The sequence below is a fragment of the Mchenga conophoros genome, linkage group LG15 (genome assembly GCF_057382185.1).
Source record: "Mchenga conophoros isolate Kocher_MC1m ecotype Shallow Benthic linkage group LG15, M_conophoros_male_GT1.1, whole genome shotgun sequence".
Classification (NCBI taxonomy): domain Eukaryota; kingdom Metazoa; phylum Chordata; class Actinopteri; order Cichliformes; family Cichlidae; genus Mchenga; species Mchenga conophoros.
In genome coordinates, this window is record NC_140540.1 from 42,736,870 (window position 1) to 42,807,360 (window position 70,491).

The following is a 70,491-nucleotide window of genomic DNA, read 5'->3' on the forward strand; positions in this document are numbered from 1 at the left end:
GGTGAGAATGTAGCTGTGTAAACCTCAAATATCTGCTCAGTTTATCAAGACACCACATATTTTCAAAAGTGCTCTGACGTTTTCGGAGATGTCTGTTTCCCACCCGCACGATAGCTAGCCGGGGGCAAGGCTCACTAGAGCCGGTGAGAACACCGGACTCCCGGCAAATCGTTTTCAAACCCACCGCCGTCTTTCGCTACTCAGGTTAAACATGATATATAAGTTACTTAGATAACTTAAAAATGTTATTGTTTGTTTTTTTCAGTATTGTATTTGTTCCTGAGTAAATCGGTTTGGCTGAGATTAAAGTTATAGTTTTTACACAACTGAATAAACGTCAAGCAGACAGCTGATTATCAGAAGTGTGAGATGCTCGAGAATTTACTCCGGTGTCCTGTTGTATTTTAGATGGCAAGTTTATTAAACTTCACTGAAACAATCTCCAAATTTCATTAAACTTTAATAAACTATCATCTTGTCTTTATTTTTAGTTAGCACATACCTTAAACACTTAAAGCTGTAAGCTAGTGATAGTTATATAAGAGCAGATGCATGCTGGTGCAATAAGCTGTACGTTGTACGTCCAATGGATGATGATCTGATTAGTCGACTAATCGCAAAAATAATCGGTGACTAGTCGACTATCAAAATAATCATTTGTGGCAGCCCTAATTACCAATAAGTTTGATGTGTCACATGGCCCTCTTCCTATTAAAAAAACAAGTTGTATCCAAGATGGACAACTTCTAAATGGCCACCATGGTCACCACCAATCTTGAGGAGTTTGCCCCTCACATATACTAATGTGCCACAAACACGACTTTAATATCACCAACCATTCCCATGTTATTACGGTGTATCCATATAAATGGCCCACCCTGTACATTTCCCATGAGTCTTAGCGGGATCTCTTCTTCAGGCGTTTGTTGAAGTTTGCATCAAGTGTAACAACAAGTACGAGGCCAAGAAGTACGTTTCCAAGGTGACGCCTGAGCAGAAGGTGAAGGCCCACCTGGCCGTCGGGTAAGACACCTCTGTGACATCATCACACAGCACAGGTGGGAGCACTCATGTAACTCCTCCTCTATTCCCGACAGTGACCTGGAGGGGGCTGCGGATGCTGCCATTGAGCGCAGGAATGAAGCTGAGATTGGGGCAGTCCTCTCCAGATGCTCCGCCTCCAACAGCCTGGTGATCGAGCGGCTGAACCGAGCTCGGGCCGCCATTGCCAAAAAGTGAGCTTCCACTCTTGAGCATGACGTTGGTGGGAGCCAGCTGCTGTTACTGATCAGAGACTGTGATTGATTACTGATCAACTGATGCTTTCTTCTTCCCTTCAATTAAAAGCTTTGACTCTATTCACACTCGAGCGCCACACCTGGACAGAAGCACTTCCTGCTGCTGTCCCTTCACAATAAAAGCTTCAGTGTGTAGCATGGCCGGTGTTATATTGTGAAAGAGGACAGTAAGTGTCCAAGCTGACCGCATGTGTCACTTTGTATGATTTTAAATGTTGTTAGTCGATCAATAAACATGAAAATCACAGGGTGCAGTTCTCAGTCTGACCACCGGGAGGTGACAGAAATATAAAAAGCCTCTTTGTTCTGTAAATAAAATCCTTTTCTATTAGTGCCCACTTGGATCAACTCTCCATGGTTTTCAGGATTTTCCATTAGATCATAGTACTTGGTAGCCGTGTTGTACCAAGTGTTCCTGAGTCTGAAGAAAAGCCACAGACCGAGCTGCAGGTATGTTGTCTCCTCCACGTCCACTTTTGTGGTAGTGTTCGTTTCGCATGCTACATACATTATGAGATACTGGACTGTAATGAAAACCAGTCGACCCGAGTATATATCAATGGGAAAAGGGACTTAAAAACAAGTTTGTAAACGAGTTGATTCTGTTTGTCTGGACGCAGCCTTTTCAGAAATGTCTGCCAACCTCACAGCACCTTGGTCATTCAGTGGGCTCTGTCGTGTTGGCGCCGTGCAGCCCCATGCATGGGGTGATCCGCGTTAACTCGCTAATGGAGATTTGCCGCTTTAATGCGGTTACGGCGTTAACGTCATATTAACGAAGACAGCACGTGTGTGTGTGTGTGTGTGTGTGTGTGTGTATATGTACAGTATTAGATTTCATTTTTCTACTACTGTAACTGTGGCTTAGCAAGCTTTCTTAGTGTTCTTTTAAACTCTGTCATAACAATTAGTTATACTGAAAACTATTTTAAAATTAGGCTAATAGGGAAACCACATGGTATTGTTTAAGTCAGTGGTTCCTAAACTTTTTTTGCTAGGCCCCCCTTTGTTTTACAAGAAAAATGTTTCCCCCCCCCCCCCCCCCCCCCTTGCACAAACACATCCTCCAACCACACACGCCCATATTTTGTTTTCAAACTCCATTGCGGTTTATTTCACACCTCAAACCTTTAGTAAACAATTAAACAAGTAACAGTAATCTGCAATAAATTAAAGGTAGTAATAAAATACATTACTAACTCTCTTACGCCATGTCCACACCTACACGGGTATTTTTGAAAACGCAGCTGTTTCTATGCGTTGGGCATTTCGTTCACACGTAAACTGCGTTTCGAATCACCTCCAAATGAAGATTTTTTTAAAAACTCCTTTCTTGCGTTTACGTGTGGAAGAGGAAGTTCATAATGCAACGTCAAAGGTATGTGCCTTTTTTCACGTCACGTTGTGCGCCATGTTATTGTTTATGAGATGAATTGCAGAATGGCAGATAGAGACGAAATACTGTTAATCTGACTGTCTTCAGGTTTTACACACTTGCATATACACACGCAGTTACTGCCCCTCCATTTAGAAATGCAGAGGCGTCATGGTGTGATTATTTTACATGTAGCTGGGGTTTTTTTTTCCTGTGAAATAATATTCAACATTGCTATCAATAAATTTTTCAAAAAATGCCTCTCTGAACTTCCGGGTAGGCTATGAGAGGGTGAAGACGCGTGTGTCAGTGGCTCTTCCACCTGACTTGTTGAAATTGTGATAATCATCAAAGTAACACATCTTTTTCTTAAAAAGCAATATAGGGAGTGCAGAATTATTAGGCAAGTTGTATTTTTGAGGAATAATTTTATTATTGAACAACAACCATGTTCTCAATGAACCCAAAAAACTCATTAATATCAAAGCTGAATGTTTTTGGAAGTAGTTTTTAGTTTGTTTTTAGTTTTAGCTATTTTAGGGGGATATCTGTGTGTGCAGGTGACTATTACTGTGCATAATTATTAGGCAACTTAACAAAAAACAAATATATACCCATTTCAATTATTTATTTTTACCAGTGACACCAATATAACATCTCCACATTCACAAATACACATTTCTGACATTCCAAAACAAAAACAAATCAGCGACCAATATAGCCACCTTTCTTTGCAAGGACACTCAAAAGCCTGCCATCCATGGATTCTGTCAGTGTTTTGATCTGTTCACCATCAACATTGCGTGCAGCAGCAATCACAGCCTCCCAGACACTGTTCAGAGAGGTGTACTGTTTTCCCTCCTTGTAAATCTCACATTTGATGATGGACCACATGTTCTCAATGGGGTTCAGGTCAGGTGAACAAGGAGGCCATGTCATTAGTTTTTCTTCTTTTATACCCTTTCTTGCAGCCACGCTGTGGAGTACTTGGACGCGTGTGATGGAGCATTGTCCTGCATGAAAATCATGTTTTTCTTGAAGGATGCAGACTTCTTCCTGTACCACTGCTTGAAGGAGGTGTCTTCCAGAAACTGGCAGTAGGACTGGGAGTTGAGCTTGACTCCATCCTCAACCCGAAAAGGCCCCACAAGCTCATCTTTGATGATACCAGCCCAAACCAGTACTCCACCTCCACCTTGCTGGCGTCTGAGTCGGACTGGAGCTCTCAGCCCTTTACCAATCCAGCCACGGGCCCATCCATCTGGCCCATCAAGACTCACTCTCATTTCATCAGTCCATAAAACCTTAGAAAAACCAGTCTTGAGATATTTCTTGGCCCAGTCTTGACGTTTCAGCTTGTGTGTCTTGTTCAGTGGTGGTCGTCTTTCAGCCTTTCTTACCTTGGCCATGTCTCTGAGTATTGCACACCTTGTGCTTTTGGGCACTCCAGTGATGTTGCAGCTCTGAAATATGGCCAAACTGGTGGCAAGTGGCATCTTGGCAGCTGCACGCTTGACTTTTCTCAGTTCATGGGCAGTTATTTTGCGCCTTGGTTTTCCCACACGCTTCATGCGACCCTGTTGACTATTTTGAATGAAACGCTTGATTGTTCGATGATCACGCTTCAGAAGCTTTGCAATTTTGAGACTGCTGCATCCCTCTGCAAGATATCTCACTATTTTTGACTTTTCTGAGCCTGTCAAGTCCTTCTTTTGACCCATTTTGCCAAAGGAAAGGACATTGCCTAATAATTATGCACACCTGATATAGGGTGTTGATGTCATTAGACCACACCCCTTCTCATTACAGAGTTGCACATCACCTAATATGCTTAATTGCTAGTAGGCTTTCGAGCCTATACAGCTTGGAGTAAGACAACATGCATGAAGAGGATGATGTGGACAAAATACTCATTTGCCTAATAATTCTGCACTCCCTGTACAGTGGTTGTGAAGAGTGCATTCTTTTTCGAAATGCCACCAAAAAGGACAAACCCGAAGCAAGTGGCGACTGAAACGACCGACCTTGGCGAGGCCTCGTCTGAAAATGACGGCGCTAAAGCTTACGCGCCCGCTAGTTCTGCACACGAGGAGTACACACAAGGCAATAAACAAGTGCTGTCTGCAATTGTTACTTTGGACGCCAAGATAACTCAAATGAAAGTGGACATTTGTGATACTCTGCGCGGGGAAATTGCAAAGCTGAGGGCTGAAAATGATGAGGCCATTTCAGCTTTGAGAACTGTGATGGAAAACGACAATGTCCAGCTGAAGGATTTATCAGAATCGGCTACAAGCACTTCCAACTCCGTGGTGAAATTAGAAGAAAAAGTTAAACAACTTTCTAGCAAAGTGGAACAACTGACTGAAAAATGCATTGATCTGGAAGGGCGTTCAAAGAGAATGTCATGTGACCCAGTATTCTGAGTTTCTTGGTGTTTTTGTTATTCTTTTCAGTCTAGTTTCATTTCAGTTTATCTAGTTACTAGGGGTGCAATGATACTCGTATCGATATTGAACCGTTCGATACAGTGCTTTCGGTTCGGTACGCATACAGTATGTATCGAACAATACAAAATTTTTAATTTATTTTATCTTTCCTTCTGACGATGCTGTCTGTGTTGAGCGCGGTAGCTCGTCAACGGAGATTTGCCGTGTTGTGGCGTTAACATCATTTCAGATTAACGCTGACAGCACTACTGGGAACACAACGAATATGACTGCACATTTACTCCGACATCATCCTAGTGCAAAGACACGTGGAAGCAGACAAAAACAACAAGCACGCATGCTACAAACCATTTCTCTGTAATAAACTCTCTTTTCCAAAGATGAGTGATTCCTCAATCAGATACAGGGCTCGCAAAATCGCTAGCCCGACGTCCCGGGGCTAGCAATTTTTCCAGTCGGGCTACCAAAATCTATCTCTACCCTGCTTGTCGGGCTATCGTAGGAAGGAAAAATATATGTCAATGCTTTTGCATTCTTTCGGAAATGTAGCTGGGTAATTATGTCATTGGCATCGGTGAGCCACTGACAATATGTGACATATTGAAATCGCGTTTGAATTTGCGCTTGTTTTTTGCTTTCACTTTGCAATCGCGCGAACTGTGTATAGAGAGCGACAGCACTGATTGGTGAGTGACGATAATTTGCGCACCAATTCCTCTGACATCGTCTTATCAATCGTTAGCTTACTATGCAAACATGACAAGTGAAATCTCCCGCAGCTTAAACATGTGAGAGGTTGATCGTGCAGAGAATCGCTGAGCGTTATGTGAGTCCGTGTGTAAAAGCAGCAGGATATTTTAGTTCTGCTGAGCCAAATAAGACAGGTCAGGGTGAAGAAGTGACAGCCAAAGAAAAGCTTACCACAAAACGGAAAAGTTATGACAAATCAGACTATAAGGCAAAAAGAAAGTGCAGCTTTATGGTTTCATGGACAAAATAATTTCTCTGGCTGCAATATGATGAGCTAAATAACCAGGGGTGCACATAATTATATTTGTTTTTTGTTAAGTTGCCTAATAATTATGCACAGTAATAGTCACCTGCACACACGGATATCCCCCTAAAATAGCTAAAACTAAAAACAAACTAAAAACTACTTCCAAAAACATTCAGCTTTGATATTAATGAGTTTTTTGGGTTCATTGAGAACATGGTTGTTGTTCAATAATAAAATTATTCCTCAAAAATACAACTTGCCTAATAATTCTGCACTCCCTGTATTTAGTCTGTGTGTTTCCGCTGACTCAGTGTCAGATTGTCTGTTTTTGTTTTTTTTGTTTTTTTTCCCAGATCGTCTGTTAACCTCACCACAGTTTTCATAGGGTTACCTCATTGTTTCACTGTGTTTCCTAGTTTACTCAGTGTTTATAGTTTTGTCATAGTTTTTTCACTGAGTGTCACATCCTTCTGTTAACACAGTGTTCATAGTCCCCTTAGTTTCCCTAGTTTCATGTTTTTCTTCTGCAATCAGCCACAGTGGCTCGCTTTATTTTTGAAACTACGTTTTGTCTCCACCATCTCTGCATCTGGGTCTACCTCATTCGTCACACCCGCGCACCCGCCGTGACAGTACGATCTGACCATGTCAGACCCAGCGGACAGTCTGGACGAGATTGGGGAGGAGCTGCAGTGGACCAGCCGGCTCATGATGCGCATCTGTGGGTGCACGGACCCCAGAGTGGTGTCCACTGGGTTGGCGGCCATAGACGCCATCCTTCAGAAGGCGCCGCAGCTCCGGCAGTTTCTCCAGCTTTTTGAGGCGTTTGACTCACTGGTCCCCCTGAAGGAGGAGCTTCGCGCCCGCGCGCTGGCTCAGAGTGTTGAACGCCGCCTCAGCACCTACGACTCCGACCCGTAAACGGTTGTCGTTGTCATCGCTGCTGCCTCGTGAGCCGGAGGCAGTCACAGTCCGGTCGTTCAGTCTGACGTCACTAGCCGTATCTGGGCCTAAACTCCGCTGCAGGTCCATATATCAAACGATCATATGGCATTACTGAGAGTTGAAAAACTGTCTAAAGTCTTTCATCTTTAATAAAATGATCAGCGTTCTGCTCTACCAGGTGTAACAATTGAGTTTAACATCCAGGCATCCATGAAAACGGAATTTATGACATTTAACAGAGTTAGAAGTTAGCAGGAAGTTAGCTCGCTAGCTTCTATCTAAATACAATATAGTATGTCCTGACTGCGGGGTTTTGGAAACAAATTAAAACGTACAGCTCTGTTATCACTTCCAGCGTAAATGAAGACAGAAAACTAAACAGCAGTGACGTTTGTAGGGTTACTGAAGTTTGGCTAGCTTTACCCTACCGCCTACTGGTGTTGGCCAGAGGGGCCGATGGCGCAATATGGCAGCCTCGCTTCTGTCAGTCTGCCCCAGGGCAGCTGTGGCTACAACCGTAGCTTGCCTCCACCAGTGTATGAATGCGAGAGTGAATGAATAGTGGCATTGTAAAGCGCTATAATAAATCCATTATTATTATTATTATTTTTAGGGGCTTTTTGAAATTAAATAGAAGAAGATACAAAACATTAAACATGTTAACAACACAAAAGCCATATTAAACGCAGACTACTTTGGCCCGGAAGCAGGATTTGTCACGTCATCACTTAAAGACCGGATTAAACTTTCTCCGGGTGTGGGTGTCACTACCCAATCCGTACCGGAAACCCGATCGGTACCACACATGCGCAAATCTTACGTCCCTTCCTCTATTTGCCAACATTGCGACAGTTAATGTATTTGAGTGACACGGTTAGCACCCAGTTAGCTCCTAGCATTTCTCAACAGCTCTGCCTGCCCGGGACATTTAAACAATGGATAATCCGTTTACAAACATATTCATGTTTTTCTCCTCAGCAGAGAGCCTCCCCCGATTTAACAACAGCGCCGTAAAATAAGAAGAATAGCGCCTAATTACAGACTTAATAATACTAACTTAAATTAGTATATAGCAATATGTCACATGAAGATTCATCAGCCAGATTAAGTGTTTACTGACAATTGGCAGTGATAGTGGACATCTTCGCACAGACAAGCATAAACACACTTGACTATCACTAAATCAAATTAAACATGCATTTGTCATTCAGTTTACTTCAGTTTACAATACGGTTCATTCGCTCGGTCAGCAGGTGGCGGTATCCTCGTGCACTGAGGAGTAAACTGCTGTTAAATGAAACAGAAGAAGAAAAAATCTCCACATGCGCAGTAAGGATCGGGGAGTCCTGATCTGTAACTATCTTTTTATTTTTCGTTTTTGTCTACATTATATTGAAATGCTTGATTATTGCAAACATTTTAAGAGATACTTATTATTCTTAACATCTTAACAGATACTCTGACCTGTAACTATCGTAAAACGCTACTAAATAATGATTATAAAATATTAGCTCTATTGCTAGCTAGAAGAATTAAATATATTTTGGATGATATTGTAGTTGAGACACAGTCTGGATTTATGACAAACAGGCACATCTCCAATAGACTCGTCTTGGATATTCTGGACTACTCAGCATTAATATCTGATGACTCATTTATCCTAATCCTAGACTTCTATAAAGCCTTTGACTCAATTGAGCATGAATTTGTATTTCTTACACTTCAGAAATTTGGTTTTGGTGATATCTTCTGCAAAGCTATCAAAACTCTGTATTCCAATGCAAATAGTTCTATTAGAATGAAAAAGGGCACCACTTCTCGTTTTAGTCTTAATCAAGGGGTACGCCAGGGATGCCCGATTAGCCCTTATATTTTTTTTCTTTGCACCCAAATTCTTGCCTCTCATATTTCGAATAGCACTGTGAAAGGTATAAATATAGCAGACAGAGAGATTGTCATCAGTCAATTGGCAGATGATACCACAATTTTTCTTAAATATGCCAGCCAAGTGCCAATTGCTTTACATGTAATAGAGGATTTCTCAAAAGGGTCTGGATTGATGTTAAACTTAAATGTCAATTATTACCTGTCAAAGAGTGTAATGTTCAGAGTCTTTGTAATATAACAGTTAAAAATGAAGCAACATATTTAGGTCTGATTATCTGCAAAGATCAAAAAGACAGAATTTCACAAAATTTTCCCCCAATTATTAAAAAATCTCAAACCAAATTAAATCAGTGGTTGTAGAGACATTTAAGTTTAAGAGGAAGGGTATCTGAAAAGCAGAAGGTCTGTCTCGACTGACTTGTGCAGCAATTTCTCTGCATGTGGACGGCAAAACTTGTAAGGACCGAATGCTCTTCAACTTCCTCTGGAAAAATGGGACACATTACATCAGAAAAAGTGTATTGATGAATGACTATGAACACGGTGGTCTCAATATTTTGGATTTTACTACTCTAAACAATACATTTAAGATTAATTGGGTTAAACATTTTCTTAAAAATCCGGTATCCATTTGGAATTTTATTCCTCACTACATTTTCTCTAAGTTTGGTGGTCTAAGTTTTATCTTAGGTTGTGATTATAATATAGATAAGCTTCCAGAAAACCTTTCGATGTTTCACAAACAAGTTCTATTAGCTTGGTCCCTTATATATAAACACAACTTTACACCCCATACGTATTTAATTTGGAATAATAGGAACATAGTGCATAAAAATAAATCATTAATTTTTTTCTAGGTGGGTTGAGAAACAGATTGTTTTAGTAAATCAGCTGTTTAATCCTAATGGGCAGCTTATGTCTTATTCAGAATTCTTAAACACTTATAAATTTTCAGCCACACCCAAAGAATATGCCATATGTTCATCTGAACAATAGACTGGACTGGACTCATAACTCAGACGCCCTCTACAGGAAAGGGCAGAGCAGGCTGTACCTGCTGCGGAGACTCAGGTCGTTTGGAGTGGAGGGCCCACTCCTGAAGACCTTCTATGACTCTGTTGTGGCTTCTGCTATTTTTTATGGCGTGGTCTGCTGGGGCGGCAGCATCTCTGCTGGGGACAGGAAGAGACTGAACAGGGTGATCCGAAGGGCCAGCTCTGTTCTAGGATGCCCTCTGGACCCAGTGGAGGTGGTGAGTGACAGGAGAACGGCGGCTAAGCTGTCATCCCTGATGGACAACATCTCCCACCCCATGCAGCAGACTGTGACAGCACTGAGCAGCTCCTTCAGTGGGAGACTGCGGCACCCACGGTGTGGGACGGAGAGATTTCGCAGGTCTTTCCTCCCCACTGCTGTCAGACTCCATAATAAAGACTTTAACTGATCAAGCACACACATCCATACATATGCAATAATACTAAGTGCAATAATCCTTTCTGTCATCGTTGTATTTTTACTCAGTTGTATATAGTATTTGTATTTGTATTCTATTTTTATCTTATTGTATATTTATTTTATTTTATTCTACTGTATATAGTATTTTATTTTATTCTATTCTGTACAGTTGTGTACTGTATTTATTCTTATTGTTTTCTAATTTTTGCCTCATAACTTTTGCACTGTCCACTTCCTGCTGTGACAAAACAAATTTCCCACGTGTGGGACTAATAAAGGTTATCTTATCTTATATTATATTATTTGATGCAATACCTACGGGTATTATAATGCTTTTTAAAGGTATTCAACCTTGTATATCATCTGTTTCTCTCCCCAACCCTGTGGATACACCCATAGGAAGAATCTGTTTAAAAAAACCATAGGACTTCCGGTCAGCATGCGACCCGAATAGACGCAGGAACAAGCTGCTCCGGTGAACTTAACTCCGCTTTGACCAGTTTCACCCCTTCAACTGCCACCTTTAAGTCGCTTACACTCGTAACTGCTTTTCTAGTGTTTTGAACACTTTTGACCCTTTCCAATGGCTGCTAAGAGTGCAAAAGCGAACAAAAAGGAGGACGCTAGCTTAACACTGGAGGCTATCACCACGCTGCTCCAGCAGCACCGAGATGAGTTGGCATCTGAATTTAAGACCTCATTTAATGCCCTCGATTCGAAGCTGGACCAGGTACGACAAGCCCAAGAGGAACAGGCCGAGAGAGTTTCATCCTTGGAGCTTGCAACTGAAGACCTGAGCCAACGTGTCGCTGACCTTGAAAACACGTGTGCCGCTCTTCGCGAAGACAACAACCAGCTAAAGAACAAAGTCACTGACCTGGAGAGCCGTAGCAGGCGTCAGAACATCCGCGTCCTTGGACTGCCTGAAGACACTGAAAGTGGGCGCCCCACTCACTTCTTTTCTAACCTTCTCTGTGAGTTATTGGGCAAAGAAATACTTCAGTCTCCACCGGAGCTCGATAGAGCGCACCGCTCCCTCGCAGCGAAGCCGCCCGTGGGACGCCCACCTTGATCTGCACCGATACCAGATCAAGGACCTCATCATCCGAGAAGCTAGGAGGAGAGGGAAATTCGACTACCGAGGCGTGCCTATCCGAATTGTGGAAGACTACAGCCCCGAGGTCCTCAATCAGCGGACGCAGTACAAGGACATTATGTCGGAGCTCTACGGGCGAGGCCTGAGGCCGGCTCTCCTCTTCCCAGCACGGCTTCGCATAACGCAGGCCAGCGGCGCCAGAAAGTTTTTCAGCTCCGTGGACCAGGCTCAACAGTACATTGAGAGGCTCCCAAAGGCTCCGGAAGCCCCGTGAAGAATTATTACTGATAAAACAATGGCACCAAATGCAGGTACCAAACATTCCATATAGGTATGGAGGCGCAGTCGGGATCCACGTAAGACGTTGCTTCTCCCCTCCGAGTGTAGCGATGTAGTCTGAGTGCTATAGCACTGAAATGCTGATTATTACTTTAATTTAACTCGATAATCTTATTTTGTTTTCTTTGTTAAATAAGGAGACAACCTCATTGACTTCTACCCGTTGGCTAATGACGTAATACCTGTTGCACGGAGACGGGGAGTTCTGTTATCTACTCGTAGCCTTCTGTCTGTTCTTATTCAATAATTCAGTTATACCGGTAGTACTTATTGAACTACATCATCTTTTTGTGTTTGGTTGTTTGTTTACATACTTGGACTCTGCTTTGAAACACTCCAGCAATTACATTTGGACTTGGTGGCTGATACAGTTCAGAAACTTAACAGTATTATACGGGGTTTCAGCTTACTATGCTATGGCCACCGGAGCAGTGGTTCGACTGCTTCAATACCTAGGTTATTGGTATCATAGACAGGAGGAGTAACACTCTAAATATGTTAAGTTTGAAGAGCTCGCTGCTTGTTCTTGTTCTTTTTTTTAGCAGCCATTTTCTGTTGTGGGGAGGGCTTGGGGAGGGTAAGAGTCACTGCTTTGAACCTCATACACTGTTCTTTTTTTTAACCTGTTCTGAACTAATTTCCACCCACTGTAAAGTTATTCTGTTCTTATCATCTAAGGCCAGTGTGCATAGTTTCTTTGCTCTACAAATCAGATGAGTCTGCAATTGAACTTTCTAAGCTGGAATGTTAAAGGTCTAAATCATCCAGTCAAGAGAAGGAGGGTTTGGTCACATGTTAAACACCATAACACTGAATGAATGAATGAATGAATGAATGAATGCTTTATTGGCCATATGCAGGTTGCCCCACAGAGGAATAGGACCCCCCCCGACTTACACACACAACAACAAGACATCACATGGGAATACAGTCGGAGACCGGCAGCGTTGAGAGAATAACACTGAAAAAATTACACAACATTGGGAAAAGTACAAGAGGAAAAAAAGAGACCTCTTCACACGCTGGGCAGCCTATGGGAGGACAGCATGAGAACAGGAAACAAAAAAAACTCCTCTGCACAGAGAGCACATTAATGTCCGCATCACAACATCAGAGCACATGACAAGCCACAGGGGATGGATAGGGGGTGGGGGGTGATTCGAAGGAACACAGCAGTCGTCCTGCACCATGCTATCATTTCAGCGCGGCACGCAGACCCGCTGCCTTCCCCCACAGGAACAAGCATCGAAGGCGTTTGGAAGGGAGGGGGATGAGTGCGTGCTTATCAGTGTAAGTGTATGTGTGTGCGTGTCCATAGTTCAGCTGAGACAGTGTCCTTCGCCGTATCAGGCTAAGTAAACAGTCCTCCAGCCGATCCAGGTGTCCTTCATGGGATGGGAAGAATAGTCATCACACAGTCGTTATCAGGGAGTTGTTTTGGTGGGCTCCAGCCTTGGGCCTAGCAGCTGGCGCCGTGGTGTCCAAATGTAGAATATTGTTGATTTCTCCTTTATGCGAGCAGCGAATTTAGCCCTCTGACACTGGGGCCTCGATTTCCCGTTGGAGCGCTGCGAGCCTCCCCATGATGGTATCAAGCTTCTGTTCCGTGGTGTTGTCATTCTTTTGGTTCTGAGACCCCACAGCTGCAGTGAGCCGTTCTGCGATGTTATCCAACTTTCGCTCAAGGGTGTTATTGTGAGCAGGCCCCTCTCTGATGTATCCCATCATACGCTCAATGGTGTTAGTTTGAGTCTTCACGGCAGCTGTAAGCGTCTCCAAGGTGTTAACCATGCTGCGTTCGGTGTGGGAGGCCGCGCCTCGCCCCATCGCTTCAATTCCAGCGGTCAGCTTAGGGGGAGTTTGAACAGCCGGTTCCGCTCTCTTATTTCTCCGATAAGTCAGGGCCAAGCCAGCTCCGATCAGCAAGAACCCCGTTATCATGGTTCCGAATAGGTAAATATCCTCAGCGTCCTCGATAGACAGTCCCGCCAGGCACAAGATCCTCCAGGTTTGCCACCCATCCATCGTGTATCCGGCAGGGAAAGTCCCTCCAGGGCACTCGGGCTCTCCCGAGCCCAGACTTCTCGTTGAGAAGAGGGTGTCAATAGCGTTCAGAGACCAGTTGATCAAATCCATAATTCTCTATTAGGTTTTAGAGAACGACAGTGAGAGACTGTTCCAGGGAAAAGTAGTGCACACGAGACAAGACAGGACACAAGAGGCTAAGCAGGGAAGATAAGGGGAAGGAGGAGAGGAGAAAAGTGCGACCGCCTTCGCCGAGAGCCTGACGTGGCTTTCCTGCAGGAGACCCACGTCAGGGCCTCTGATAATGTCCGTCTCTTCTCCCGTTGGAGGGGCCAGTGTTTTCACTCACTTTTCCAAGCTAGGGCACGTGGGGTCTCTATATTGGTCAGGCAGAACATTCCCTTTGAGGCCCACAATGTCATAGCAGACAAATATGGTAGATATGTCATAGTCAGTGGGAAACTGTATAACAGTCTTGTTGCTCTAGTAAATGTGTATGCTCCTAATACAGATGACGAGAATTTCTTTAAACAACTATTCTCCTCTTTGCCTGACTTAAATGTCTACTCTCTTTTTCTGGGGGGTGACTTTAACTGCTGGTTAGACCCAGCCCTGGATCGCTCATCCACTAAGAGCAATGTTTTAAGCAAATCTGCATCTGTCATTCATGCCTTTCTATCAGAATATGGAGTGTGTGATGTTTGGCGTACTCTAAATCCTCATAAAAGAGATTACTCCTATTTTTCACATGTGCACCATACATATTCAAGAATTGATTACTTTATCATTGACACTAATTGTCTGCAGCAGGTCCACTCCTGTGCCTACCATAGCATAGTTATTTCAGATCACGCCCCTCTTACTTTGTCTCTGTCTCTTCCACATCCTCCTGTTAAAGCTGCACAATGGCGTTTCAACTCGACCCTCCTGTCGGATGAAAATTTTGTAAAGTTTATCCAGGATGAGATACGTTTTTACTTTGCCACCAACTCTTCCCCAGAGACTTCCAGCCTTGTCGTATGGGATGCCGTAAGGCGTATATCAGAGGCCAGATTATTGCTTATTCGGCAAGAATCAAAAAACAGTCCATCCATGAAAGGAACAAGTTAATGCAACAAATTAAGGAGACTGATGAACAGTATGCTCTCAAACAGAGTCATGAAATATTTAAAAAGCGTGTAGAACTTAAAACAAGACTTGACCTACTCACAACGTACTCGACTGAACGTTTACTCTTACATGACAAATCCAAATTTTATATGCATGGTGACAAACCTGATAAATTACTGGCGAGCCTTCTAAAAGGTTCTCGGGCAAGGCAAAGTATTCTTAAAATTCGACAACAAGATGGCAACATAGTCACAGATCATGAAAAAATCAATGAAGTGTTCAGGGATTTTTACTCACAGCTTTACACCTCAGAGTCCCAAACTGACTGTAATGCAATTAATGAGTTTTTAGCTAAACTTGACATTCCTGAAATTCCACCAGAACTTAAAACAAGGCTGGATGAACCCATCTCCCAGTTAGAAGTTTCCTTGGCTATAGCTTCGATGCACTCTGGTAAGTGTCCAGGTCCGGATGGCTTTCCGCCAGAATTTTTCAAACACTTCTCTTCATTACTGTCCACGCAGCTTAGTGCAACCCTCACGGACTGCAAGGAACAAGGATCTCTTCCTCGATCATTCTATGAAGCCTGTATTACACTTATTAAAAAGAAAGGAAAAGATCCGTTGGAATGTGCCTCCTATAGACCCATTTCTCTACTGAACACAGACGCTAAAATATTAGCCAAGATACTTGCCCGTAGACTAGAAATAGTTCTTCCAAAAATTATTTCGAAAGACCAGACAGGCTTCATTAAAGGTCGTCATTCATATTTTAACATAAGGAGGCTATTTAACATAGTCTACTCCAGCTCTACAGACTCTGATGAATGTGTGGTCTTGCTTGATGCTGAAAAGGCCTTTGATCGAGTTGAGTTTGATTATCTCTTTGCAGTCCTTGAAAGATTTGGCTTTGGAGCGAAATTTACTTCATGGATCAAATTACTCTATTCTCAACCATCTGCTACAATACGAACTAACCTCCAATTGTCAAAACCCTTCAAACTTCACAGAGGCACACGCCAGGGATGTCCTCTCAGCCCCCTGCTTTTTGATCTGGCCATAGAACCCCTTGCCATTGCGTTCCGCAGTTGCAAAGAGGTACACGGCATTTGGAGAAACGATACAGAACATAAGGTCTCGCTCTATGCAGATGATCTCCTGCTCTTTATTTCTAAGCCCTTAGCCTCACTACCATCTGCATTGAATCTGCTTAGTCAATTTGGTCAGATTTCAGGGTATAAACTGAACCTTAATAAAAGTGAGCTCTTCCCGCTGAGTAGCAAAGCCAGTATGTTAGACTTCACCTGCTTGCCCTTCAGAGTTGAAATGACAAAAATTACATATTTGGGAATCACAGTGACAAAAAAACATAAAAACCTTTTCACAGAAAATGTGAGTGCTTTGCTGAACCAAGTGAAGCGGTCCCTTACCCACTGGACACCACTCTCTATGTCTCTGGTAGGACGTATCAATTCAATTAAAATGACCATTCTACCCAAATTTCTATACCTTTTCCAGGCCATACCCATTTTCATTCCCAACACTTTTTTCAATAAGCTGGACTCTGTCATCTCATCTTATCTATGGCAGGGTAAACGCCCAAGGCTCAATAAGATGCATCTTCAAAAATCTAAAATTGAGGGTGGGTTTGCACTTCCCAACTTTCGTCTTTATTATTGGGCTGCTAACATACGATGTTTGGTGTTTTGGTATTTTTACCATAATCGGAGTGGTTGTCCTGACTGGGTCACTATGGAATTGCATAGTGACAACAGTATATCCTTACCAGCTGCACTTTGTTCTCCACTCCCATCCTCTTCATTCAACTTCATTCCCAACCCTGTAGTGGTGCACTCATTAAAAATATGGGGCCAGTTTAGGAAATATTTTAAACTTTGTGACTTCTCCCTCCTCAGCCCCATTGCATCTAACCATTTCTTTAAACCTTCTACCCAGGACAGTGGGTTTGCGGAATGGCACAGAAGTGGAATAACTTGCTTTAAGGACCTATTCATAGCCAACAAACTAGCATCATTTGAACAACTTGCTAATAAATATATTCTTCCACCATCACACTTTTTCAGATACTTGCAAGTCAGGCACTTTATTTGTTCCCAGATTTCAGGCTCAAGCCCTCCACCAGAGCCTACACTACTAGAAACTATTCTACAACTCAATCCAACCAATAGAGGGCTGATTTCCTTGCTTTACAATAAAATGTTAAATTTGACACATACCTCTTCATCCAAGCTCAAGACACTGTGGGAAGAGGACTTAAACATGACAATCTCTGATGAAACATGGGCCTCTATACTCAAACATGTCAACACTACATCACTATGTGCCCGCCATTGTTTAATCCAGTTCAAAGTGGTGCATAGAGCCCATTTCTCAAAATCCAGATTATCCCGTATCTACCCTGAAATCACTCCATACTGTGACAGATGCAAAACTGCTGAAGCCTCACTGGTCCACATGTACTGGTTTTGTCCCAATCTCACTCAGTTCTGGTCAGAGGTTTTTCGTACCCTGTCCGGAATTCTCAGTGTGACGCTGGCCCCCGGCCCCCTTCTTGCTCTGTTTGGCATCAGTGGGAATGAGGTGCTTCTACCGGCCTCTAAAAAACAGGCATTATCATTCTGTTCCCTGTTGGCCAGAAGGGCAATCCTACTGAGGTGGCGGGACGCTGCCCCTCTCACTCACAAACAGTGGTTATATGACCTCATGGCCTGTCTAAAACTGGAAAAGATAAGACACTCATTTCAGAACTCCACTGGGAAATTTCAAGACATGTGGGGACCCTTTCTTGATGCTTTTCAAAATCTATAAGAATTTTTCAGCGAACTCTTAAGTCAGGTGTGGAAATACAGTGTGTGAGTGCAGGCAGTGACCTGGGTGGGAATGAATGGGATTGTTTTGCAGGGATTATGTTACTTTGGGATATATTATACATTTGTTTATATTATTATTTTTTTCTCTTTCTTTCCCTTTTTCCTTTTTTTTCTCTTTCTTTTATTTCACAGCCGAAGATACATTTTTGGACTCATTTCACAGCTTAAATGTACTACTTAACCTCAATGTACAGATCATCTGTAATCCTTCTCTTTTCTTTCTGTCTATATGTATAATATATATGTTGATGTTTATGTGTACAAAAGGAAACCTCTTAATAAAAAAGACATTGTTTAAAAAAAAAAAAAACCATAGTAAAGGTAATAAAATAAGATTAGTCCCACGAGTGGGAAATTTCATGTTAAGGCTGCCGACCTATTGCACGCAATGGCGGCGCCAATAAGAATATCCGTGCTTTGTTCCTGACAGAATCTCTAACTGTTCTCCTTTGTCAGTGACATTAACTGGAAAAGACTATGGACAATTCCTAACAAGTATCTGGTAACGAATAAAGTAAAAGAAGTTTCCTTTAAAATACTGCATAAATTTTATCCTGCTAATCATTATATGACAAACTTCAAAAGGGACATAAATGTGAGCTGTGGATTTTGTGGAAGCCATCCTGAGACTGTGCAGCACCTCTTCTGGATCTGTTCATGCACTAGAACATTTTGGAAAGACTTCAGTAGATTCATTGCTGGACATCTCTATAAAGACTTTACTGTGAAACGGGAAAATGTTGTGTATTGTTTCTTTTGAAGGCAAAAAAAAAGATGATGTTTACTTTATAATAAACTTGTTAGTTATCTTAGCTAAATTTTATTTTCACAAATGCAAATACAGTAACCAAAAGGCTAGTTTTAAACATTACTATAATGATGTTTTATGTTACATAAAATTGATTCATGGATCACTTAACAAAAAGGCTATGAAAACTATTACTATTTGTAGTAATTACAAATTATTTGAATGTTTGTAATTCTTTGTATTACACCCCCTGGCATATGTTAATTTTGTTCTGGTTGTATACATGTTCTGTATACTGTTTCTCAATAAAGTTTTAAAAAAAAAGATCGGGTAGCGACAGGGGTGCTCCGCTGGGAGGGGCGGAGCTGCGAGACTGGGTCAGTGTGCACACACAGAGAGCACTTCAGAGTACTGCGTCTGGTACTGCAGCAGGTAAGTGGGTGCCGGTTCAGTTGTGTTTATGTGTACTGAGTACATAGTAGCGCTCCAGAAAGCTACAAACTTAACTTCTTTACACCGAACCAAACTCCGTCTAAAAATGTGCTGATTTTTAGTGTCGCATGCTTTTCCGGAGGCTAGCGAGGTAAAAGTTTGGTGTTTCCGGATGAAAGCGAATCTGCTTTTAATTCGGCATTAGTGTTTGCTCCAAACTTCACGGGACTCCGTGAGAATCTGAATTTTGGCTTGCCAGGGCTCAGCTCCTCACTGTAACACGGTCGTTCACCTCAATGAAGACGTGCACGAGCCGTGCGGGGCAGGGGCGGATCTAGAGAAATTTTCTTAGGGTGGCATGAGGGTGGCAAAGAAATCAAATGGGGTGGCAAAATCAAAGCCTTTTTTTTTTTTCAAACACATATGCAGGTGGTTACATATGGTTAGTTTTGATTATATGTACTGTATAGCCTGTATAATAAATAAGTATGTAGCCCAATAAGTATAAAATCCTGAAAGCTACACAACATGAGGCGGTCTATTTACAAACACAGGTCTAACTTGAGTTTCACTGTTTTTTGTTAGAAAACAGTCACATTGTTACAGCTTAAATTACACAAAATGTCAGAAATCTGCACCGTCATGAACAAACATGTAAACCTCATTTTTCATGATTTGTTGGATGAACCCACTGAGGTCTGAAATACAACCGGCGATGTGTGACTCCTTTTGAGTTTACGTTTGTATTTTTTTCCCCTTGCCTTGTTTGGTATCTTTTCAGCTCAACTGAATTTAGTTGTTTTTTTCACTGACATGCTGCATTAGTGTTACTGATCTGAAATCACACAAAGAACTTAAGATCCTAGTAGTATTTTTTTTACTGTAAAAAAACCCACAGACATGTTGAGTAAATTTTTATAACTTGAAATGCAAATATAAATTGTACATTTTGTAAACATAAACAACTATTTATCTAAAAATGCAGCCAATACACCTGCCGTTTTTTTTTTCATTTTGTATAACCATTTAAAAATCTTACTAAAACTAAAATGAGAGAACAATCAGGTGTTGCAATAAGATGCCCCACAAATGATGTGTGTCAGTAAAAACAGGAGAACAGCACAGGGAGAAACCTGCAGGCCTGACAACAGCAGGTGTATCACTCCGCTGGTTTTCTACTTAGTGACAGTGTTTACATTGCAAATGTGCCTTTGTGACATTCATTAGTGCCCTCACTGACACACAAAACAAAACAACGACTACACAACACACTAACTAAACACTCCACACTAAACGTCACAGATCTGCCACATCTAAAAACTCTCTCTCTCGCTCTGTCTCGCTGCCGTTACCGTCACTCCTAAAACTTTTCCCTCTTCCTAAAACACCAAATCACACATGTTGACTTTTTTTAAATTGGCCGACATGGTACTTTTTCCACCGATAGGAGAGAGGTGGCTTTTCTTCCTTTCTTTACTGTTTTCGTGCTGTCCTTACAAAACGCTTAAAACACACACACACAAAAACGTGACGACAGTATTTAGAAAAAAGCGTGGCTTATATATATTATCATAACTCTGGATTTACTGGCCTGTAATTAAAATGTAAAAACTTTGAAGTCCGAATTTTCAATGTGGCTGAAACAGAGACTCAGCGGCTGCAGCTTGTTGCTGTGTCAGCTTACATCAGTCATGTGATTTGGAGGTGCAGCGTGTCCGTGGACCACAGAGGGTTAACAACACTCACCTTCCATTTCCACAGTGTAACATCCACCCACCTGTGTAAAAAGCGAAATTCCCATGGTGTTGTTCAGAATGTGCTCTGGCACAATCATAAGCATCGCTTGCTACTGAAAACAAGAAAAAAGCCGGTCCTGCTATGGGCTGAACCATTTGTTACTGGTGAGGGGGGTTTATATTCAGTTTTAGCATTTATAGTCACTGTTGACTGTAACTACGCTCAAACTGTTAATGCTATCTTATTTTAGTAAACAACACTGTCATATCCAAAACTGGGGTGGCAGGGGATCATTTTAGGGTGGCACTTGCCACCCCATGCCACCCTTCTAGATCCACCCCTGGTGCGGGGACGAGCGACGTCAAATTCACGTAGTTCACCTGTAGTTGATGAGACAGGTGAGGCCGACACGTACAAAGACACAGAAGGCGGAAGCAGCGTGTTGGTCCTGCAGGACTCTGCAGTCTTTAAACTTTTTTTATTCTGCATGTGCGCACGCGCGTGGTTGCTGGATGGTCGAAGTTAAAGACTGTGTCCTCCCTCCGCTGAACTGTGCGATCCTCACGCACGTGTCACTGCCGTGGCAGATGTTTAATGATCGGATCCAGAGCAGTCTGTGCACCTGGAGCATGATGAGGAGGACACGGAGCCATGAAACTTGAGGAGGTTCCCCTCATGTGTGGAGGCGCAGCCGTCACGGCACACTCCTGCTGGGACACCACAGAACAGATGAAAAGTGTTGAGGTCACAGTGGGCTGTCCTAGTTTGGGGCATGTCCCTGCTGTCCTCCTGCACCTTCACCTGTCTCTGTGAGCGTCTGTTGTTATGCCTGAACCTGTGAGGTTTTATGGGACATCAAAGTGACGACCAGAATGCTATCAGGCTCATCAGACTCCTGCTGATTTGTTGTGGGGTAATAAAGACAGCAGTTTTCAGTTTTATTTGTCATATGCAAGTTAGCACAGGGTCAACATTGCAATGAAATGTATTTGATGAGCAGAAGACAGTCACTCAGCAGAATGGTACAGTGGAAAAAATAGTAAAGAGCAAAATGTTAATAAAATATAGTAAAAGAAAAAAGATTAACAGTTAACAGACTAAATATATATATGTATATATAAATATATGTACACTAGTGATTGAATAAAGAAAATCTTATATAGGAATGTGAGGGGGGGGGCAAATGGGATATTGCACAGTGGCAGGAATGAGCAGCAGTACAGACTGAACAGTACAATAAATTTTTGCATTTAATACAGTATTGCACTTTTTTTTTCTCTTAATATAAATACCAATAAAGTGGAGTGACCAGGGAACCAGCAGCTCTTTAAAGTGTCTGAGAGATGAAAGAAAGCTGACTCACTCAGTTTAATGTTTAACTCACCAGTTAGTTAATAATCAATCAACAGATCAATATAAAAAAAACTGCATGTCATGTAGGCTGCATGTTACATAAGACTGCGTGATGCAGTACTCCTTTCTGAACATGAGTAGTACTACTTTATGTAAGACCGCAGTACCTCCCAGCACAGAGCTCATGGTCGGGGTCATTGTCGGGGTAACGGCTGTCCTGTGGGCACATTTCCATTTCCACAGTGTCAATCTGGACTGTACAACTCATAAGGTCAATGTTTGTGTTTCGCCTGTTGCCCTCATGTTTATGACATCACCAGGTGTGTTAATGACATCAGAAAGTTTTTATTCTGGGATCAGGGTCTAGCCCGACTCGCCGTCAGGAGAACTTCCTGTTGTTATGAGTGGAGGTCACGAAGGTCGTGTCAGCGTCACGCTGTTGTCCAGGTGACCGTTATACTTCGCCCACGTTCCTCTGAGCAGTACAGGGAATGTCCCATCAGACCTGTTTCACCAATCAACAAGACACCTGCTCAGCTGCTCATTCATAAGGCGATTAGTTGATTCTCCTAGCAGCTGATTGGTGATTCACTAACACAGTACAGGTACATGTAGTACAGGTGAGTTCAGTACATAATTTGATTTAAAACAACTGACCTGCTGTTTCCATGGCTACAGTGTCCTGCTCTGTGATTGGCCCCAAAGATGTCGTCAGTGAAGGTGCACCCCATAGTGAAATCAACCGCTCTGATTGGTGAAGGGCCGGTGTGGGAGGAGTCAGAGCAGACCCTGCTGTTTGTTGACATCATAGGGCAGAAAATCCACCGATGGAGTCCTGCGACCAATCGCATCCAGTCTGTGGAGACAGGTGGGCCAATCAGCATTTTCACCTGTCTGACGCTTACCTGAATGTTGACCATGTCTCACCTGTCCTTCTCCCCTCAGCTGACACAGTGGGCTTCGCGGTTCCTCGCAGGTCGGGCGGGTACGTTGCAGGTGTGGGTCGCAACATTGTGGCTGTTGATTGGCAGACGCACAAGGTGACATCACTGGTGGAGGTCGATGAAGACAAACCGAACAACCGCCTGAATGATGGGAAGGCTGATCCGAGTGGACGACTGCTAACGGGTCAGTCTGCACACCTGGTTACTGTCTTACCTGCCTGTCTCTCTGTTGCTATGGTAACAGTGGGATGTGTTTTAGGTACGATGTTAAAAGATTACCCGTCCGGGGAAAGGAAACAAGGAGCTCTGTTCTCTGTAGCCCCTGACCTCACTGTGACCAAACACCTGAGCCAGGTAACTTAACCTGCCTGTGATACTGACTAAGATAATCCTGTTGGTGTTCTTAATCAAGTGGCTGTATTAGGGCTGTTCGATATAACGATATATATCGGATGACGATATAAAGACATCTATCATTTCATATTACGCTATTGTTTGTTTCGTGGTGTCATAAAATAAACTGTTTACGGCAATATTTATTCATGGTTTTGATGGTCACTGTAGTTATTATTAATTTCTTAAAGTTCTCTCTTTCTCTTATATTTAATATAACCACACTACGGACGGACAAGCGCCTGTTTTTACGTGTTGTCGTTAGCAACAACGACGGTAAAACCATCGCGTGGCTCCGCTGTCCGCTTGTTTGTTTTCCACGTAAACCTTTCACAATAAAGCTCAAGATCCTGTTGAGACTTTTCAAAATAAACTGAATCACGTGAAAGATGCAGAGAGTTTACGGATGAGAAGAAAAAAAAAGAGCCGTCAGGTGCTAAAAAATAAACCTTAGACTCAAACTTTGAAAGAAAATGGTGGCCGTTACAACTATCCATCCATCCATCCATCCATCCATTCGCTTCCGCTTATCCTTTTCAGGGTCGCGGGGGGCGCTGGAGCCTATCCCAGCTGTCATAGGGCGAAAGGCGGGGTACACCCTGGACAGGTCGCCAGTCTGTCGCAGGGCCAACACACAGGGACAGACAACCATTCACACTCGCATTCACACCGCCGTTACAACTAATGTCTAAAAATGTATAGTTTCATGCATCAGTAAAAGCACTCGAATCCAGGTAAAGGACGCCCAGCTGGAAAAACTTCACACAAGTCGAGCTGCCCGAGATTCACAGAATTTACAGAAAATATTACATTTTTGTGATTTATATCGTTGTCAGGACGATAAATGTCTTATATCGGGATATGAGATTTTGGTCATATCGCACAGCCCTAGGCTGTATTAATGACATCAGCCAGGTTGGCAGCTCATTAAACAAGACAGTCAATGAGCCGTTGATACCTGACCATGTAAAATAAATGTACAGTCTCACTGTACCTGTCTGTCTCACCCGTCTGTCTCACCTGTCTGCCTCACCCGTACCTGTCTGGCTCACCTGTCTGCCTCTCAGGTGGACATCTCTAATGGGATGGACTGGTCTGAGGATCAGAAGACGTTTTTCTACATCGACAGTTTGGCTCTGACTGTCGACGCCTTTGACCACGACCCCAGCACTGGACACATTGGTACCTGTGTACTTATGCTGCACATTGTGTGTGCTTATGGTGTAGTACATCTGTATTTATAGCCGTGTTTCCTAGGTAATCGCCGTGTGGTATGCCACATTCAGGAGGGGGAAGGGATTCCCGATGGGATGACTCTTGATGCTGAAGGTCGTCTGTGGGTGGCCTGTTACGACGGAGGGCGGGTCATCAACATCGACCCTGCTACTGGTTAGTTCTGGTTCTGATGATTAGTTCTGGTTTCTGCCGATTCTGGGTGTTTCTGTAAGTGCGGTCATTTTAAAGTGGTGGTGATGATGATGATGTACCTGTCATACACTCACAGGTGTGCGGCTGAAGACGATCTCTCTGCCGGTGACGAAGACCACCTCGTGTTGTTTCGGAGGTCCAGACTACTCTGAGCTCTACGTGACCTCGGCCAGTCTTGGCCTCAACCAGTCTGAGAGCAAACAGCAGCCCCTGGCTGGAAGCACCTTCAGGGTGAGTTGGCAGCTCATGTGTTCCCTTTTAATAAACTTTTGACACTTGACTGTGAGAAGATGATGAAACACAAAGAGCTCTCAGACTGTTTACAGTAGATGGACGTACTCAACTTTTATGTCACTGACCCAAACTGGAGCTCAGACTTCTTGGGTCATGTGTAATATTGTAAGGTAAAGACCCTGCAATAATACAGAGATATCCCAACAATCAGACAACCCCCTACAAGCAAGCACTTTGGCGACAGTGGGAAGGAAAAACTCCCTTTTAACAGGAAGAAACCTCCAGCAGAACCAGGCTCAGGGAGGGGCGGGGCCATCTGCTGCGACTGGTTGGGGTGAGAGAAGGAAGACAGGATAAAGACATGCTGTGGAAGAGAGACAGAGATTAATAACAAGTACGATTCAATGCAGAGAGGTCTGTTAATACATAGGGAAAGGAAAAACTCAATGCATCATGGGAATCCCCCGGCAGCCTACGTCTATTGCAGCATAACTAAGGGAGGATTCAGGGTCACCTGGTCCAGCCCTAACTATATGCTTTAGCAAAAAGGAAAGTTTGAAGCCTAATCTTGAAAGTAGAGATAGTGTCTGTCTCCTGAATCCAAACTGGAAGCTGGTTCCACAGAAGAGGGGCCTGAAAACTGAAGGCTCTGCCTCCCATTCTACTTTTAAATACTCTAGGAACAACAAGTAGGCCTGCAGAGCGAGAGCGAAGTGCTCTAATAGGGTGATATGGTACTACAAGGTCATTAAGATAAGATGGGGCCTGATTATTTAAGACCTTGTATGTGAGGAGCAGGATTTTTGAATTCAATTCTGGATTTAACAGGAAGCCAATGAAGGGAAGCCAAAACAGGAGAAATCTGCTCTCTCTTTCTAGTCCCTGTCAGGACTCTTGCTGCAGCATTTTGGATTAACTCAAGGCTTTTCAGGGAGTTTTTAGGACTTCCTGATAATAATGAATTACAGTCGTCCAGCCTGGAAGTAATAAATGCATGAACTAGTTTTTCAGCGTCACTCTGAGACAGGATATTTCTAACTTTAGAGATGTTGCACAAATGGAAGAACTCAGTCTTACATATTTGTTTAATAGGTGCATTGAAGGACTTGTCCTGGTCAAAAATCAGAATCAGAAAGGGTTTTATTGCCAAATGTTGAGCGGGTTTACAACATTAGGAAATTGCTGCGGTGCTTCAGTGCAAACATACTGTTATAAATTAAGCTTAAATAGACATGAAAATAAAAATGAGAATAAGAATTAAAAGTGCTAAGTAGATAGATATATACATGATATATACATGAGTGCAGGTGGTGATCAGTGCCAAACATGGAATGATGCAGTGAACACAGCGTAGGGTCATGTGTTAGTGGTGGGAACAGTTATACGGTTATTGTTCATGTGTTCAACAGCAGAGGGGAAGAAACTGTTCTTATGGCGAGAGGTTCTGGTGCGAATGGACCGGAGCCTCCTGCCTGAGGGGAGCAGGTCAAACAGACTGTGTCCAGGGTGAGAAGGGTCAGCTGAGATCCGAGCTGCACGCCCCAGTGTCCTGGAGGTGTACAGGTCCTGCAGAGATAGGAGTCTGCAGCCAATCACCTTCTCAGCAGAGCGCACAACACGCTGCAGTCTCTGTTTGTCCCTGATAGTGGCTCCAGCGTACCACACGGTGATGGAGGAGGTGAGGATGGACTCGATGATTGCAGTGTAGAATTGCATCATCGTCCGTGTTGGCAGGTTGAATTTCTTCAGCTGCCTCAGGAAGTACATCCTCTGCTGGGCTTTCTTAATGACGGAGGTGATGGTGGGCTCCCACTTCAGGTCCTGGGTGATGGTGGTACCCAGGAAGCGGAATGAGTCCACAGAGGTGATGGGGGTGTCAGTCAGGATGATGGGGGGGAGTGGAGCTGTGTGCTTCCTGAAGTCCACAATAATCTCCACTGTCTTCTGGGCATTCAGCACCAGGTTGTTGTGGCTGCACCAGGACACCAGACGCTCAACCTCCCTCCTGTAGGCAGACTCATCCCCGTCCGAGATGAGTCCAATAACGGTGGTGTCATCTGCAAACTTGATTATCTTGACAGACTGGTGGGTGGAGGTGCAGCAGTTAGTATACAGGGAGAAGAGAAGGGGAGAAATGTCTGTGAAGGTTCTCAGTCATCCAGGTCATCGTAGTCAAAGGAGCTTGCAAAGAAAAGCGTCTGGACTTCTTTAAGTTGCTTGAAGACGTTTCACCTCTCATCCGAGAAGCTTCTTCAGTTCTAAGGTCAAATGGTGGAGAGTCCCAGATATAAACCTAGTGGGAGTGACCCCCCACAGAGGGACAAAAGGACCCCCTGATGATCCTCTAATCGCCTGAGCCAAGGTGGGAAACTGGGCGTGGGTCCCAATCAGCCAGAGTTTCGGGTGTGTTCATTGTGAAACCTGGCCCCACCTTATCATGCGAATTCCTGAGGTCAGATGGCCCAGGATGTGAGTGGGCGTTAAGGCGTCTGGGAAGGGATCTCAAAACTGGATTATAGATGGCAGAGAGTTGGTGTCGTAAACCCCGCCTCTGTTCAAAGATGGTCGCTCACAGTGGACATAGATGGCTTCTTTCACTCCTCTTTCAAACCATCTGTCCTCTCTGTCCAAAGTGTGAACATTGGCATCCTCGAAAGAGTGACCTTTATCCTTAAGATGCAGATGGACTTCTGAGTCTTGTGCTGTGGAGGTGGCTCTTCTGTGTTGTGCCATGCGCTTGTGAAGTGGCTGTTTGGTCTCTCCAATGTAGAGGTCTGAGCATTCCTCGCTGCACTGTACAGCAAACACCACATTGTTAAGTTTGTGTTTTGGCGTTTTGTCTTTCGGGTGAACCAGTTTCTGTCTGAGCGTGTTGCTGGGTCTGAAATACACTGGGATGTCATGCTTGGAGAAAACTCTCCTGAGTTTCTCTGATACGCCGGCTACATAGGGGATGACAATGTTGTTGCGTCTGTCCTCCCTCGCTGGTGTCTGATCTTCTTTTCTGTGCCTCTTTGCTGACTTTAAGAACGCCCATTTAGGATAGCCGCACGTTTTGAATGCTTCCTTTACATGTGTGTGTTCCTTCTTTTTCCCTTCAGGCTTAGAGGGAACATATTCTGCCCGGTGGTGTAGGGTCCTGATTACTCCAAGTTTGTGTTCCAAAGGGTGATGGGAGTCAAAGAGGAGGTACTGGTCCGTGTGTGTGGGCTTCCGGTAAACTTCGATGTTGAGTTTGCCGTTCTCTTCAATGTGCACAGCGCAGTCCAGGAAAGGCAAACAGTCGTCCTTTGTGTCTTCCCTGGTGAACTTGATGTTCTTATCCACAGCGTTAACCCTGGTAGAACCTCAAAATCCCATCCCTTCGTGAACCTCGGGACCAAAAAATGGTCCCGCCCCAAAAGTGCTCTAAAAATGTTATATATCAATATTTTTTTCTACTTTAAATTAGTCAATCTTTTAAAACTACTTCTGCTTAAAATATCCATGTCAAGTTTTAATTATATTTTCATTGTTTTAACCCTTTAAATCCCAGTTTTATTACATGAGCGCCCTGTTTTTTTAGCCCCAAAAAACAAAAAACTTGAATATTTTCCAAAAAAAACATTTGAGGTAATATTCAATTGTTATTATAATTAGGCCTTTAGATGGACTAAAGATTGGCACCAAGAGTCATTTCGATCGCCTTTTATTTTTTTTCCAGGAGCGCATTTCATAAAATGCACACTATCGACCACGCCCAAAAAGTGCAATAAAAATATTAAATATTAATTTTTTTTTTCACTTTAAATTGGTCAGTCTTTTAAAACTACTTCTCCCTGAAATATTCATGTCAAGTTTTAATTACATTTCGCGGATTTTAACCCTTTATATCCCGGTTTCGTCACATGAGCGCACTGCTTTTTTTGCCCCAAAAACATAAAACATAAAACATAAAATATTTTCCAAAAAAAACATTTGAAGTAATATTTTATTGTTATTATAATTAGGCCTTTAGATGGACAAAAGATTGGCACGAACATTAATTTCGATCCGGTTTTAATTTTTTTTCCAGAAGCCAAAAGTGTCCCCAGGCGGCGCTGCTGCTCCTGCTCCCCCGGGGAGGAGTGCCTCTGCCGCGGGTGTGTTTCGCGCAGCGCCGGAGCATATGGTTCGGTTCCCGTGTCTGCAGCACACACTTCCGCTACCACGTGAAAACAAATACGTCATTTCCTGTTGATTAAAAAAAAAAAAAAAAAATCAAACGAACCTAAGGGTAGAAAATGGTCCGGAACGAGCAGCGGGGCAGGCTGCTGTGGTACGCGGGAAATTAGTGTGCCTTTTCCGGGTATCTGTCTCGAGCAGGCCGCTGGAGAACATGTGTATGTTCCAGCAGGCGTCACATGTGGAGCAAGGGCGCCACCCGGTGGACAAATAAAAAAATTACAACTGTAAGGCCTGTAGTCCAAAACAAAACCTAAGCTGGAAACCTGGCGATCGATTTGACCTTAATTTTTCTGGCGTGAAAAATAGCGTTTATAAAGGGTTTCAATGGGGCACAAATCGGCCACGAGGTTCGATAGTGGATGTATGCCTTTTATTCAGCCATTTAAGCTCATTTAAAAAACTCCGACTGAAATTTCAAAATAAAATGGGAAAAAAATACATGTTAGAAAATTTGGCTATACTCCATTAAACACAGTGGAAATGGCGTGGAATTAAAAAACGCAAAGGCCACGAAATGGTCCCAGGTTCTACCAGGGGTGTGCGCAGTGAAGGATTCCACTTCTTGTGTCTTGATTTTGACCCAGGTGTCGTCCACATATCTGTACCAGTGGCTGGGTACTCTTCCTTTGAAAGAGCCAAGAGCCATTCCTGCGGTTTAACTCATTGGTGTGTGTTATCTGGCTTCATGGACAGATAGAGCTGGGTGTCATCTGCATAGCAGTGAAAATGCATGCTACGTATACTAATAGTTGGCTCAACAGTGCTCTGACTGTTTGTCAGCCTGGCTACAGAGCTGAAGAGAAACCTGGGGTTCTTATTTTCTTCAATCAGTGACGAATAGTAAGATGTTCTGGCTTTGCAGAGGGTTAGTGGTTAGGGTTAGGGGTTATGTCTCTAGGGGCCACCGCATATATTTATATGTAAACATATAAATAAATCCACTTTTTTTTTTACATTAGTAATTTCTTTTGTGCATAATTTTATATTGTTGTTGATAATAAATTAATTAAAATGGTAAATGGCCTGCATTTGTATAGCGCTTTTCTAGTCCCTAAGGACCCCAAAGCGCTTCACACTCTTCACACTACATTCAGTCATTCACCCATTCACACACACATTCACACACTAATTAAAGCAACAAAACAACCTGAAGAGCTGGTTGGGAGCCGAGAGAGCCGGCTGTTTTTAGTGAGCCGAGCCGAAAGAGCCGGTTCTCCAAAAAGAGCCGGAATTCCCATCACTACTGCCCTGACTCGTGTGTGTGTGTGTGTGTGTGTGTGTGTGTGTGTGTGTGCGCGCGCGCATGCACAGGTCACAGGACTCGGGGTCAAAGGTCGACCTTCATACGCTTTCTCCGGATGAACTTCAGGAGAAGACCTGATCCATCAGTGACCTCTAACAGCCAATCACAGCACAGATCAACATGATGAACTAATCAACATGTTTACTGATTACTTGTCAATCAATCAGTGTACTGATACATGATTAACAATCATCAATAACACAGATTAATGATGCTTTGTGTTGGAAATAAAACCTGAGTGACAGAGGGATTGTGGGTAATGTAGTGTCAAACAGAACACACTGCATCATGTTGACAAGGTGCGCTTTATTAACACACCAAGTGCAGAATCACCACCAAACACAAACACAGACACGTACAAGCATTGCTACACGGTGATCTAGAAAATGTCTGTACATGTAGAAAACGTTGTGCTGCCATTTTTTTGTCTTCTTTGAATCTAAATGATGAAGAGGAGAGAAGGGGAGGGGCTTCAGTCTGAGACTGGACCTCTAAAAGGAAACGGGGACTGCAGAAACACCACAGAAACATCAGTGGGAGTCGAGGTGTGTCGAGCACAGAGCCCCACCTGCCAACTTCACTGTCGTCGTGAACCTGCTCAGGTGGATTCCGGTCCACAGGTGGGAGCTCCTTGTGTTTCAGCTACAGCGGCCCCTCGGTGCCACACTCCAGATTGCAGCGCTGAGTCGTGACCTTTGGGTGACCAGCTTTGCAGGTGTGTGTGCATGAACAGCTGGAAAACAGCATATTGTGGCTGGTGAGGCTCTGCAAGTTAACAGGCTAACTGACAGATGTGGGCTCAGGAGGGTGGAGAAGGGGCGGAGCCACAGATAGAGTGATACTTCAGTGAGGCTCTGGTACCTGCAGTAAGGCCAGTAGATACAGTAGAACACAGTAGAATATAGTGAAGGTAGAACCCTGTACAGTTAAAGAAACAGACCGGAGAAGCCCATGCACTCTGACCCCCCCCCCCGACCTTTGACCCTTCGGATGTTTGTTAGCCCTCGTGGTGTGAAAAGGCATGTATGCACCTTTGCTCCAGTCCAAACCCAAATGCTGCTCTACAGCATCGTCTGTGGCGAGGCACAACTTTGTTTTTAGCACCGCGGGTTCTCGGTTGTCACGCCAACGGCGTTCAGAGCCGCATGATCTGATTACAGGAAGTGGAATTCTACCTGACCACAGACCACATGATCTTTGTCAGGAGAGGTCAAAGGTCAGATTCAGTCTGTAAAGTGCTCTGAGTAACATCTGCTGGGAAGGTCATGTGATCTAATCAAGTGTTATTTTATGTCTGTGGCGAGGAGGAAAGGCAATGATTAGGACTATATCAGTTCAGCTGGAGGGACGCTGCCCCCTGATTGTTCTGCCACGCTGCTGGACTTCAGTCAAATGGTGTTTAAAACACCTGCTGAAGTGTTTAGCTGACAGCCAAAAAGCCAATCACAGCAGGACAGGGCATCCTTCCGATCGATCCGGTTTAGCTGAGGTCAGGTGTGTGGGCGCCCAGTCTATGCACAAAGAAACCAATAAAATAACATAGAAAACATGATGTCATCAGTTAGAGCGATCAGAAAAGTTCAAAGTGCTAATTGGTCCCATCAATGAAAAGTGGGCGTTGTCACTCTACGTGACTTCTCAGTAGTGCTCCTCGGTGTGGGCGGGGTCACAGAAGAAGCGAGAGCTGCGTTTGGCAGTCCGAGCCGTGAAGGGGACGGTCTTCAGAGCTGTAGATAAGCGAATAAACAGTCAATCAGAGGACAGCTGACACGCCTGCTGTGGTCACTCACGTGCCTTGGCAACATGTTTACCTGTTATGATATCCTCGATAGCGCCGTCCTTCCCCTCATAAACATGGCGGCTGTCTTTTCCTTGGCGCCTTCTGAGCTCCGTGATCAGCTCCTGCTGCTGCCGCTTCCCTCTGTGGGACGGAGACTGAGAGGGGGAGGGGCTTCAGTATTAGACGCTGTGACACGTCACGTCACCTGATCGATCGATTAGTGATCTGAATAAACCTAAATCTGACCCCCTGGAGCCTCCTGACCAATCAGAGACTGTTGGAATCATGATGTCAGTGAGGACAAAGAATTACTGAGCTTCTGTCATGGTCTCCGTGCCTGCCCAGCTGGCCCCGCAAGGCTACATGTGTTTGTTTTGCTTTCTCTCTCTCTCTCTCTTTCTGGGCGGAGCTCACTGCGGGCTCCCGCCCTTGGCCCACACACCTGTCCACTATTTGAGGCTGGGACACAGATCTTCTCGTCGCTGGATGATTGTACTACAGACTTTTCCTTCCCGTACCTGTGACCTCCCTGCAGTGCGTGTGTGTGAGGCTGGGCATGAAGACGAGAGCGAGTGTGAGAGAGCTTCCCCTTGGTCCCTTGGAGCCTGGATTTTCCCCTCACTGTATATATTGTGCACCGGTGTTGTAAATAAACTGTGTTTGGAAACGTCAACCTGCTCTGCTCTTGAGTCCTTACTCTCAGTTGTGACAGCTTTATTTTTAAAAACAAAGATGTAAAGAAACTTTCAGAGAACCGAGGTATTTTAAAAATACCTGAAAACTAAACATTTTGGTTTAATGTAGGAATTCAACATGGAGGTGCAAGCATAAGCTCCTCCTCCATCAGGAGGTCACATCCAGCTGACATAATGGGAGCTAAGTAATGGATTATGTCATGAAGTTTCACCCTGGTCTCCTCTTCCTCCTCCTGCTGCTCCTCCTGTTCCAGTTTCTCCAACAACATCTGCTCCTGACGCCTCCTCTGCTCGTTCTCCTCCTCAGCCAGCTGGAGACACACAGAAACATATTAATGCAAAACTAAACTCAACTGATATAGGCCTACTATCAGAGAGGGAGCATGGTCTATAGACAAAGGTTACCCACCCTGTAGGCTTTGATGAAACGAACAAAGATTGGGAAGAAGACAGACGGCGGCATCGTCTTTGAACTCTCTCCGAAAAACTTCACGGCATCTTCAAAGGCATCCTAAAGTTTATATATACACACACAAACACACACACACAGAGCTGGTTATCATCAGTCTACCTGTTCTCGTACCTTAAAAAGACAAACAATACATAAAACTGATTAAGAAACAAGTTAGGAACATGTGTAAAGCTTGTAGGTTTAGTGTTGGTAGTGTTGTGGGTTTACCCCTCTTCTTCTCCTTCTACCTCTTCTTCTTCTCCTTCTTCGTCTTCTCCTACCTCTTCTCCTCCTTCTTCGTCTTCTTCTCCTCCTTCTCCTTCTACCTCTTCTTCTCCTTCTACCTCTCCTTCTTCTAATAATAATAATAATGGATTGCATTTATATAGCGCTTTTCGGGACACCTCAAAGCGCTTTACAATACCACTATTTATTCACTCTCACATTCATACACTGGTGAAGGCAGCTACAGTTGTAGCCACAGCTGCCCTGGGGCAGACTGACAGAGGCGAGGCTGCCATATCGCACCATCGGCCCCTCTGGCCATCACCAGTAGGCGGTAGGTGAAGTGTCTTGCCCAAGGACACAACGACCGAGACTGTCTGAGCCGGGGCTCGAACCGGCAACCTTCCGATTACAAGACGAACACCCAACTTGAGCCACGATCGCCCTTCTTCTCCTTCCTTGTCTTCTCCTTCTTCTTCTTCCTCTTCTTCTCCTCCATCTTCTCCTTCTCCTACTCCTCCTATGTGCTCGGCTGTTTGGTGTTCACAGTTTGAGCTGATTCTGCAGGAGGAATTGCACCTGAATCATGGCTGTGTGGTAACACATGGTGTATGTGTGTTTCTCACCTGAGCAATGCGTGCGTCCTCCTGCAGTTTGCTGAGCCGTGATTCGTTCCTGCTGATGAAGTCTTTGAGCGTAGCATTGTGCGACACGCTGAACTCTCTCCAGGTGAGCTCCATGCCGCGCTGGAGCTCCTTCACATCACTCAGCACGTTCTCCAGACTCACTGCACAGTACAGGTAAACGAGCTCAGGTAAACGGGCTTCTCGCAGGGAGCGCAGCGTCCTGATTGGCTGTCAGACTCACCTGCGGCAGCCTTGTCCACGTAGTGAAGCTCGTTGTAAAACAGAGACACAGCAGGATACTTCTCTCTCACCACGTTGCTGATGTAATGAAGCAGAGTTTGTGTCCTGTCGGTTGACTTGGTCTCCAGTAACTATGCAGAAAACGCACAACCATGGTAACCGCAACAAACAACAAGGCTCTAGAGCAGGGGTGTCAAACTCAAATACACTGTGGGCTAAAATTCAAAACAGGAACAAAGTCGCGGGTTAACGTTAATATTTATTGAAATATATTTATTCCTCCAGATATAAGAATGAATCTTTTCTTATGGACTCAAACACGTTTTGCTGAAAAACTGAATATGGAACAAGCAAAGCTTAATACTAAACAATATATATATTAGCTGTATAATACCAGTAGGCCAGCTCTAATAGTAATTTGGTATGGCTTCGCGGGCCAAATGTAATTAGGCTGCGGGCCAAATTTGGCCCGCGGGCCAGAGTTTGACACCTATGCTCTAGAGTGTGCTCCAAATAAAGAACTTTGTGATGAGAAGATTGTTCGTTAATCATTTACAAATCAATACTGTCTGTATGGACAGCAATTAAAAACAAGGTGAACATGTAAAGCTGTGGTGTTAAGCGATGCGGTTGGAAAATTTGGGTGCACCTAACTTTTGTGCTGGTGCACCTAAGAAAAAAAGTTAGTCTAGAGCCCTGAAACACACAAACAGTCACAGCTGCGTGTTGGGGCCTATTAAAGCTCGCTCTGGGGATATGTCCACACTAATGCGTTTTTGTTTGAAAACGCATTGTTTTCTCTCCGTTTTGGCCTCCCGTCCACAGTGAGATGGCGTTTTCCCCAAGGAAAAACGCAGCGTTTTTGAAAACGCTCTCGAAAACGAATAAATATGAAGACAGTGCATTTGCGTCGTAGTGTGGACAGTGAAAATGGAGACTTTCGAATCGATGATACATTTTAGTCATGTGATGCAGTCATGTGACCAATTAAACAAAGATAGCAGTTGTTTTGTTTGCTATCAATTTTGACAGCCCTATTAAAGATAAATATCAGCTTGTACATGCTTCAGGTAGCTTTTCTTCAAATTATTTAATTCTCACACGCTTTTGCAACTTTGTTCTTTTGTGTTACTCGCAGCAACAACTCCACCTCATTGTTAGTCCATTTAAAAAACGTGGTGCTTTTCCTTGACGCTTTGCCGCAACGTTTCAAGGAGTTGGAAAGTAAATAAACGGCTGACGGAAATGAAGGGGGCCGAATCTTCTTGCGCTTCACGCAAGTACTGGAATGTAAGCGTTCTCGTCCGTTTCAATGTGGGCGCACAACTCTGTGAAAATAACTGAAAACGCTAGTGTGGACGTGGATTGTTTTCAGATGAAAACACTGTTTTCAAATCTATCCGGGCTAGTGTGGACGTAGCCTGAGCCTTTTGGTGGGATTCACTGTATCAGACTATAAATAAACCCACCAGCAGGGGACGCCTGTGCTGATGTCTGATGGAGGTCTGCGAGAAACTGGTTCAACCCAGCTGCCATGGCAACACACCAAGTTATAAAAGTCAAGAGATCTATGACTGACTCATGTGACACAAGATGTGATGTCATTGCTTATTTTGGTACATAAACTCCAAACATGTCAGGCAGTTAAACGTCAATTATTAGAAATTAAAGCTGTTTAAGTGATAAAGATACTAAATTCAAAATAAAATTAATTAAAATCATGTTGTGCTGATTGGTCGGATCAGTGATTCAGTGTGTGTGTGTGTGTGTGTGTGTGTGTGTGTTACCAGGTCTAAGCTCTGCAGCTTGAATCCATACACCGCTCCTCTCTTACTGCTGTTCATGTAGTTTCCCAAAGCCAAGATGATCTACGACAACACACAGCAGCTGAGCATGAGTATTGATGACACTGACTGATTATTGATACAGAAACAGAGAATCAGGCAGAATATCCACAGGTAACCTCAGACTGACCTCGAGGATCTTCTTCAGCTTCTGAGAGGACTTTATAGAAACTGAGGCCGCGATCATGGCGTGGAGTTGCTGAAAGGAAACAAGACGGTCAGATGGGTCACACCTGTCGATATACTTGCATACCTTCCTATCTGTATATCTGTCTCACCGGTGTTAACATCTGGACGTTGTCGTTGAAGTTGCCCATGAAAGTCATGATGGTCATGCGCTGACTGAGTCTCTCAAGGCGACTGAACTGCATCATGAAGCGATCTTCGTCACTTAGTGCCTCCAGAGGTTTTCGGTCCCTCTCATATTGCCGTAGCAACTTCAGCTCAGCCTCCGTCGGCAGGAAACGTGTCAGACACTCTACAAAGTCCACCCGAACGGTCCGGAGGTCAAACCTGGAGAGATGATGGACTGGGTTGATTTGATAGAGTGACTCGGAGTGTACACAGGTACCTAATAAGCCACTTAAACACACCTGTAGAGGGTCACCTGATTGATTTCAGGCACATTGCAGTATGGCTGACTCAGATTCAGTTCTGAGGCCTGAATCTGAAGTCTGATTATCACTGATGGAACCCAGGCCAGGCCAGAACCGACTGCTTTTATTGGGGTCATGGGATGCTCACTATGATGCTGTTTAAACTCTAAAGTACTCTGAGACAGAGGAACTTCTATGATGTCATCTCAGGCTGGGTGTGAAGGCAGTTTGTCTGATGAATGGAAGCCACCATGAGTAAATTCTCAGCTAACAGAGGTAACAAACTCCAAATGTTAAAAGCTCTGATATCGGAGGCAGAGAGAAGAAGGTCAAGGATCAAAGCTAGGAAGAGATCGATGGATCATAAAGCAGCAGCTCTGGTGGACAGAATCATATGCCCACCTGAACTCACCTGTAAACACACTGCTGTTGTGCACTGCTGTTATATAAACATAGCTACATTCAATTTTGCCTATTTCTGACTCTGGCACCAAGCTGGCATCGCTGGCACCTGTAACCTGGTGCAGTTCCACCTACGTTTGGATGGCACGGCAGATGACCTCTGACCCCTGGCCGGCCTTCCTCAGCGTGATGGCCAGGTTTTTGGCTCTGTTGGCCTCCAGCAGAGAAACTTTGGACGGAGCTTTCTGAGGAAGCTTCTGTCTGGACAGCGTCAGGTCCACAGCTGGACCCTGAGCCTTGGTCTTAAACATCTCCTCGAACTCCTCCACGTTCAGGTCCTGAGACACACACAGGTCATCGCAGATTTTAAACAGGTGAAAAGCTTTTGTCAGCCCTGAGTGATGCCTCTTGCTGTGGATGTTACCTGCAGGATGGACTCGTCATCAATGTCATTGAAGATGGTTCCGTTTATCTGACTTGGCTTCAGAGCTACCCAGTTCAGCACCGGCATCCTGAACTTGGTCTGGATTGGCTTCTTTATCTTCACCGCTGTGCGAGACATGTGAGCAGGGAGACATGTGAGGAGAGGACGAGACTGGCCTCAGATTGGTACTGCGAGTGACTAAAGTCCAGCTGTGTGTTCAGACCGATCAATCAGTTTGTGCCAAACTGCTGAAGGTTAACAGGCATCACTGCACCTGTTACTATTGTCAGGTACAGGTGCGACAGGTGAGCAGGTCTGTATGGGACAGACCAACAGAAGTCTGTTTTTCTAGCATAACCAATATAGGTCTTCAACTTAATTCATGGATGAGCATTACTTTGGGTCTCATCAGAGCCAATCTATCCCTCGGACTCTATTTTATTTATTTATATCTTTTCTCTTCTCAGGTAAGAGTAGGTATGATCCTTCAGTCTGAACACACATCTTAGAAGTGGGATCAAACATATGACTCTGACTGACAATTGTGGCAGTTGATTAATTGAGAAACCAGCCACTGACTGGCTGCGGCTGGTTTCCAGGTGATGGAGGAATGGAAGAAGATGGAGGGTGGGGAAGTAAGGGTGTTTTGTGAAGATGTTAGAGAAAGTAAACGTACAGAACAATTTGAGAGCACCCTCTGTGAGCAAAACAGAAGAAAAGAAACAACATGTTAGTAAAATGGCAGTTAACATACACATTTATCACACTGACTAATATTTCTGGACTCTCATCGGCTGAAGGTGTGACATATTTAATTGTAAGGAATAGACAGCGTATATAAAGAGATCTGAACTGTGGTTATTTGTGTAAACTGAGAGCTGAGTTCTGGTGAAGCTGCTGAAGTTGAATCAGTTCTGTAAATTTTATTTTGATAAAATGTGATGGAACAAATATCTCTAATGTCTTTTATTAGTGACGATGGTATAAGTAGGATAACAGTCTGAGATTTGAGCTCCATTTCACTTCAGTGGTTCTTCATCAATAGTACAAACAATATGCAACTTTTTCTGTATGAACAGAACATTAAACTGAGAAAAATCCAAAAAAGTAATACTCTGTATATATCAGCATCCATTCACCAATGGAGACTGTTGGAAATATTTAATATTTAATAAGAAATTAACTTCCCAGAAGTAAATATTAACCACCAGAGAAGACCGTCATGACTGAAATTTGCAGACAAGGACTCTATGACCTCTTGGACTTCAAGGACACGTGTTTATTTAAGTCTGACCATCAGCCACCTGCAATCCAAAGCAAAGCATTCATCCAAGGAAAAATGATGCAAACCAAACCTTAACCAACCTAAACTCCAAACCAAACAATCAATGAAAGCCAAACTCCAAACCAAAACAAACCGAGCAAAACCAAACTCTCAATCAAACTAGAGTCCAAACCAAACTAATCCAAGCCAAACCAGCCAAAGACCAGATCAATCTTAACCATGTCTGTTGTTGTGATTTGGTGATGTATAAGTAAAACTGAATTGAAAATTGAATTGAATTGAACTGAATCAAACCAAAACAGTCCGCACCAAACCAAACTCTCACCTAAATCAAATCTGGACCCAACCAAATAATCAATACCAACCCAACCTAAACCAAAAGAATCCAAGCCAAAAGCCAAACTCTCAACCAATGGTTCGGTCAAATCCAAACTTCAAACCAGACAAAAACAACCCGAGCAAAACCTTGCTCTTAACCAAGCTAAACTCCAAACTTAAACAACCTTAACTCCAAACCAGAGCAACACAAATTCGAAATCAATCCAAATTCTCAACAAATTCAACTGAGTTCAATGTCACCAGTTATCACCACCATCATCAAACAAAGGCTCACTGACTACCTGCTCTGCATGAGTACCATCTGGCCTCAACAGATCTTCTATTTATGGCTTTTCCCTGATCTGATGTATTACCTCTCCAACATTTCAGAAACAAACTCTGACTATGAAGAAGACAAATCTACAACCAAGGAAGAACAACCAAAGGTTGAAAACCCCGGCCTCAAACTAACACAGATTCACTGAGATTTGCTGACCCAAACTACAACCACCTCCTTCTGTTCAACCTTTGCAGACCTTAGTTTTTCACCCAAATGTTACCAAAAACCAACTTCTCAACTGAGAAAAGTAAAGAGAACTAACAACTGGCTAAAAAACAAGAACAGCTGGTGTCAGCTGGAGTCAGCATGTTTATAGTTTCTATTATTTTTTTTTCGTAATAATGATTTGAAACTGATGTCTATAGTTCATGTCCTGATTAACTGTAACTGAGTTTACTCCTCACCTGGCTGCAGTAATGTACAGGTGTAGTGTTGGTGTGGTTACAGGGGAAAGGACAGTTTGATGGTCAGGTTTGGTTCAGTTCTAAACAGCCTGTGAACCCACTGTTTGCAGTCTCACCTGCAAGTCCAGAGTTAAAGATGACTGTAGGTGACCCCCCTGTTCCTGGGAGTGGTGGGGCCACAGGTGGAGGAGGCGGGGGCATGGGGACGGAGGAGAGCTCACTGGTCCGACAAGGTGGAGGAGGGGGAGGGGGAGGAGGAGGAGGACCAGGTGGAGGAGGTGCTGGGTACGGTCCGTTGGACACTAAAGAGGAAAAAAAAAGACAATGTTATTACTCATTATACAGGTGATACTCAGCAGTAAAGTAAAATAAAATTAACGAAGTGCTTCACAGAAACGGACATACAACCTCAAACAAACAAAATCAACCAAAAGCAAGTTTAAACAGATATGTTTTTAACTGCTTTTAAAAGAAATGACTGAGTCCACAGATCTCAAACTCAAAGGGAGTGAGTTCCAGAGTCTGGGGGCCACTGATACAAACGCTCTGTCACCTTTTGTTTTTAGCCTTGTATGCTGGACAACCAGCAAGCCCTGGTTGCAAGACCTCAGGGACCTGCTGGGGCGATAAGGAAGAAGATGATCGCTGATGTAAATGGGAGCTACACCGTGCAGGGCCCTATAGGTCATGATTATAATCTTAAAACGGACCCTGAACTTGACAGGGAGCCAATGCAGTTGAATCAGCAGGGGAGTGGCATGGGAGTATTTGGGATGCTTTGTCAGAAGCCTGGCAGCAGCATTTTGAACACCCTGCAGTCGTTCCAGGGAGGCATTACTTAAGCAAGTAAACAAGGAATTACAATAATCTAAGTGAGATGAAACAAAAGCATGAAGAATCATTTCCAATTCAGAGCGTGACACAATGAGCTTAGCAATATTTCTTAAACGGTAAAAACAAGAACGAACCAAAGATTTAATGTGTGTGTCCAGCGTCAGAGCTGGGTCAAATGTAACACCAGGGTTCCTAATGGAGGGTTTAATATAAGAAGCAGGAGGGCCTAGATTTTTAACCACGAGGGGAACAAAATTCTCAGGAGCAAAGACAATGACTTCACTTTTATCAGCATTTAGTTGAAGATAATTATCAGCCATCCAATCTCTAATGGGATCTAAGGACCGCAAGATTTGAAGCTTAGAAGCATCAGTACCTGCAAGGTTCAACTCACTTGTGCCTGGCATTGGTGGAGGAGGAGGTGGAGGAGGTGGGGCCAGCATGCCTGGGGCTCCGCCCAGCCCCGGTCCCGTACTGTGATAAGCTACAGTCTCAGGGCTGCAGGAATCAATCAAAATCAATCAAAAACAAAATCCTTAGCCAGAAGTTTTTAACTGTGAGATACTACAGTTTCTAGGTCCTGTGATTCACCTAGGGGACAGGTTAGGACAGGGTGGAGGTGACGGAGAGGCAGAATCAGCCACCCCTCCATCGCCCTCTCCTCTCTGTGGTTGAGGAGCTCCGGGTCCTCCGGCCTGCTGCGCTTCCTGAGCCTGACGCTCCAGACGACTCTGACGTCGGATCGTCTGGTCCTTTTCCCGTACCATACGCCGCAAGGTATGCACCTGTGAGTTAGCACTGGCATACACATCCTGCAGAGGTAAGCGGTGATGGTGAGTCAGGGGCAAGAGTGGTGCCAAAGAACAGTCCAACATTTTATAAAACCCATGTTTAAAAAGTATTTCAGCCCTGTAAACTCCACATTATTCCCTGTAGATGTCTCTTCATCATTATCACCATCTGACCTACTCTTATACATTTATTTGCCTCATTTATTTGCTCCATGGTGACAATGTACATGTGGTTTCCACAGTAACAAGACTGACCCGGAGTTGGTCCAGCTCTTTGTTGGTCTGCATCAGCTGTTTCTCCAGTTCCACAATCTTCAACATTGCTTCGTTCTCCACATCCAGCAGACGTTCTGACATCTGAAGGCATATAGAGAAAGAAAGAGGCTGGTGAAGGTCAGCACAAAACCAGAGATTTATCATAATGTCTTTTAAGACTTGACCCCTTTGTTTCCACCTGTCTCCCTCCACCTGGAGGTCTTACCGTGGCCAGGTTCTCCTCCAGTTCCTCGACTCTCTCCAGAGCAGCAGTTTTGGTCTCTGCATCCTCCAGCAGTGTCCCGACATCAAATACGTTGTCCAGGTACGCCTGAATCTGAACCTGCAACCTGTCACTCTCTGTGTGCTTTAGCCGCTGAGGTGAAACAGGTGAGGGCACAGGTGAGGAGACAGGTTTTGGTGAAACACATCATTTTCTGAACAGCACTAGATGTAAATTAAAACCACATTCTGTCTGAGAGTGACTGTGATGCTCTGATTGTGGGTTTCTGTCTTACCTCCAGGTGTTCTTCCAGGTTGAGTTTGGTGAAGTCATATTGCAAGTGGACTCTGAAGTTCATGTCCTCTACAGAGTGAACCACAATGTTGATGAACTGCATGCAGGCCACCTGGAAACATGTTTCACTGCCCATTATTAACCTGATGATGTCACACCAGGCAAGTCTGACGTTACCAAAGTCACACAGATGTAAACTTTGTGAGCTGAATGGATCTTAAATTTCATGCAATTAATTTAAAAGAAAAATCTTGAAATATTAGGTCCCATTTGAGACAAAGTTACCAAGAAGTCGATGTTGTCATCTTCATTCTTAAAATGTTCCATCAACTTTTCAAAACGCATTGACTCAGAGCACACCTGCAACACATCAATCAATCAATCAATCAATCAATCAAACAAACAAACAAACAAACAAACAAACAAACAAACGTATGCTGTTTACTCTCTTCTCATTTTCCCAGTTTGTACCTCCTTTCCTTTAATATAATTTCCTCCCATCTGAGATGTGATGGGAGGAAATGCAAGAAGTCGAATCAACAGGTTTTTAACAACAGGAGAGCTCTTTAGTCCAGAGCCTCATTTTATAATAACGCATACAGATGATCACTCTGGATGCCATTACCTTGGCCTCCAGTAACACCATGAAGAAAACCTTTAGTTGTTCTTGACCAGGATATGTCCTTCAATGCACATATAAACAAACATCTTTAGGACTGCAATATCTCTAAAACTAGAAATGTCCTCCTCCCTTCATGGTTTGGTGATTCCAGCTCTGTGGCACACCTGTTTCATACGTTACTTTCTCCTTCTCATGTATCCTGACAGAGACCCCAAGACAACAGGAGGCACAAAGTGGAGAAATGACAAAAGGATTACTTGTTGTTTTATGTTTAGAGTGTGTTGTTATTTTGTTTACAGTTTTAAAGTTGTCGAAGGCCGACAGGATGATCTCGTGCCCTCCTCTGACCAAACACACTGCGGCCAACAACTCCAAGACCAGAGCCTTTGTCCTGATGAAGAAAATGCATCAAATAAATTTTTAAAAAGCTATTTATAGAGAGAAAAACAAGCTTCACACACGAATTAACAAACAGTGAACAGAAACAATGTCTACATCTGTGGTTTAACTGACTTTGTGGCTTTCTTCTCAGGAGCTGTTTGAATTCACTCAAAGTTTGTATTTTCTAACACGCAGGTGTATTTTGTTCTCTGCCAGCGAGACAGATACAGCAGTGGTAATATTTATATTAGTTGTATCTGCAGATGTACCTTGGGTTCCTGTTGTTGAGGCTGAGAGCAATTTCATTGACAGCGTGAGGATGAGACATCACCATGTTGAAACCGTACTGATGAAGATGAGGACACAGATGAAGGTCAGTAATGTTTCCGGCTCTAAAATCTAAACTTTACAGATTTAGGACAGGTTTGACTTCAAATTGACACAAACGTTCTGTCACCGGGCAGATTAAGTTACCTGGTAGTTCATGATGGCTCTCAGACACATGATACAAACGTGAACATCATCTTTCTTGCACACAAGTCGTGAGTTCTTGAGAGTTCGACGACTCGGCAGCGTGTTGGATCGAGTCACCAGAGTCGAACTACAAACAGAAAATTCACGTTAGCACACCTAGGTGACTTCTGGTTTTATTCATACATTATGTTCTGCTACCTGATGGAGTGTCGAGCTGCTCGGGGTACAGAGGAGGATGGTGAGGGGAGGCTGCAGTCACCATGGAGATCTTCTATCGAACGACTCCAGGGAGAGTCGATGGACGACACCTCGCCTCCAGCCTCTGACTGTTCTCCATCAAACCTGAGCACAAAAAGTTTGTAAAATGTTTGTAAGTCCCAAACCTGCTCCAAACTAATCACCTGAACACTACATTTCATCTGTCGGTGTGATCGCACCATAAAAAGATCCGACATGTGAAGTTCAAAATTCAGACCGAAGCTCAGAAAGCAAAGAGGAAGCCCTGTCTTTACTCACGTGACAGCGTACTGAGCAAACGACAAATATTCAACCAGAACATCAAGACCCCTATTCTCCTCATTCAGAAACTCTCTCACCCACCTGCAGACAGACGGGAGACAGATGTTAGACAGCCATGAGACTGTTAGACAGGTTAGAGAGACAGACAAGTGTTCTGACAGACAGGTACCCAATGTGGTTTGTACGAAGAGAAATCTCGAGTTCTCTGAGCGTCTGAGTTGATTCCTGAACTCTTCTCCTGAACTTCTGCAGACAAACACACAAACTGGTCAATATTTTAAAAAAATATAAACACAGGCCGTAACTGAAGGACTACCAGCAGGACTCTAAAAGAAAGTTTTCTCTGTCAGCGCAATAAACTTTAAACTTTGCCATCTTACCTTCCGTGTGACGGCCGGGTCGAGGAAGCCTCTCAGTTTCTGGATGTAGGTGTGAGGAGGATTCTTGACCTGAAACCTTTCCTACATCAAACATAAAAACAGTGGGACTAGATGGGATCAGATATGAAGCCCCACCCACCACAACGCCTGTCTGACTTTTACTGGGGAAAATAATTCTAAATGTCATTTTTTAAAGAAACTTTAAAATGTTATTAAATTTGCTCTCAACTTTATCAGCTGCAGGATTTTGTCAAATCTCAAATCAACAGAAGTGGGGCAAATTACAGACTGGAACCAAAGGTACGGGGACCCAGAAAGTCCAAGAACCCTAGTCAGGGCTCTAGAGTGCGACCAATTTGGTCGCAAATGCGACCAAATTTTTCAGTGGTGCGACTAAAAAAAAAAATTTGGTTGCACCTGTGCGACCAACTGTTCGAGTAGCAAAAAAAAAAAAAAAATCTGCAACCTTCCCTGTGGTCAAAAAGAGACACACATTATGCCCCTATCGTGGACTAAACCAATCAGAGATAGTAAGGGGCGGGACCTCTCTGATTGGCCGTGGTCCCGTTGAAAGTCCAGGTGGAAGTGGGAGGTGAGTAGCTTGAATAAAGCGATATCAATTCATTAAATCCTGAATCGACTTTTAAATATAACTGTGTTTTGCCAGAAACGCCAGATTCTCAGATTAAAGCTCACAAAACCATTTCAACAACAACCAAACAGCAAATGAGAGCAGGTACACGGATTCCACACAAAGACGTAAACACAGACCCGACGCATCAGAATCAACTTTGTCTTTCTCGGCTGAAGAAGTCAGTACTGATAAATGATCAGAATTATAATATTTCTGTCTGAGGCTAAGTTGAATCGAATCGGGACTTTGAAAACCAGAATCGAATGGATTATAGAAATCAGTGATGATACCCAGCCCTAGTGAGCAGCCTGGGCACGACAGAAGTGGATGTAGCTGTAATAGGAAAAGAACTATTGCTAACTTTTCTGTTAAGTTAAGGCCTGATCCTTCTGAAATTCATAGCCAGTGCTCTGACACGGTGTCATCAATCTTTGAATGCTGAAAAAGCACAGTGTATCCAGAAAAACACATTATATTATAGAAATTATTATAAAATTTGTGTGCGCCTAACTTTTGTGCCGGTATGCCTAACTTTTTAAAGTTAGGCGTACCTGTACGCCCAGGCAAAAAGTTAGTCTAGAGCCCTGCTAGTCTAAACCAAGATATATGACATATAACCCAGAAATAACTAAAATGACATACAGGAGAGATGTAAAATGACCGTGAAGAACAAAAACAGCAACAAACAGCTGGAAAAAGTCTAAAATTACATAAAATGCCACATTAGAAACACATAAAACAATCTGTTTTGTAAAATGACCAAAATGGGATAACAAATGACCCCAAAGTCACACAACAAATCATATCTGCACCGTTTATGATTCGTGTCTCTTTCAATATTCAGATCAATGAGTTGAAGCTTCTTAACAATTTGTTCCTGCAGTCCCATAAACATCCACCTACCTGATCACAAATAAGCTCCCACTTCTTTTCATTGTCGTAGGAACGCAGCAGACGCACCTTGTCAGGTGGCAGGTTCATTGAATTCTGAAAATCAGACAGTTTTATTGCTCAAACACGTCTAGAAACAAAAAAGACAACATTTTGAACCCTTAGTCCATGAATACAGACACAAACCCTTAAAGAAAATCAAAGTAATATGTAAATCTCAACCCCCAAACCCTAAATACAGAATGAACTCTAAACTCCCAACTCTTTTTTTTTATTCACTAAACAGCCCAAGACAAAATCTGGATGTTCCAATTCACATGTCTGTACTTAAATCCACAGATTAAATAAAAGAGTCAGTCATACCAAAGGTTGCTCCAAAAACAACAAGATTTGAGCCTTGAAGATTAAAGTGATGACGATCAACTGATCCTGGATCTGCTGGTTCATCCATGAATTTTTCCATGACATGAAACTTTGTACCAGTTTTATTCAGTGTAAACACAATTAAATGATGGCTGTCAACCAACCATGATATGCTACTCCTGCAGGAGGATCCTGCTGTTACTAGTGGACCATGTGACCACTATTAAGTGATTCTTTAGTTAGCTTGACTTGTGACTTTTAGAGATACTGAGTCAGGTCGTATACCTTCAAAGGTCAGCTGTTTCATATTTTCAGTGGATAGCTAAAGTGGCTTATAGCCCTCATACTGAAGCTCATGTCAGGGTGAAACTTCGAGCCCTCCTATTGGTCCAGTCCCAGAGCTGCTGATCATGGTTTCCAGTATCAACGTGTTTCCCCTGTCTGACTTGGCTAATCTAATTCTCTTGTGTTTTTGAAGACCTGAACAAACTGTAGAGGGGCTTTGAGCGTGAATCTGAAGACAAGCGTGTGAACAGACTCTTGAACAGACCCAGCTGGTTCTGATGTGGTTCTGAATGTTCCTCCCTTTAGATCCAGATTCAGACCAGGATCTGTGTCTCCTGAGCCAGACTACATCACAGTTTACAGAATGAACCTGCAGAACTATAGACCTCTAGGACCAAAGACCACAGGAGAAGTGACCTGGAGAACCAGAAACCCAAAGAGGGGAAACTTACAGATCCAGAGCCCTGCAGAACCACAGGCATTTAAAACCAGTAGATCTGGAGACCAGGATCTCATGGCCTGGTGATCAGGTTCTGCAGAGACCACTAACCCACGCCAGACCTGCAGAGTGTGACTGCATATTTTCAGCATGCCTGTGTGTGTCTGTGCGAGTATCCTACCAGTGCGATGGAGAACCTCTCCTCTAGCTCGGCCGGGTCTGGCATCGGGAGTCGAACCGGAGCAGCTCTGGACCGGATGACGGCCAGCTGGCTCTCCATGCTCTCGGCGTTACCCATCACATGCGCCGTGAACACACACCGAGCAGGAACACGGGAACACACCCACCCACAGCAGCACACACACTCAGCACACACACAGGAACATGTGGTCGACCATCACTATGAACGTAGATGGGTGGTCGAGCTGCTGAAGGCCTGTCTCTCTCTCTCTCCTGTCTGACTCCTCAGACGATGAAGAGCGTCTGCCTCCTCCTCCTCTTTGCCTGTCTCTCTCTCTCTCTCTCTGTCTCTTTGTCTCTCTCCCTCACCGCTGCCACTGCCGCTGCTGATGCTTCTGCTGCTGATCCAGATGAAGCCTGCTTGGCTGCTGTGTTATTGTGTGTTTGTTTGTCTGAAATGTGTGTGTGTGTGAGCGCGCGTGGCAGATCAGTCGGTTAATCCTCCCCCTCTCCTCCCCCACACGAAGAAAGAAAGAGAGAGTCGGCCTCCCCCCTCTTTGTCTCTCTCTCTCCCAGCTGCAGTCTCTGTGCAGCTTGCTCCACCCTCCCTCCACCCTCTCTCTGCCTCCTCAGACAATGAACCTTCTGCTGCCACAGGCCCCGCCCACCAACACACATACACACACACATGCAGCGCTGTGAGTAATCTGACTCTGGATCAGCTGTGTGTGTTTTCATTAGTCTATAATAAACAAGATTTGTTGTTAAACATGTAAATCTTGGGTTTGATCCCAAGATTTGTATTGTAGTTTTATGATTTTAACTCTAAAACAACAATATTAAATTACACATGTACCAAAGAAAACTGCAGACTAACGAACACTCCTCCTTCATTTGTCACACAACTTCTTCACAAGTAACATTTTTACCATTAATTCAAAAATGACTGATCACCATCTCACAGACGTAACTTTATGTACAGCTACTTTCAGTACCATTGATACTCATTTAGACTCTTTATATAATATCCTATTAGAGCGATTAGAGCACACTGTAGGTATTACAGGTACTGCGCAGCAGTGGTTTGTATCATATCTATCTACTAGACTCCAATTTGTGCATGTAAATGGAGAGTCCTCTTCACACACTAAGGCCAATTATGGAGTTCCACAGGGTTCAGTGCTAGGACCAATTCTGTTTACAGATACCCAATAACACACACCAATGAGTTAAACTGCAGGAATGTCTTAAAGACATAAAGACCTGGATGACCGCTAACTTTCTGCTTCTTAATTCAGATCAAACTGAGGTTATTGTACTCGGCCCTGAAAATCTTAGAAATATGGTATCTAACCAGATTCTTACTCTTGATGGCAATACCTTGGCCTCCAGTAACACTGTGAGGAACCTCATTTTTGACCAGGATATGTCGTTCAATGCACATATTGAAATATGTAGGACTGCTTTCTCACTTTCCTCTGAAAGCTCCTCGAATATCCAGCCTGAAAATAGCTAAATGCCTTCATTAATTTTTACTTAATAACTCAGTGATTTAGTAAGTGTGACTTAAAAATGTATTCAAATGTTTTAGAGTTAAACAAAAGCTCATCAGCAACAACCAGTTCTTTTCAGTCACTGCATCTCTTCCTACTCCTCCTCAGCAACAGGACAGCTCCCTCTGGAGGACACTGAGAAAACTGCAGGTCAAACTGAGAGGTCTGATTAGTGTGTTTGTGGTAATAGAGATCAATAAAGCTGATTCTGAATCTGTACTAATAAAAGCTCCACCGAGCAATCAAACAGCTGAACCGTCACACAGGATGAATCTGCCTTTAATCTGACAAGCTCATGATCTCCGACATTTTATAGTGTAAGGTTCCGGCTTTGGTTTCCTGCACAATAAAAGCCTTGCAGCTTGTCTCTTCTGAGAGGCTTTTATTGTGAAACATCCACAGGAAGTGGGGTTTGAACTGCAGATCACAGATGAGCCAAAAACATGTGGATCAGTACTTCTGTTTGTGTACCTCAGTGTGTATTTGTACACAGTATGTCAGTTTACTTTCTCCACCTCTCCAGGTGTATCCAGGTGTTGCAATAGATGCCTCGCAGCTGCTTGTCTCTCCAAGTGCATTGTGGGTGACTGCATCTGTTTCTTTGTTGTAAAAACAACGGATCAGAGACTAAAACGTAAGCCCTGCACGCCAGCCTGCACCACACGCGGACAGGTGAGACAGACAGACGGATGGGCTTTCTCTCTCCTCTTCTCTCTTTCTCATCCCCTCCTTGTTCCTTTTCCTCCCTCCTCCTCCTCCTCTGTTGCTGCAGTGCCTCTCGCCTCCATCTGGTTGTCGTCATGGGAACGGTGCTGTCTCTGTCTCCGGGCTCACGGAAAGCCGCTCGGGGCCCGGAGGAGCTCGCGGTAAAGAAGCCACTGGAGGAGGAGGAGAAGGACGGAACAAGGAAGAAGAAGAGGCACCCGGTGCTCCTGCACGCGCTCAGCTGGAAGAAACGGCTCGTGGCCGCGCGAGCGAAGAGGAAGGGAGGGAAGAAAGTGAAGCCCGCAGTGTCCGAGCCCAGGCACGTGCAGCAGGAGCGCCGCGAGCCCAGAGTAGCGAAGCCCGGACACAAACACGGACCCATCCCGGTGCCCGTGCCCACGGTCCCAGACCAGAACCAGAGACAGGCCTGGCCCGAGCCGCTCGTGTCCCCACGGAGGGTGGTGGTTCAGGTGGGTGAGTCAGTGAGGGGTGCTCATGTGTGTTGGCAGAGGTCATCAGCTGGTTTTTAATCAGAGACACGTAGACAGACAGACAGTAAGTGCATGCGCTTGAAGGTCAGAACATTAGGAACAGTGAAGGCAGAAAAACGTGATGCTAAATAATAAAAATGGAGAAGCCGTGAAACCTAACAAAGGAATCAGGAATAATAGATGTAAAATAATTAATATAAATTCATTCATAAAATAAGATTTTTATAAAATGGGGGTGTAAGAAGAATTATTCTGAAATTAATAATAACTAGAAACTCTGTGGTGAATACAGTTTTATTGTTAAGGGTCTGAGGTGGTTCAAAGACAGTTTTCAGTCTAAAAAACCCGGAGGAAAAAAACTCCCATCTGATTATAAAGTTTAAAACATCAGAGGGCACCACACACATCCACCCAGAGGACAGGTTCCACCTACAGAACCTTCAACAGAACCTCAGGTTCTACAGAAACCCAAACACTTTGTTCTACTTCCTGTGTTACAACAAAAAGCTTCCTCTCCTCGCTCCTTGTTTCCTTGTCTTCTCTGCAGGCGTCCACAGGTGAGCTCCTACGCTGTCTCTCCGACTTCATGTGTCGCCGCTGTGTCAAACTGAAGGAGCTCTCATCCAATCAGATCGTTCTGTGGTTCAGAAACGTGGACCGAGCGTTGCTCGTTCAGGGTTGGCAGGTGAGAGCCCATCTGTGTGTCTGTGCTAGTCTCACCTGTCCAGAGCTGTTATCTGCATTCATTTACCTTAACCTCAGGGTTTAACATGTGTGCTTACATGAAAGGGGCAGGGCTTGTAACTCCTCTGGCCAGTCACGGTGTTTACAGTGGTGACAGCTGAGTGGCTTATTTCCAAAGGAAGACAAACTGTATATTAGAGAGATATGAAGGTTTCAGACATGCTACAGACTGAAAGTAACAGACTGCTCCACACAGAGCACTGTCGGTGGAAACGTGTGTGTGTGTCTGTGTTTGTGTGTGTGTGCACTTTAACTTCATGTTGTATGTTTTTATTTCATATCTACTGTGGTATTTAATAAACATGTCATGTTACTGTAGGTTGTTGCTGTGTTTACAAACTGCTGCTGAAAATTAACCTCAGCATCGATGTTTGGGCGTTGCATGTTAAAAATGATAAAACGTTACATTCAGGTCATGTTAGCACAGCTGAAAACTGGAGGAGCATGTTTGGTTTTGTTTGGCTTGGTTTGGTTCTGCTTGGTTTGGTTTGGTTCAGTTTGGCTTTGTTTGGTTTAGGTTGGTTTGGTTGGGTTAGGCTTGGTTTGATTGGCCTCCTCAGTTTCTGTGGGCTCGATTATTGTCTCAAGAGAACATCAGACTTCAGGGAGATCGATGGTTGGTGGCAGTTCTGAGACATGAGTCTCTGAAGCCTTGATCTCTTTCAAATCCCTTCTCCAGAAATTTGCAGTGGCAGTCAGAATGAAGGAAGACGGGTGGACGAATAACTACATGAACAAATCAGTCCTCCTCTTACTTCCAAGATAAGATAAGATAGAACTTTATTAATCCCTCGGGTGGGTTCCTCTGGGAAATTCGACTTTCCAGCATCAAGTCTGAACTGGGTTGTTTAATCTTCAGTTTGCAGCCGTCTGCTTTTAAGGGGTTAATGATGTAATTTTAATAAGGAGAGATCACTTGGATGAATTGAATGTAATTCACTGAGATAGAGAAATTATATTATTTTAAATGTATTCTGCCATTAGACTCTGATGACCCGTCATGTCAAAGTGGACTACCAGTGGTGATAGGATTTAGAACAGGACTCCTGGGAGTCTAGACACTGGTTTGGATGGGGCTCCAATTGAGGTGTCTATGAGGTGGAGATGGGATGGAGGTGGGATGTACAAATGAGAGTCTGAAAGGGAGAATGACTGAGAGTATAGATTGAATCTATGCAAATTGGGGGCTGATTGGCTCAAAGATGGCGGGCGATAAAATGATTGGACTAACCATGTCAGTACTGAGATTGACAGCATGGGAACTGATAATGATGCATAGAAAAGAAAAAGAGCCTAACACCCAGGAAAGCAGGTGTATGCTTATTGAACTTAGGCATAAGCTTCATAATGATGTCACTTGGATGTCTTCTGCTATTGGTCAGTCATCATCGGTGGAAGTGTTGTGACACTACGAACTATAATAATAATAATAATAATAATACATTTTATTTATAGGCGCCTTTCAGACCCTCAAGGTCACCTCACAGTAGCACGTAAACGTGAACTAATAGATAACAATGATATTAATCCAGAATAATTCACCTATTAGTTCAGCTGCTCTTTCTGTAGTACTAGTACTGTTGTCCCTTCATTGCCCTGTCATTGGCTGGCGTTGGCCAGGTGATAGAGCATGTTGTCTGCTAAATGGAAGGCTGATTGTTTGATTGAGATCAGTCCACATTTTGAAACGTGTCCTTGGGCATTGTACCGTCCTCAGAAAGACCACTATAGTGGGTCCGGGATGGGCGTGAGGTTCTGGGGGCGCTCCGTCTCTGGGCTGGGGCCTGGGCCGGGCCTCGGGGGCTTGGGTCCTGGTTGGTGTGTTGCTGGGGTTGTGGGCGGGTGGGTGCATGGGGGCCCAGCCCTGGAGCAGGGTGCCGCCGGTGCATCGAGCCACCTGGGGGGCTCTTCAACTGGTGGGGAAGATTGTCACATCTTGCAGGAGCTTTCCTCTCCTCAGGGGCTCTCTCTGCAGGAGGGGGAGATACAGGAGAGGTGGAAGAAGATCTCAGCCTGGGTGTTTATTGTCTTATGTAGTCTGGAAGAAGAGTGGATGGTGGGGTGGGTGCAGTTTTCTCTGTGGTGGGGTTGGGTGGACTGTCCCGGGCTCTGTGGGGCCGGGAGGCGCTGCTGCTCTGGGCCCCGGTCTGGATGGGCCTGGGCCCCCTTTCCCTGGTGGATCGCGGAGTATGGGGGTGCCTACAGGGGTCAGCAGGGGAGCTGGCCCCAGGGAGGGGTCACTTGCCCCTCCCTTCCTTCCCTCCCCATCTCCAGCTGCCTCCCTCTTCCCGCTCCACCACAACCACCCACACATGCAGGACCTTGGAGTAGGGGTATGTCACCAGGGTGCAGGGGAGGCTACCCCCCCGTCCCCTTCTGGCTGCCTCTGCCTCAATTTTATCCCACAACTTAGACATTCACATTACTCACACTCTCATTACACATACATATAGGATCTTGGGGGTGGGCACGATACACGGAATCCAAAGTACCATCAGGGTGTACACCCCACCCCTGGCGTCGTTGCCCACCTCTCAATTTTGAATACACGTAGACATTGAGGGCTAGCAGGAGGGACCATGCGCTTACCTGCTGCTCTCTGGCAGGTAGCTCCATGCCCTCCTGGGTTTTAAATGCACCTTAGAACACACATGCATCAACACTACAATGAGCGGGTGGAGGGAGGTTTGGAGTCTTCTCTCACCCCCATTCTCTGCGACCTGCTGGAGCGGGGGGGCTAGGAGGAGGAGTTGGCCGTCCGACTGCGGTCTGGAGTGTGGGGCCTTCCTGCTGCTGAGGAGTCGGGGCGGTCTGCCTCCCCCCACCGCAGGGAAAAGGGTAACACCACCTGGGTCTGGGTGCAGTTCCCCCAGTTTGTAGAGTACGCTTGGGGAGTGTGATTGTGTGTACAGCGTCTCTTTATGTCTGTCTCCACGTTGTTTGAGTGTGGCGTAAGTGCATATGAGAGCATGAGGGTGGGAATGGATGTTTGTATATGTGTGTGCCTGTATTTCTGTGTCTATATGTCAGGTTGGGTGTCAGGCGCCACCTCTCTGGGGACATCTTAGGCCCTCCAAGGTTTGGAGGCCTATCTCCCCCTACCACCACTTCCCTGCCAGTGGCGGACTCCCTCAGACATCGGTGCGTTGGTGGTTCTTTGTGTCCGGGGATGGGCGTCCAGGTACACACCGGCTCACTCCTTGGCGGCCGCTTATTGGGGCCTGGGGCCTGGGGCTCGCTCGGGCCACTTCGGAGGTGGGGTGCCCCCGGCCTCTCGGCCTGGGGCTCGGTCACTCAGGCACGGCTGGCTGGCGGCGGAGCTCACGGGCGCGTCACTGCAACTCCCCCTGGCTTCTGCTCCGCGGCTGCTGAGTGAGCCCTCATCTGGGACTCTCCTCAGCTCTTTCTGGGACAGTGGCGCGGCTGCCCCTCTGTTGGTCTTCCTTGGTCTCTTGTGTTCTGGGGGCCTCTGGATGTCTGGAGTTTTGATCTCCTCCATACCTGCTTCATGCCCTGGAGGACGGGGCTGTGGCCCCCCCACACCCTCTAGCAGATCATTACATGAAGGAACCTTTAAAAAAAACAAAACAAAAACAAGCGCGTCCATGCTCACAGGTGTACACACGGGTGATCACACCCACAAACGACACCCTTTTTGGCTCCTACCTCAAAGCACACTGTGTTCTGTTGATCTTATGTGCTGCACAATAATGTTTAATATTTAGTATTTACTGTCATATTCCCATATATCATTGTGATGTTGTTTATTCTATTACTCTTGTTCTCTTCTGCTTGTGTTCTTTTTTCTTTCTCAGCAGGTGACCCAGGTGATCGATATATGCATTTTTTTTCTTCTTTTTTTTTTCTGCTCATTCTGTTGGTTTTTGTCTTTTGCCCTTCTCCCCTGTCCCTCTTCTCAGCTGTTTCTCTTTCCCTCTTTCTTTCTCCCCTTCTTTCCCCCAGTCAAGTCTGTCCCGTATTCAATAAGTGAAAATAAAATGAACAATAAAAGGTGAATCAAATGGACCATTACGGCAAGGCTGGGATGGTCAATTTGGTAAAGTAAATCCGTTGGGCATCTTTCTTTGCCTTTAGACAACAATTCTGATGGCAAAAGAGCCAAACGGGACAGGCAAAAAAAAAAAAAAAGAAAAAAAAAAAAAGAAAGACCACTATAGTGAGTGTAAAACAGCTCTGTGTGAGTGTGGATGGACGTGTGGATGGATGAGTGGACAAATGTGTGGACAGATGTGTGGATGAATGAGTGGATAGATGTGTGGTTGGATGAGTGGACAGATGTGTGCATGGATGTGTGGATGAGTGGGTGGATGGACGTGTGGATGCATGTGTGGACGTATGGGTGGACAGATGGGAGGATGGATGGGTGGATGACTCTAAGACTGGTTGTAAAGTCCACTCTCGGTTGTCCCCCTGCAGGACCAGTGCTTCATCAGTCCGGCCAGCCTGGTGTTTGTGTACCTGCTGTGCAGGGACGTGGTGGATGAGGATACTGCTTCAGAGCACGAGCTCCACGCCACATTCCTCACCTGTCTCTATCTGGCCTACTCCTACTTGGGCAACGAGATCTCCTACCCCCTGAAGCCTTTCCTAGTGGAGTCCAGTCGTGATGCATTCTGGGATCGAGCGCTAGAGCTGATCGAGCGCCTTAGCGGCAACATGCTGCGAATCAACGCTGATCCACACTTCTTCACCGAGGTGTTTCAGGACCTGAAGAAGCAGGGCACATCAAGAGCGAGGGAAGCGGAGAAAGATGGGAAACAGCAGGAGAAGGAGGAGTTGAAAGAGGGGCAGGAGGAAAAGATGGAGAAGAAGGAGGACGTCAAAGAGAAACCTGAGGAGCAGCAGCAGCAAGAGAAGGAGGGGCCGAATGAAGACGATGAAGAAGGCAAGCTGGATGATCTGGACCGCTAACAGAGAGAGGAGATCGGCAGTGTTTGTTACAGAGACTTGCCCAGCAACCATTGACCCGCCAGGGTCTGAATGTAAACCGCTGTTAGCGCGGCGACTGACAAGCGGCAGGCGCGATGCCAAAAGTTTTACAGACACTAGCTCACTTTAACTGCATGATGTCAATCAAGCTTGTAGACAAGTTACCATGGCAACCCTACCATCTCAAGCCTTATTTTGTTTAGTTGCACAATTTGGGGGTAGGGACAGAAAGCATCACACGTGACAGCAGCATGTCCAGGTCAACGCTGGTTTTGGTTCTGTTCTGAGGTTTCGTTTCTGAGTTGGTGGGGTTTTTTTGGGGGGTGGGTGGGTGTTTCTGGGTTCTGCCATTCTTTAAAAAACAAACCATGTATTGTTTTTTTTTAATGGGACTGACCTGAATGCTGCCCGTCTGAGGCGGTCCGCTGGTTAGAGTTGGGGTAACAGGTGACAACCCCTACAAACATGCAGGTTAGCATGTGGTGATGCATAATGATTAAATCTGGAGTTTTAATGTGTTAATGAAATAGTATCACTTAGTTTTATAAGGACAGAGGCAGTGATGCTGTACGCCCTGTACCTGCACAGGTGTGTGCACGAGTGAGTTCCAACCAGAAAGAAAACCATCTATTTTCTTTTGATAGAGTCAGAAAAGCTGGAGGGGGCAGACATAGAGCTTTAAAACGACTCATTTTTTATTACGTCTGACTCATCGTAGATGGAGTGCACAGGGAGATGTTTGTGGTTCATGAACTGCAGGTTTTTTTGTTTTTTTTTAAATCATTGGACGTTGATCAGCAGGACAATTGGTGATCGTCTCAGCTCTGAAACTGTCCTGTGCTGATCAGCAAGCTGCTTCAACTCGTTTCCTTCCTTTACTTTAGCTGGACTGAAGTTACTCACTGAGAGACAGGGATGCAGGAAAGGTTCCAGGTGTTTCACTTCATGTGGTTGTGCAGATGAAATCGTCTTTGAAAATAACTTGTTATTGTATTTATTCAGCTCATCAGAGCCCAAAGTGTATTTATTGATCAGAATCAATATTATTGAATGTTGAGTGGAAGATCTCCTCCTCCAGGAGGTTAGGGATGAAAATCTGACATTTTAACTTCCTGTAAACATAGTCCCATTAACAGAGCTGTGTAATGCAGATTTTCTCAGACAGGTCGTGTGACCTGGCAGTCAGCTGACGTGATTTTGATGTTTTCTGTCTCTGGTCTGAAAGTTGAATGTAAAAGCAGTCAGATCGACTGACCCTGCTGAACCATCATCATAAACAACAAAAGTCAGCTGTGTGTGTGTGACCTCTTATTTCCCTTTTCACCTGTGGTTTCATCTGCAGGCCACACTCTGTTCTACCTGCCTGTATCCATGGAATGAAAGATGAAGGTTTGAACCTGTCTGCTTGTGTTGTTTGGGTAACCCTCGGTCTTCAGACGGGACGAGAGTTCAGACCTGAGTCCCAGTTCATCCTGTTAGCCCTTTAAACTAGATCTTAAATGTGCCACTACGTGCACACTGCTAAATCTGAAGTGGCCAGAAGTTTGTGATGTGATGACAACTGCAGTCGTGGTTATTTCAGCCCCCTGACTGATGCCGAGACTGAGAGACAAGACCCTAAGTCAGGGGTGGGGAACTCGAGAGCTGGTGTCCTGCAGGTTTTAGATGTGTCCTTCTTCTTCTGAATCTGAATCTGTGTAGGGTTTATTGGCGGTTGGCAAACAGCAAGATGGTGCATTACCGCCACCAACTGGTGTGGAGTGTTAGATGTGCACTTGATCCAACACAGCTGATTTAAATGACTAAATGACCTCCTCAGCATGGCTGTATCCCAATTCAGGGTCTGCAGCCTTAAAGTACGCAGCCTCAACGCTCCTCAAGGGCCGCGTACTCAAAGACCGCTAAGGCTGGAAGTGTGAGGCTTGTGAAATGGGACGGTCTAGCCTCCGTCGCGCTGCCCAGCTTGCCTAGCAACCATGATAGCTGGAAACGTGTGGTTGACAGAAATGAAGAAGAACATATTTTGCTTGTTTGTTTTTTTTCCACACGAGCTTTGTGTGATTTAATAAGTATCTGAGGCTGAGACCACAGGACTAAAACATGATTGTTGGGCTTCATATCTGTACTGAACAGTCATATAAGATTAGTTAGTAAATAACAGTTAGCTAATGTTGTTCATGAGACTAAAGTCAGTGTAAATATGATATGGCCAATATAATAGTTATTATATTAATCATTATTAGTTATTACAGCAGTGAGTTTGAACTCTCAAATCAAATCACTTCTATTGTCACATCACATGTGCAGGTACACTGGGACAGCACATGTGAGTGAAATTCATGCGAGTGAACTCTGTGTCAAATACTGAGCTTCAGTAAAGATTCAAGTTGCAGTTATTTATATGTCCTATCACCTTAAATCTTCATTCAAAGACACTCAAGTATCTTTGACAGTGTATATATAGATGTATCATATATAAGAGACAAATATTGTTCGTTTAATTTGTTGGCATTACTAAATTTGTCTCAATGCTTACATATATGTGTAAAAAGAAAATGTACGAGCTGTGATAACTGTTTCTGATAGAATGAAGAGTAGACGGATATATGAAATATTCCTTTATTGGGTGAGAAAATCAGACCATGTCATAACTGCTTTAAGTCATACAGAATAGACATCAGAGCCTTAAACAGGCTGACTTCTGCTAAATGGGTCAAACTGGGCAGAAAGTCTACAAACTAGGGCTGCACGATTTTGCATAAAATGAGAATCATGATTTTTTGGCTTAGAATTGAGATCACGATTCTCTCACAATTTTCTTTTCCAGTATAAATATTTATTGCACATATTAACTGCACATCAACTTCGTAACAGTTGAGACTGAACATAAAAACAATAAATAAACATAAAAACAACAAATGTCTCACGTTTTGTTGTTGCTGCAAAATGTTGTACTGCTTGAAATTCCGTCTCCACCATTGCTCGACACTGCGTGTATAGAGCAGGTAGTGCAACAATAGAAAAAATAGTTGCGGGACGGCACTGTGTAGCGTTTGTCTAGGGTGTTGATCATTTTCCTGAATCCCTCGTTTTGCACAGTGTTGATGGGAGCCATATCTTTGGTCAGGTGATAAGTGATAGCCTCCGTAATTTCTTTGTGCCTGCGGGAGTTCGACGGGTATAGGGAAGCGCTGTATAAGGTTCCCGCTATTGATGTTTGGGTGGTTGACCGGGACGGATTTTCTCCTGTCACTTTCTCGTCATCCCTGACGTGCTCTCCGTTGTTTTTTCCCTGCTAATTTTAGCATCACACGGCACAGCTTCTGTATCACGTGGTATAAGGCTCCGCCCTTGTCATTTGTTGAGCAGGAAGAGTGAGCGCTTGTTTTCATGCAGAGTACGTCCCGGATCAAAATGCGGTACAATCGTCGTCGTTGTCTTTTTTTTTTTTTTTTTTTTTAAATCGTTGTCATTTGGAAATGAGATCGCACATAAGTATGAATCAAGATCGCGATTTTCTAACGATTAATCGTGCAGCCCTACTACAAACGCATAACATCCTTACAGAATATGATGTAACACTATAGATCAACTTAGCTCAGAATATATAAAGCATATAAACAATTACAGCAATATGATGCAACAAACACAGCAGTGCTACTGATCCAAAATACTCAAAGCTTCATAGAACTGAAACAAACATTTATTTTTAGCTCCATTCTGCTGCTGATACATACTTTAGCTTTCTGAACATTAAACTTGTTGCTGCCTTTCATAGTGTGTAACTTGAAGGCCCTGAGTACTTTCTCCCACACTGAAAACACTGGGATGATCACATTATTTGAACATTACCTAATAAGACTGATTCAGGACAGACAGTTATGTTAAACTTTCCTAGCAGTCCTTCACAAACAGGGAACAGTGTGGAGGCCTATCTCCCCTCACCACACTCCCTGCCGGTGACTGATGCCCTCAGGGGCCGGTGCATTGGTGGTTCTTGGTGTCCGGGGCTGGCCACTCAGGTATGTACCGGCTCACTCCCGGTGGCTACTTGGCGGGGCCTGGTGCCCGTTGCTCGGTCAGGCCTCTTCCGGGCAAAGGGGGGCCCTCGGGCCTCCGGCCTCTGGGTCTGCGACTCGGTTCACTCTGGCACAGCTGGCTGCCGGCAGAGCCAGCGGGCACGCCGGTGCAGCCCCCTCTAGCTTCTGCTCGGTGGCTACTGGGTGACCCCTCGTCTGGGGATCCTCAGCCCTTCCCATGAGGGTGGCACGGATGCCCCTCCGGTGGTCCTCCTTGGGCTCTCGCACTCTGGGGCCTCTGGATGTCTGGGGCCTGGATCTCCTCCATGCCTGCTTCATGCCCTGGGGGACGGGGCTATTGCTCTCTACATCCTCTAGCAGACCATTACATGTGGAAACCTTTTGAATACAAGCGCACTGATCCACACAGGTGTGCACACGGGTGTTCACTGTCCGTAGACTTAAATTACACCTTTCTTGGCTGCTACTTCAAAGCACATTGTGCGCTGTCTGTCCTGCGTGCTGCACAACAACATTCAATATTTAGTATTTACTGCTGTTTACACTTAGCTAGATTAATGCGATGTTTTTTTTTGCTTGTTTTCTATTCTTTCTCTCTCAACAGGTGATCCAGGAGATTTTTTTTCCCTTTCTCGCTGTTCCTCTCCCCTTCTGTTTTTCTTTTCCTTCCTCTTTCTTTCTCCCTTTCCTATCCCTCACTCATGTCTGTCCCGTCTGTAACAAGTGAAAATAAAATAAAATAAATAATAAAAACAAAGGTCGATTAAATGGACCAATACGGCAATGCCATGATGATCCATTTGGCAAAATAAATCCATTGGGTCTCCTTGTTGGTCTTCAGACAACAATTCTGACGGCTAAAGAACCAAATGGGACAGGCAAAAAAAAAAAGAGAAAAAAAAAGAGAGAGAAAGAAACAGAGAGAGAGTGCAGGACAGACAGACAGGTGACAGTCTCAGGTGTACACACTGCTACACAACAGCACCAGAGAAGCAGGATTTAGTGTTTGTGTTATTACGAGTGCTAAACAAGAAGAGTTCCAGATGGTGCAGTGGACACATGTGTGACTGCTGTGATTAAAGCATCTTTCTTTCAGCTTAACGAGTGAACCGTCAGCTTGTTCAAACACACGTTAAAGTCCGTTTGGCTCGACACCACCGAACAGGGGCAGCAATATAACATAGCTAACATTAACAGTGCAGTGAATCCTGCTTGTGCCGTGATATTCAGGACTGCAAACCGAGCAGCATCACTCACTTTCAGCTTGTTGTGTTTGTGGATATATGACTGACTTTAATTATCCATAAAATCATCAGATTCTCTGTAAGATTAAGGTCGACTATTGAACGGCGTATATTTTAAAGTGAAGGCTTTAAAACAAAGTTGGTACTAACATCGCTAATGTTTGAAACTTTGCCGACCTGTGGCCAACAGTAATGATTTAATGTTCTTCGTTATTAAACGTTTGCACGTAAATAAGTGACACAATTCAGTATTTACTTTTAAAAGTTTATTCTTCGGCTGCCTCGCTTCAGCTGTCCGCTTTTTTTTCTGCAAAATTATCCACACCCATCGCCGCGCTATAAAGTCTGGGATAGGTTTGAAGGATACACCAACTCATCCTTAAAATTCAGGGAAATAAGGACTCATTTGAGGGCCGCATTTTGAGCAACCTTCGAATTGGGACAGCCTCTGTCTCGTCACTGTGACGTAATCAGCCTTAAAATGCAGCCTTTGAGGCAGCAGACCCTGAATTGGGATACAGCAAACATGTCTTGAAGTTCTCCAGAGTCCTGGTAATGAACTAATCACTTGATTCAGGTGTGCTGACCCAGGGTGAGATCTAAAACCTGCAGGACACCGGCCCTTGAGTCCTAGAGTTCCCGACCCCTGCACTAAGTCGAGACCTGGAAAGCTGAAACTTGGATAATCAGTGTCTGTGTTCACTCGATTACAAAAGAACTAAGTTGGTAAGGAAAAGACACATGACAGAAAGACAGGCGTGTTGATGGATGGATAACTTGATGGATGGATTACATAACACAACGTAAGCACATCTACAGATGTGAACACAGGTCACATGATCCCAGCAGTCATGTGAACACAGCCTGGCATAAACTCTTTTTTTTAAAAAAAGAGGTCCCAGTGTGAGTAATCCGTCCAGTGTGCCCGGTAGTCCATGGTTATGCTCAGGTTTACTGCGTGAACTGGGGCTCATCTCACGCAGCATTACAGGTATTAACCTAATCCAGCCACAGATGTGTTTCTCCAGCTGTCTCTGTTTCACTGCAGAGCCGCTGCATCACTGCTCCGCTTTTTCAGAGTAACCCAGGCACAGGTCATATGATGCAGCTCTGCTCACTGCCCATTGGTCCAGATTTGCTGCAGAAAGAGAGAGATGAGAGTGGGGTGAACAAGGAAGTAAAGTCACTCTTCTTCGTCTGTTTCATTCAGCAAACTTGCAGTGCTCCCTGCAGCACTGTCAGGGTGAGCGCTGCACTTTTCGGTTTACGTGTTTGTACCTCAGCTGCTGCTTCATTATTAATAAATGATGACTAAATCAGACCAATATCAAATTCAAATTCAAAATTCAAATTTTTATTTGTCACGTACACAGTCATACACAGTACGATATGCAGTGAAATGCTTAGACAACTGCTTGTGACCTAAAGACAAAAAAGGAAAAGGCTATGAATAAGATAGGAAATAAATTTAAAAAAATTAAAAAGTGTAAATTTAACTAGGAAGGAATAAAATATAAAAAATTAAGGTTAAAAATGAAATAACTGAACAACACAAATTAGAATGAAGGGTAAATTTAACTGGGAAAGAATAAGATAAAATATATAAATTAAAGTTGAAAATAAAATAACTGTACAACAAAATACACAATACACAGTATAGAACTATATAAGAAGTATGAAGAAATATAAATAAATAAATAAATAAATATATACACAATAACAGCAGCTGTACAAGTATTAACTGGAAATGAAGAATATAATGTCCAGTGTTGTGCAATCCACATTATGTCTTGTGCAGTGCAAATATGCTTAAAGTGATTTTAGTGATGAAGTGAAAACAATGTCCAGAATGTCCAGTGTGTGTGTAAGAACTATATGTGTGGGTCAGTACTGTGTGGTGGTGTGATTGAGAGACCGTATCGCCTGCGGGAAGAAGCTCCTCCTCAGTCTCTCTGTGTTGGTCTTCAGGGAGCGGAATCGCTTTCCTGACCTCAACAGAGAGAACAGTCTGTTGTTGGGATGGCTGAGGTCCTTCACGATCTTCCTGGCCTTGGTCCAGCACCGCCTGCTGTAGATTGAGTGCAGGTCAGGGAGCTCGGAGCGGATGGTGCGCTCAGCTGACCGCACAACCCTCTGTAGAGCTCATCTGTCTTGCATGCTGCTGTTCCCGAACCAGGTTAAGATGTTTCCCGTCAGGATGCTCTCTATGGTGCACGAGTAAAAGTTCCTGAGCACCTTGGAGGGCAGTTGGAAGTCTCTCAAGCGTCTGAGGTGGTAGAGACGCTGACGGGCCTTTTTCACCACGGTGTTGATGTGACAGGACCATGACAGGTCCTGCGTGATGTGAATTCCGAGGTATTTGAAGCTGTCCACTCTCTCCACTGGGCACTCGTTGATGACAGGGGTCTGGTAGTTCCTCTCCTGCTTAGTGCTGAAGTCCACTATCAGCTCCTTTGTCTTACTGACGTTTAGAAGGAGGTTGTTCCTCTGGCACCAGTTCTCCAGATTCCTAATCTCCTTCAGGTAGGCCGTCTCATTGTTATCAGAGATCAGGCCCACCACGACGGTGTCGTCAGCAAACTTGATGATGGTGGTGGAGCTGGTAGTGGCCACACAGTCATATGTGTACAGAGAGTACAGTAGGGGGCTCAGAACACACCCCTGGGGGGCTCCAGTGCTGAGAGTGGTGGAGGCTGAGACATGTCCGCCCATCGTTACTGCCCGTGGTCTGCCAGTTAGGAAGTTGGAGATCCACTGACACATACAGTGGGGCAAAAAAGTATTTAGTCAGCCACCGATTGTGCAAGTTCCCCCACTTAAAATGATGACAGAGGTCAGTAATTTGCACCAGAGGTACACTTCAACTGTGAGAGACAGAATGTGAAAAAAACAAAATGCATGAATCCACATGGTAGGATTTGTAAAGAATTTATTCGTAAATCAGGGTGGAAAATAAGTATTTGGTCAATAACAAAAATACAACTCAATACTTTGTAACATAACCTTTGTTGGCAATAACAGAGGTCAAACGTTTACTATAGGTCTTTACCAGGTTTGCACACACAGTAGCTGGTATTTTGGCCCATTCCTCCATGCAGATCTTCTCGAGAGCAGTGATGTTTTGGGGCTGTCGCCGAGCAACACGGACTTTCAACTCCCGCCACAGATTTTCTATGGGGTTGAGGTCTGGAGACTGGCTAGGCCACTCCAGGACTTTCAAATGCTTCTTACGGAGCCACTCCTTTGTTGCCCAGGCGGTGTGTTTTGGATCATTGTCATGTTGGAAGACCCAGCCTCGTTTCATCTTCAAAGTGCTCACTGATGGAAGGAGGTTTTGGCTCAAAATCTCACGATACATGGCCCCATTCATTCTGTCCTTAACACGGATCAGTCGTCCTGTCCCCTTGGCAGAAAAACAGCCCCATAGCATGATGTTTCCACCCCCATGCTTCACAGTAGGTATGGTGTTCTTGGGATGCAACTCAGTATTCTTCTTCCTCCAAACACGACGAGTTGAGTTTATACCAAAAAGTTCTACTTTGGTTTCATCTGACCACATGACATTCTCCCAATCCTCTGCTGTATCATTCATGTGCTCTCTGGCAAACTTCAGACGGGCCTGGACATGCACTGGCTTCAGCAGCGGAACACGTCTGGCACTGCGGGATTTGATTCCCTGCCGTTGTAGTGTGTTACTGATGGTGACCTTTGTTACTTTGGTCCCAGCTCTCTGCAGGTCATTCACCAGGTCCCCCCGTGTGGTTCTGGGATCTTTGCTCACCGTTCTCATGATCATTTTGATCCCACGTGATGAGATCTTGCGTGGAGCCCCAGATCGAGGGAGATTATCAGTGGTCTTGTATGTCTTCCATTTTCTGATGATTGCTCCCACAGTTGATTTTTTTCACACCAAGCTGCTTGCCTATTGTAGATTCACTCTTCCCAGTCTGGTGCAGGTCTACAATACTTTTCCTGGACACAGGACACAGAACAACTTCTGAACAAAGGACACAGAAGTTTGTCCTTTGTTCGAAGGACAAACTTCTGTGTTTGTCCTTCGAAGTTTGGAGTTTGGAGTCTGACTGTTTGAGGCTGTGGAAAGGTGTCTTTTATACAGATGATGAGTTCAAACAGGTGCCATTCATACAGGTAACGAGTGGGGGACAGAAAAGCTTCTTACAGAAGACGTTACAGGTCTGTGAGAGCCAGAGATTTTCCTTGTTTGAGGTGACCAAATACTTATTTTCCACCCTAATTTACGAAGTGTCAAACAGTGTCTGTTTGACTTCTGTCTTTTCTGTCCCTCTCTTGGCTTTAACACTTTTTCTTTGCTCCTCCCACTCTTGTATTTTCATCTTGTTTTTCTTAAAAATTCTTTCCTACTTTTGTTCTTTTGTTTGTGTTTTTCTCTTTGCATGACTTTCTTGTCTTTACTTCTTTTCCCTTACTTGTGATCTATTTGTCTTTATTTGTTTACTACTTTTCTTTTTGTTTGTTTTTCTTGACTTTCTCGTCTTTCGTGACTTGTTTTCTTTGTCTTTTTTTCTTGTCTTTCTATTTTTCTTCATTTTCTGCTTGTTAAGTGTGCCTATGCCAAAAGGCACACTTATTAATATTGCTCGGATTTATTATTATTATTGTGTGGATGCACTATTGAGATCCTGTTTCTCTTTATTGTGTGGATGCTTTAAGCATCCACACTATTGAGTTCCTCTTGGGACTTCCGTACACTTTTTGGCACTTAACTACTTCCACAATTTTCAGCCGATTTTCACCGTTCAAATTTTAAACTATTCTGCTATTTCTGCTCATGATGGCTATGTCTTTTGGTATTTTTCACTATTATACTTTTTAAAATATTAAGCTTAATTTGTCCCATTGAAATGAATGGGAAACTTCTGCAATTCTGCTAAAATTTGCTTGTTTTTGAAACTTAACTACTTCCTCATATTTTCACGTAGAACAACCATTCAAACTTTAAAATGTTCTCAAATTATTGGGCTATTCAGGTATAAATCAGCTTTTTCAAATCTTTTACCGTTTTACTTTTATGCCTTTTAAAGTTTTCAGTTGCAAAATTGTGATTTTTCACAAAATACATGCGTTGTTATGGTTGCTATGCACTTGGCTTCCAGTGTGCCACTGAAGGTTTTGCAGTCTTCTCTTCATGTCTGAACAACTTCTTGCTACTTGCTCAATTTTCATTGCACCAAACTCATTCGCACAAAGAAGAGGTGGAGAGACTAACAATTCTGGTGAAATTAGCAGAAGCTGCTTAGAATTGTGCTGATAAGAGGTGAAAAGGCTAAATATTTGGCAGAAAAGAGGTGAATCAGAAGAATTTCTGCTGAAAAGAGTTAAAGAAGCAAAAAGATGAGCTGAAAAGAAGTGTATAAGCAGAAGTGCTTGCTGAAGATGGCTGTATGTGTAATGACACACTGGAGAGTGTCAAGAAAGCAGAGCGCATGCAAGCAGGGAACATGTGTAGGATGTAGGATTCGAACCTCTGCCACCGGGTCTCACGGCAGCTGCCCTACCCTCTGAGCCAAATGAGTTCTGGTCACAAGCAAAGATATGATGAGAGGGAAAATGTGCACTGTGGAGCAGAAGCTCAAATTAGCAGAAAAGAGGTGAAGAGGAAGAACTTTGTTGTGAAATGAGATAAAGAAACTGAAATTTGTGCTTAAAACAAGTGAAAAAGCTGAACTCTGAAATCCTGCTAAAACAGCAGAAGAGGCTCATATTTTTCAGCTACTCATTGAGCCAAACTGGTTCTCACGTAACTGAAAAAAGGTGGAAAAGCTTAAAATTCCAATGAAAACAGCAGAAGAGGCTGAGATTTGTGCTGATAAGAGGTGAAAATGCTGAACAAATAAGATGTAGTGCTTCTGTCTGCTTCATCAGGCTGTGTACTTGTATGTATTTCTGCCATAGACTGTTAACAAGAATCTAAGGTCCATATTAGAAAAGCTGCTAAAATCATAAAACTTTGCAGAATTATAATAAATTATCAATATGAATTACCGGTCTGTGATAGTGTATAAATTTGTAGTTAAAAAAAACATGTGGGCCAAGGTGGAATCGAACCCACGACCTTTGGTCTGAAGAGCCGTGTCATTACCAATCGTGCCACCCGGAAAGGGGGCGGGGCGTCTTAAAAAGCAGCGTGATCAGCAGTCAGAATTTGATCGCGGTGAGAGGTGAAAAACGCCGTTTTTTGGAGTTACAAAGCGTCGTGTAACTCAAAAACTAGGTGGGATAGAAGCATAATTCTTGCACTGGGTGAATCAGTGGACTTTGGTGTACTTTGACTGCGATTTACATAGCTCTTTGTACCTCCGTCGCGGAGATATGACGAGAGAAGAAACGGCTTCATTTTCAGAGTTTGAAAAATGAGAGGACATATTTCCACCCCTCAAACATGTTTTTGCAGAAACACTGTAATTTCGCTTAAAAATAGTATGAAATAGCAGTAATACTATGATTTGGCAGAAATACTACTTTTTAGCACAAATACTATTGTACAGAATGGTGTACGTCAGTTTAATGCTGGGTGGTGCTGCAATAGTAACTATCCTCGGCTGACATCCAGGGATTAGATTACCACAGGTGGAGTTTATTGGCGGTCAGATGGATGGTACAGGATGTGGAGAGGTGATATGGTGTGGTTTCTATGATTAAGAACAGGGTATGCATTACAACATGCATACAGATTAAAGATTAAGAAAACTGGCAACAAATTCCTCCACTACAAATCAGTCTGATACCACTTCTTACAGGGTTCACGTTTACTAAGTCACTACCCAGAAGGCGCCACAAGAGGGCACTCCAACACAAGAGATGACCTATTTACACTGATGCGATTAGTAAACAGTCAGCCCCTTACTGACTATGATTTGGCAGAAATACTATGACTTAGTAGTAATACTATAACATAACAGATTTCCTAAAAAAAATATGAAATTGCAGTAATTCTATGACTTGGCAGAGATACTACGTTTTAGCACAAATACTATAACAACGCAGAAATACTATGACTTAGTAGTAATACTATAACATAACAGTTCAATGTTCTTGCACAAATACCACAATATGGCAGAAATACTATGTTTTAGCACAAATACTGTGATTTGGTATAAATACTACGATTTGGCACACATACTATATTCCGCAGATAGACTATAACATAACAGATATTCTACGACTTAGTAGTAATACTATAACATAACAGAATTATTAATTGGGCACAAATACTATGATTTGGCAATAATACTGCATTTTAACACAACTACTGAGATTTGATTGAAATACTATGATTTAGAAGAAATACTATTACTCCATACAAATACGATGCTTTGGGACAAATACTATGTTTTGGTTCCAATACTATGATGTGCAACAAATACTATGATTTGGCACAAGTACTATGATTTAGTACAAATACTATGATTTGGCAGAAATACTATGCCTTAGTAGTAATACTATAACATAAGAGATATACTATGGTTTTGCAGACATACTATGTTTTTGCACAAATACCATGATTTGGCACAAATGTTATGATTTAGCAGAAATACTATGATTGGGTACAAATACTATGATTTGGCAATAATACTGCATTTCAACAACAACTACTGAGATTTGCTTGAAATACTATGATTTAGAAGAAATACTATGACTCCATACAAATACGATGCTTTGGCAGAAATACTATGATTTGGCAGAAGTACTATCATTTAGTACAAATACTATGATTGGGCAGAAGTACTATGTTTCAGTACAAATACTATGATTTGGCAGGAATACTCTGGTTTAGCAGAAATACTCTGATTTAGCAGAAGTACTATCTTTTGGTAGAAATTCCTGCTAAAAGGTACTATTTCTGCGTTTTAGCAGAAATACTGTAATTTGGCATAAATACTATAATTTGTGATAAATACTATGATTTGGCACATATAATATATTCAGCACATATATTATAAAATAACAGAAATATTATGATTTGGCCCCAAAACCATGATTTTGCACAAATACCATGATTTTTGCAAAAATACTATGATTTAGCAGAAATACTATGATTTGGCAAAAGGGTTAGGGGAAATCAAGTTGGGAGTCCGGTCCCCGAAGGGGGCCGGGCTCCAATGCACTGTCCATACCTGTTCCCATCCCGGGCGTCAAGGTCCCCCATAGCATGCCCCAAGAGGCTGTGATCGTCCAACGGATTGGTATGATGTCCCTATCCCGTTTCCAAAAATCATTATTTTTCTGTTTAATATTCTTAATGTTTTGTCCTGTCTTTTCTTTGGCTTTCTTTGTTTTTATTATTGTAATGGCACCCCCTTCTTTAGTTTCCTTTCCAGTATTTGTCTTACGTTTTTTTGATATATTTTTATGGCACCCCCTTCCTATTTGTCCTTTCCTTTGGTTTTTACGTGACTTTATGATTTTATTCCTTTCTTTGTAACCATCCTGTCCCACCTTCCTTTGTCCTTGTTATGTTCTCCTCTGTAACCTTTTGTGTGATGCCCAATTGTTTTGTGTCCTCCAAGTCCTCCTTTGATTTTTCTGTCCCAATTACGTGTTTCTTGTCTTGGCTTTTAGTGTTATGTCCAATTGTTTTGTATCCTCCAAATCCTCCTTTTATTTTATTTTTTTGTCCTAATTATATGTATGTCTTTATTGATTTTTGTATTGTGTCCAATTGTTTTGTGTCCTCCAAGTCCTCCTTTTATTGTTTTGTCCTAATTACGTGTTTGTCTTATTGACCTTTGTATTATGTCCAATTGTTAGGGAAAATGAAGCTCCTCCCTGCACGAGGAGGGCAGGAGCAGTGCACGGGCCATACTTTACTGACCCTTCCCAAGACCCACTACGTCTGCCACTCCGTCTTCCGTGTCCGTTACTCCCCGGTTCCGAATCAGGTA

The 70,491-nt window shown here is 43.9% G+C and overlaps 4 protein-coding genes across 8 annotated transcripts in view; 3 read left to right on the top strand and 1 right to left on the bottom strand.

The window, feature by feature from the left end:
• Positions 1-1,636, top strand: part of vps16 (VPS16 core subunit of CORVET and HOPS complexes) — a 21,055-nt gene extending 19,419 nt beyond the window's left edge. For both annotated transcript variants that reach the window (XM_085246502.1, XM_085246501.1), the window contains 2 exons: positions 920-1,023; positions 1,098-1,636. In XM_085246502.1, the coding sequence (XP_085102628.1) occupies positions 920-1,023; positions 1,098-1,239 (246 nt within the window). In that variant the 3' untranslated portion in view covers positions 1,240-1,636. The remainder of the gene's footprint in view (positions 1-919; positions 1,024-1,097) is intronic.
• A 17,332-nt stretch (positions 1,637-18,968) lies between these two features.
• Positions 18,969-30,895, top strand: rgn (regucalcin). Its single transcript, XM_085246521.1, has 8 exons — positions 18,969-19,047; positions 22,816-23,005; positions 23,083-23,265; positions 23,341-23,435; positions 24,542-24,656; positions 24,732-24,863; positions 24,979-25,133; positions 30,654-30,895. The coding sequence occupies exons 2-8, from the start codon at positions 22,843-22,845 to the stop codon at positions 30,702-30,704; spliced, it is 894 nt and encodes a 297-aa protein (XP_085102647.1). The 5' UTR covers positions 18,969-19,047; positions 22,816-22,842; the 3' UTR covers positions 30,705-30,895.
• A 36-nt stretch (positions 30,896-30,931) lies between these two features.
• On the bottom strand, positions 30,932-48,379 carry LOC146559002 (formin-like protein 2). 2 transcript variants are annotated; one of them, XM_085246518.1, is made up of 28 exons: positions 47,842-48,379; positions 46,586-46,669; positions 45,049-45,129; positions 44,838-44,914; positions 44,666-44,749; positions 44,348-44,491; positions 44,150-44,276; positions 43,945-44,021; positions 43,592-43,685; positions 42,958-43,032; positions 42,674-42,784; positions 42,382-42,531; positions 42,156-42,257; positions 41,701-41,921; positions 41,504-41,607; positions 40,392-40,577; positions 38,605-38,625; positions 37,929-38,053; positions 37,640-37,842; positions 36,785-37,019; positions 36,637-36,705; positions 36,450-36,530; positions 34,664-34,793; positions 34,423-34,583; positions 33,530-33,631; positions 33,333-33,431; positions 32,457-32,580; positions 30,932-32,372 (listed from the first exon to the last, which is right to left on the bottom strand). In XM_085246518.1, exons 1-28 carry the CDS (start codon positions 47,956-47,958, stop codon positions 32,284-32,286), a joined length of 3,273 nt encoding a protein of 1,090 aa, XP_085102644.1. In that variant the 5' UTR covers positions 47,959-48,379; the 3' UTR covers positions 30,932-32,283. The 2 variants fall into 2 exon arrangements, with proteins under 2 accessions (XP_085102644.1, XP_085102646.1); XM_085246520.1 differs by lacking the exon at positions 38,605-38,625.
• Positions 48,380-49,859: 1,480 nt separating this feature from the next.
• On the top strand, positions 49,860-57,572 carry LOC146559003 (cyclin-dependent kinase 5 activator 1-like). Of its 3 annotated transcripts, none has more exons than XM_085247301.1 (4): positions 49,860-50,027; positions 50,166-50,568; positions 51,137-51,274; positions 55,771-57,572. In XM_085247301.1, exons 2-4 carry the CDS (start codon positions 50,194-50,196, stop codon positions 56,263-56,265), a joined length of 1,008 nt encoding a protein of 335 aa, XP_085103427.1. In that variant the 5' UTR covers positions 49,860-50,027; positions 50,166-50,193; the 3' UTR covers positions 56,266-57,572. The 3 variants fall into 3 exon arrangements, with proteins under 3 accessions (XP_085103427.1, XP_085103426.1, XP_085103425.1); XM_085247300.1 differs by having other exon boundaries at positions 49,861-50,065; XM_085247299.1 differs by lacking the exon at positions 49,860-50,027 and having other exon boundaries at positions 50,072-50,568.
• The last annotated feature ends 12,919 nt before the right edge of the window (positions 57,573-70,491 follow it).

Excerpts from the sequence above, each read along its gene's own strand:
- LOC146559002 (XM_085246518.1), bottom strand. The coding sequence starts at position 47,958 with ATGGGTAACGCCGAGAGCATGGAGAGCCAGCTGGCCGTCATCCGGTCC. Across the intron at positions 45,130-46,585 it reads GGGAGCTTATTTGTGATCAG|GAAAGGTTTCAGGTCAAGAA; the intron begins GTAGGTGGATGT and ends TGTTTGATGTAG. Across the intron at positions 41,922-42,155 it reads AAGAGCTGGACCAACTCCGG|GATGTGTATGCCAGTGCTAA; the intron begins GTCAGTCTTGTT and ends TTACCTCTGCAG.
- rgn (XM_085246521.1), top strand. The coding sequence starts at position 22,843 with ATGTCGTCAGTGAAGGTGCACCCCATAGTGAAATCAACCGCTCTGATT. Across the intron at positions 23,266-23,340 it reads GAGTGGACGACTGCTAACGG|GTACGATGTTAAAAGATTAC; the intron begins GTCAGTCTGCAC and ends GATGTGTTTTAG. Across the intron at positions 25,134-30,653 it reads TGGCTGGAAGCACCTTCAGG|GTCACAGGACTCGGGGTCAA; the intron begins GTGAGTTGGCAG and ends GCGCATGCACAG.
- LOC146559003 (XM_085247299.1), top strand. The coding sequence starts at position 50,083 with ATGGGCTTTCTCTCTCCTCTTCTCTCTTTCTCATCCCCTCCTTGTTCC. Across the intron at positions 50,569-51,136 it reads CACGGAGGGTGGTGGTTCAG|GCGTCCACAGGTGAGCTCCT; the intron begins GTGGGTGAGTCA and ends TCTTCTCTGCAG. Across the intron at positions 51,275-55,770 it reads TGCTCGTTCAGGGTTGGCAG|GACCAGTGCTTCATCAGTCC; the intron begins GTGAGAGCCCAT and ends GTCCCCCTGCAG.